The 71490-nt window shown below is 38.3% G+C and overlaps 5 protein-coding genes across 6 annotated transcripts in view; 3 read left to right on the top strand and 2 right to left on the bottom strand.

The window, feature by feature from the left end:
* The window catches only part of LOC121638955 (monoacylglycerol lipase ABHD2), a 19600-nt gene extending 6243 nt beyond the window's left edge, over window positions 1-13357 (top strand). The window contains exons 6-12 of the mRNA XM_041984076.1: window positions 161-328; window positions 844-1027; window positions 3214-3306; window positions 4359-4460; window positions 4602-4671; window positions 4767-4851; window positions 10192-13357. Of these exons, the coding sequence (XP_041840010.1) occupies window positions 161-328; window positions 844-1027; window positions 3214-3306; window positions 4359-4460; window positions 4602-4671; window positions 4767-4851; window positions 10192-10400 (911 nt within the window). The 3' untranslated portion in view covers window positions 10401-13357. The remainder of the gene's footprint in view (window positions 1-160; window positions 329-843; window positions 1028-3213; window positions 3307-4358; window positions 4461-4601; window positions 4672-4766; window positions 4852-10191) is intronic.
* Window positions 13358-15306: 1949 nt separating this feature from the next.
* On the bottom strand, window positions 15307-20012 carry rlbp1a (retinaldehyde binding protein 1a). Its single transcript, XM_041987399.1, has 8 exons — window positions 19918-20012; window positions 18950-18990; window positions 18418-18546; window positions 18107-18311; window positions 16681-16859; window positions 16414-16572; window positions 16210-16320; window positions 15307-16127 (listed from the first exon to the last, which is right to left on the bottom strand). The coding sequence occupies exons 2-8, from the start codon at window positions 18956-18958 to the stop codon at window positions 15981-15983; spliced, it is 939 nt and encodes a 312-aa protein (XP_041843333.1). The 5' UTR covers window positions 18959-18990; window positions 19918-20012; the 3' UTR covers window positions 15307-15980.
* A 3206-nt stretch (window positions 20013-23218) lies between these two features.
* On the bottom strand, window positions 23219-29413 carry slc39a1 (solute carrier family 39 member 1). Its single transcript, XM_041993199.1, has 4 exons — window positions 29142-29413; window positions 27827-27957; window positions 26834-27148; window positions 23219-24835 (listed from the first exon to the last, which is right to left on the bottom strand). The coding sequence occupies exons 1-4, from the start codon at window positions 29254-29256 to the stop codon at window positions 24482-24484; spliced, it is 915 nt and encodes a 304-aa protein (XP_041849133.1). The 5' UTR covers window positions 29257-29413; the 3' UTR covers window positions 23219-24481.
* Window positions 29414-31115: 1702 nt separating this feature from the next.
* tmem208 (transmembrane protein 208) lies at window positions 31116-39551 on the top strand. The gene is made up of 6 exons (XM_041990172.1): window positions 31116-31304; window positions 31860-31955; window positions 33535-33594; window positions 33699-33835; window positions 34298-34382; window positions 34464-39551. Exons 1-6 carry the CDS (start codon window positions 31299-31301, stop codon window positions 34599-34601), a joined length of 522 nt encoding a protein of 173 aa, XP_041846106.1. The 5' UTR covers window positions 31116-31298; the 3' UTR covers window positions 34602-39551.
* A 10003-nt stretch (window positions 39552-49554) lies between these two features.
* LOC121645624 (mothers against decapentaplegic homolog 6-like) lies at window positions 49555-68631 on the top strand. Of its 2 annotated transcripts, XM_041994167.1 has the most exons (4): window positions 49555-50947; window positions 52275-52328; window positions 52678-52755; window positions 67669-68631. In XM_041994167.1, the coding sequence occupies exons 1-4, from the start codon at window positions 50206-50208 to the stop codon at window positions 68304-68306; spliced, it is 1512 nt and encodes a 503-aa protein (XP_041850101.1). In that variant the 5' UTR covers window positions 49555-50205; the 3' UTR covers window positions 68307-68631. The 2 variants fall into 2 exon arrangements, with proteins under 2 accessions (XP_041850101.1, XP_041850111.1); XM_041994177.1 differs by lacking the exon at window positions 52678-52755.
* The last annotated feature ends 2859 nt before the right edge of the window (window positions 68632-71490 follow it).

Raw genomic sequence — 71490 nt, 5'->3', positions numbered from 1 at the left:
GTTTATAACAGAGAAACAAGCAAATCCTTTATATCGGATTGGCTGAAGTGTTTTGAACTGTGGTCTGTTTACTAGGAGAGTGTCACACTCTCCTTCTTATATTCACTTGCATTGTTCTCACTGGCAAATATCTCTCCAATTCATCCACCTGTTTCATCAGATGACATCACCATGGTGATATGTCCTGGTATTGGTAACCATAGTGAAAAGCATTACATCCGGACCTTTGTGGACTACGCGCAGAAAGATGGTTACCGTTGTGCTGTGCTAAACCACCTGGGCGCTCTTCCCAACATCGAGCTTACCTCTCCACGCATGTTCACATATGGTGAGAACAAGGAGCTGAGTCTTTTCACAATGTTGGGTGTCTGGGAATATTAAATCTGGTTTAAAATGACTAAAGGACTTCTTTTGATACCTGCATCATTATTTTCAGCCTAGCCTGTCTCATCAGCTGTGTTTGAGGCTTAAAGAATTGCAGTTAGCACAGTTAAAAAAAAAAAAAAAAAAAAAAGATCCTTTGGTGGTACCATAACTTGCTTGTCTTTTAACCTCTCAGTTAGATGCAATTTTCATATTGTATCATCTTTAATTTAGACAAATGTTAGTATATTATTTAAAGGCAAAAGCTATAACTCTAACCAAGAATGTAGAAGAATAAAACAATTCCAGGAATAGAAGTAATGAGAGCTGAGATTTGTTCAGAGCTCACAGAAACGTAAATCTGATACTCTGATCTAAAGGCACCTTCAGCCAAAAGTGCTGAGCAGAATAAAAAGCTTCCACCATGTAGAAGGATTGCTTTATCTATTGATTAGTAACTCTATACCATCTCTTTTACAGGCTGCACATGGGAGTTTGCATCCATGGTTGGCTACATTAAGCGGGCCTATCCTCAAACCCAGCTGATGGTTGTGGGATTCAGTCTGGGTGGGAACATTGTTTGCAAGTTCCTGGGCGAGAGCGTGACCAACCAGGAACGAGTACTGTGTTGTGTGAGCGTCTGTCAGGGGTACAGCGCTCTCAGGTGAGTTCCTGACCTCTCATCTCTTAATTCATTTGTAGCATCAAAGCTGCTAAGTAATGCAAGACAATGAGCAGTGCTTACATAGTACAATCATGCTTAGGTAAGGCTGGGCGATATATCGAGTATGCTTGATGTATCCCAGGACGTTTTACTTAACATATATAAAATGGCTATAACGCGAACATCAAGTAGAAACTACCACAGCGGCATTTTTAGTGTCTACATGGGATTCTTCGTAGCGCTCTGTCTGCTGGTCTGTAGCTAACGCGGCACGGCTTCTGAATCACAGGAGACATCTCACTCTCCCACCCATCCACAAAACTCTCCTGCACTCGTGCAAGTTGTTGTTCCAGTAGAGATAGGAAAAAGCATGGAGACAAGGAGTATGCAGGTAGCTATCTAGCTATTTTACGAGCGTTAAGAGAAGTAAATGCGAGACATCCATTTTAAGCAGTAATGCGCCTCAGAAATGACGAAAATGATGAGGAGACTGATTGTTCAGCTGTGTGTGTTTCCCGATGGGCATTAGGTTTTTATACTTGAGCAGGAAAACAACTCCACCTGCTTCTATCCCTCCCCCAGCTGCTCTTATCATTAAATAACAGCAGATGTTATTATTAAAGCAGATATTTCTGTCTGTTTTACAGGTATTTGATGCAACTACTACCAATGTCTGCTCTTTGTCTGCTGATGCGAGTGCAGCTCACCTGTGTGTACTCACGGCATGTAGACATGACGGGACGTAATTACACGTCAACATGAGAATAAGATAAAAAAAAATAATAATAAGATCAGACTGTTTAGTTTTTATAATGAAAGGAAAAAATATAAACCTGTTCTAGAGAAAAGGGGAATTACTTCTGTTGTAATCTGGTGCAATATATATATATATATATATATATATATATATGTATATATATATATATATATATATATATATGTATATATATATATATATATATATAAATAAGATAAAATTTGAATATAAAATTATTGCATTAAAAAATATATGATATTGAGTAATTATAGAAACTAAAATAATCTTGATCTTCTAGGGGTGGCGGGGGTTGGAGCACCCCCCTAATATAATGGTAGGGAAAACACCTTTTATTTAGTTCATAAGTGCAGTTCCCTGGTTCAAAATAAAAAGTTTGTTGAATCATGCTGGTGCCTTTTTATGCATGATAATGTTGGATTCATCATTTACACAGTGTTTTAGAGGAGGTTCTATAAATAGTCACTTTTAAGTATTAGTGGCTATCTGTCTTGTGGCATCTCTTTGCATACTTGACAGGCTGGCTCTGAAATAGGATTTGCATTTATTATATATATATATATATTAGGGCTGGGCGATTAATCGATAAAATCGATAAATCGAATTTTCCATTTCTGGAGATAAATTTTTGTGAAAATCGGGATTTTTTTCCATAGTTAGTTAGCAGCAGACTTAGCCCTCCCTCCACACCAGAACGGTGTTTGTCTGACAGATTTTCATTAAAGTGACCCTTCACTCACGCCTGGGATTTAGCTGTGCGTATAACTGCAGTGAAAATGCTGCTCTCTATGAGATGCAGAAATCAACTTAACCCACAAACCCTAGTTAAGAGAAAACCTTCATCAGGGGAATTATTTCTGCAGTGGATCCTGTATGAAAAGGATCCAGATGGAAAGAGATCATGGATGCATTGTGTCGCATATTTCAATGTAAGATATGAAGTCGTTTATATGGTGGAAGAGCTATGACATTATATGCTTTATTTTTGCTAGCATTCATCTATATAAACAAATGAATTTTTTAAATAAGTTTATTTATGTTTTGTAAAAGAAAAGGAAAAAAATCGATTAAAATCGGAAATCGGATTTGGTTATAAAAAATCGGAGATTTTATTTTTAGGCCATATCGCCCAGCCCTATATATATATATATATATATATATATATATATATATATATATATATATATATAATTGATTAAAATGGTACAGAAAATTCTTTGAATGTTCAGAGTATCATTTTGGCTTCAGCTTGTCTCTGTCGCTGAGTTGCATATTGATGCCTAACACCATCACTTCTCTCCCCCCACCATGCTCTTTGTCCTGTGGATTAAACAGGACATTCAGTGTGCTGTGTGGAATGTAGACAAGCTGCACAAAGCTAACTTCCTGTGTGTTTATCTTTTTCTCTTAGGGCTCAGGAAACATTCCTACAGTGGGATCAGTTCAGACGCTTCTATAACTTTCTCATGGCTGACAACATGAAGAAAATCATCCTATCACACAGGTACAACTGTTACACTTCAACCGCTTTCCGTGCCGGTTATTTTCCTACAGTTTCTCTTTACTTGATGCTGTCTACTTTGGCCAAAGACAGTCCTTTCATAATTAATAATTATAAACACCATAACATTCACTCTTTGCAACCCAATGAAAGAACAATGATATAAATAAAACAAGGATGTAAAATATGATGTTATAAGAACTAGTAAAAGAAAATATAAAGATGAAAACAGTTATAAAAGAATTTATAAAAAGCAGTCATATGACATAAAAACAATAAAAGGAGAAAATGAGTAAACACAAATGGCTCAAAAATGTACAAAAGGAATAATAATAAAGGTAATGGTCAAACCAGTTAATGAGTTCGTCATAATTTCATTTAGAAAGGTATGTTTTACCTTTTCTGTCACCTAAAACTATTGCTTACCATTTGAGTAATTTTTTTTTTTTATCATGGTAATTATTAATATACCATGATACAAATGTTATCCAAAGCAACACTTCTAATCTCAAAACTCTGTGCTTTTACACTCATTTTGACAGTACATTGAAATTCATTATGCACACTCCTGGCGCCATCGTTGCCCTGCAGTGACCCGAGACTGAGAAACTGCACTTCACAGCTTTTTGTTTCAGCCTGCAGCGTCACATGACTGCTGCATTTTGCTTTACGGCACAGTGTCATGCACCAGCAACTGGATGTCAATACGCTGGCTGTTTTTTTTTTAAAGGAAGTAAAGAAAAGGAAGAAAATGACAGAGCAAATGATAAAAAAAGAGTCAACATGGGATTGACTAACTGTTTGAAGAGAGCTCAGAGAAAAGACAGGATGCAAGATTAATGCTGAATTAGCAGTCATTACACTGAACACAAGTTCAGTAGTGTTGCTTTATTTTATTTTATTAAATGGTTATATGAAGTTTCATGGTAGTAATTTGTGTTTACATTTGTGATCACTGTTGCTAAGTGGTGGGGTGTTTTTTTATGTGAATCATTTTTACTGTGTATTGGCACTAATGTAAAATTTAAATTTAAATGCATTTGTTTTTACAACAGGCACAGCTTGTTTGGAGGAAAGTCTATCAAAATGATAGATGCAGATCTCAGTCGACTGTACACAGCGACGTCCCTCATGCAGATCGACGACAACATCATGAGGTGAGCAGATAAAATGGTTTCAGAATGCTTGTAGTCAAAAACTGACATTTCTGAGATGTTTATTTATTGATGAGATCTCCTGGTGATGGATCTTGTGAAGAACTTATCTGTGACACTTTTATTTCTTGTCTGTATTAACAGAAAATTCCATGGCCACGGCTCACTCAAAGAGTACTATGAGAAGGAGAGTTGTGCAAATTATATTCACAATGTAAGAACTGGTTTTGCTAACATCTCACTTCGTTTTTTGGCATTTTGGTCTTTATTGTTTGATGGATGACTTTTTTTTTTCTTCTTCATTTTAAGGTAAATGTGCCACTGTTGCTGGTCAACTCTTCAGATGATCCTCTGGTTCATGACTCACTGCTCGCTATCCCTCGAACACTAGCAGGTAAGTTCCACTATCTGTCACGATAACAGCAGAAGAGCTAAAAATCACTTTTGACCAAGTTTATCTCCGCAAGCACACGGCACACTTTTGAGACATTTTATCATCTTTTATTGATCATTTATTTAATTGCATGACCACTGAATTTCATATATCACATAATTCTGCTCACATTTTAGTAATAGGCTCAAAACAATAGTGCAAACAAAAACTACTCTCAATCCCAGAGTAAATCATTGACTTTAAAGGGCGACTTGAGTTTAATGAAATTTTATCTAAGTAAACTATGTCTTTCTTTTGAATCATAGTAACAGCCAGAGGTTCTTTACCTGTGTAACTGAGTCCACCTTCAGATGCATCAGGGCAGATGTTTTTATTCAACCCTCTCTCTGAATTAAGACAACATTCTTTTCTTATTTAACCAAATCAAATTTTATTTATAGAGCACTTTTCATGCACAAAGCAACACAGAGTGCTTTACATAATAAAAACAAATTATGCATATTAAAAACAAAATTCAAAAGCCTTCACACACCAAAGTATATAACAAAAAATAAAAAAACACACCTCATAACAGTTCACATACAATCGCACACATACAAACAAAGCACATGTAACCCCCCCCCCCCCATACCCCATTCTGTACGAACATGAACTCCCATCTCTAGTTACTGTTTCTGAACTGAATGTAAGTATAAAAATATTAATAAAAAGAAAACATCTGGCTCGACACTGCTGTGAGGAAACGATATCTTGGGGATCCAGTCACACCAGAAGCCAGCCCACCCATGACCACAGAGGGCGCGACCACAGAAACCACCCAGGTTACTGCAGGCTGGGGTCCACACCGCAGCCACAGGGCTGCAGTGCCGGACCCCCAGCCACCCAGATAAGGGCGGTCACCATGGCAACAACCCTGCAGACAAAGCAGACAGAGCTACAGGTGTGACAGGTCACTGGAGTTAAAAATTAATAACAAGAATAAAATAAACTTATAAACAATAAGAGCTGATAAGAGTGACAAGAATAAAAATACAGATAAAGTAGTTCAGGAAAAAAATAAATAAAATAAAGGTGTTTATAAAAACTGTGTACTTGGGTAAAAAAACAATAAAACGGAAAGCCACATAAACAGGTGGTATTTAAAATAACAGAAAAATATACAATTAAATAAGTGAAAATCTAAACAAAATCAAATAAAATTCAGCTTTAAGCTAAAAAGAAAGGTGTTGAGCCTGTTTTTAAAAACATCAACAGTCTCTGCAGCCCTGAGGTTCTCTGGCAGGCTGTTCCACAGTCGAAACCCATAGTGGTGGAACGAGGCCTCACCATAAGTCTTGGTTCTGACTTTGGGAGCAACTAAGAGGCCTAAAGGATGTCATTGAATCTCAAATTATTTTCAGAAAATGCGTCAGCAGTCTCAAAAGGGTCTCTGATGAGTTGGCTCTGCACTGTGGCCAGCACAGGGTGGGGCATTTAGTTAAAGTCTATGAGTAATGTTTTCTGATGTGTTGGAGCAGCTGAAATACTCACCTAAAAATATAACAGTGTGGTCCCGCCCCTTCTGTTTTAGAAGATTTCAACGTCCTCACATATTTGCAAAAAAAACCCCATTTAATTATTTTGAAAAGACTGTAATAGAATCCTTATTACGATTAAAATAACACAATGTTTTGTGTATCAGGCGTTTATGTCTTGCTTGTGCTTCGTTTAGATACTGTCCGTTTGATTATTTTTAGAATGAAAATTCCTCATGTAAAACCACATGTGGGTGTTTGACTCCTGACTGGAGGTACGTTTGACTTTTTCCTACACAAAGGTTAGAGTTGCTTTTCAGGGAGCAGCACTTGCGGAAAAGTGGATTAGCTGTCTCTTTGGCCAAAAATGTGACACTTTGACTTGTATTACTAACAGGAAAAGGCTAAATAGAAATTTATTTGCTGTGTTGATGCTGGAATTAGCTTAAATTAGAAATATATAATGAGTTTAAAGCAGTGGTGGGGAACCTTTGCCCTTGTCCTTTGCTCCAACACACCTGATTCAAATTAATGAATCACCATGCAGAGCTTGAAAGGCAATTGGATCCGATTTGATTCAGGTGTGTTAGAGCACTGACACCTGGAAAATGTGCAGGACTGCGGCCCTCGAGGACCAGGGTTCCCCACCACTGATTTAGAGGTCACTATTTAGTTAATTCTATTTAAATACAAGGGTTGCATTAGTTTCTGCAGTCCCAGGAAAAGAAACAGCCATTTCAAAACAGTGAAACAAAATAAGTTTTGACACAGTCTTGTCACAGTTATTGATGTTCCCATGTGTTCAGGTCTTCTTTTTTTATATAGTATGAGCTGCTCTCCAGGCCATTTGGTTCCAACCTGCCTGGTATGCAGAGGGCTCCAGGGTCTGGCCAAGCACCTATTTGTCTAAGGACAGCAGCTGTCATAAATACTGCACAGTGGTAAAAAGCCCTGTGGGAACTTAATCACTGTTCATCTACATCAGGCTCCCCATTAACCCAGATAAGAACAACAGAATAAAGACATTCAGGCCAATTGTTTTTATCTGTCCACTTTGCCTGGTTTGCCACAGCTGCAGCACTCTGCAGAGGTTTTTACAGCAATAAGGAAGGGATTAATGTTCATTTCAGTGTGAAAATGGTCTGCTTTAAATTTCAAATTGTCCCAGCCATTATCATGTTTTTTTAAGCCATAACTATATACTTGACCCTGATAATGCATCTCTAAGTACAGGAATATGTACAGAACCCCAGTTATTTCTAATTTGTTTTACAGTTTTTCATTTTCACTTTTGAAAGGTTTTGGATTTCATTAGTTGTTAAAATGTTGTTGTGCGATGATTAACACTTTAAAAAAAAAAAACATGGGATGGTCTTTGTGTGATCATTCTATGTTTATTTGCTGACAGGTTAAGACTAAATAAGATCTCACTGGGTTTTTGACAGTTTTTCTATCTCTTGTTGTAGAAAAATTACCGAGAGTCTGGAATGAGTAAAAGTATATAAGGTTTATTTACAGGAGAAGTATTGAATAAAGAATTACTTCCAAGTAATGAGAGTGGTCGCCCCGACTCGCGTGAAATTGGGAGAGACTCTGGGGATTCATCAGAGAGAAACAGTTTTATTCAGCTGGTCCCCAGCTGAAGGTCAAACAGCAAAATAATAAATAAGGAATAGAAGACTGAGTGGCGCCACTTTCTTCCAGTTTTCAGACAAAGCCCACATACCACAACAAGCTGATATCCCAAACAATTATTGCTATCTAGCTGGAGTGAAAACCAGTCTCAATTCTGCCATATCAGAGCTCTGGGAAGAAAGTGGTCAGTCTGACCTCACACACACATACACAATGAAAACTGTAACTTCAGTATTCTGTAAAATGAGAACACACAATATGAACACGTAATAGTGAATGGATTAACAATATTAAATTAATAAAGAAAACTGAATATACATGTGATTATTATATGAGTATATATGAGTGATTATCATAAGCAGCAAAATTTCTTTCACACTAGTCACATAAATTATCATTTAGCTACAAGAGTATTTGTGAGCAGAATTATAGCAAAGCCTTGAGTAGAGAAGTCAAAGTTTTCCAAACCCAATGTGGAAATATTGACACATGCCTTTGCTTTAGTAAATAAGGTAAGGGACAGGTGTGTATGCGTACCTTTAGTCATATTATTGCACCCAAACAATTAAAAGAATGTAAAAGACCTGTCAGTCAAGATAAGCTGTCTAAATAAGGCAAGGCAAGTCTATTTGTTTAGCATAATTCAATGACAGGGTGATTCAAAGTGCCTTACAGAATACAAGAAGCAGAATGAATGAATGAAACTTTATTGTCATTGCAACAGGTGCAATGAAATTTTTTCCAGTACAGACCCGTCTAAGAGTAGACAACAACAACATATAAACAAACAGGATCAGGCAGACTGAGGCAGCAGCCACTGTGCAGCTCGCCATTTTCACAGATGGAAAAGATAACATGAGGGAGAGTAACGGGATAAGGAAAAATAAAAGCAAAACAAAAAAAAACACACAACTTGGTACATAAAAGCACATAATTCAGAACAATTCACAACATAAGAAAACACATGGCGGGGGGGGGAGAGGGGTCTCCCATCACCGCTAAGTGTGGACGCAGCTGAACTTGAACGCATCCAATCAATGCCGCCCAGGAGTGGAGGGAGGGGGGGAAAGGGACAACCAAGGCAGTGAAATCATGGGGGAGGTGTGTCTGTAGTGGTGTACGTCAGTGTGCTTGCTTGTGTGCATGCATGTGTGCGTAAGTAAGTATAGGTAAGTGAGCCTGTGAACTTTCTCCCAGTCACTTTCTCCAGTCTCTGCCCCAGATGATAGTGGGGTGACTTTGGGAGCTGACCCAGGAAAGGTCCACAGCCCGAGAAGATGGGAGGGGGGAGGATGGGGCCAGAGCATCCATCTGCATAACATTTCCAGGAGAACTTGATAACCAGCCATCCAAGGCCAGTACAGGGAGCCAGATTAAGATAACAGCATTTGTTTTGGTTCAGGCTAGAGCATGTTTCATCTGCCTCTGTGGTCTCATGGCTACTCCAATTTATCCGAATTTTGGGTCAGTTTCCACCCAGCCGAGCTGACAACTTCTCCAAGTTTGTCTCCACCCTGCGTACGAGCTCTGGAACCACAACCAGCTTGCCATTCTGAGCTAGAATAGCATCCAGTTTACGATTAAGCTCCTGCAACGCCATAGTCTGATTGTTCACAGCTCGGCACATGCATAATTTAACATTATAAACAAAAGAATAAAAGAACATTGGATAAAAACAGTATTAAAACATGATCAAGTTTAAAAAATTCAGGCTTAAAAGAAACAGATGCTGATTTTGACTTTTTAAATAAAAACTATTGGAAAGCAGCAGAGAACAGGTGTGTCTTTAACTTTCAGCTGATCTGAGGCTTTTGTGGGAGTTTGTTCCAGACATGTGGAGCATAGAAGCTGAATGCAGCTTCTCCATGTCTGGTTCTGACTCTGGGAACTGATAAGAAACTGGAACCAGATGACCTGGGGGTTCTGGCAGGTTTATACTGGATCAAGAGGTCACTGATGTATTTTGGTCCTAAACCATTCAGAGCCCCCCAAAAAATCAAGCTGCTACAAGTTTATTTAAGCTGTTATCAGCTTAACCATGCAAACACACCCTCACTATATGAACAGATATAGAATAGTCCTTAACAAGCCCATATTTAGGCATGTGTCCTGCGTTGGTTTTCATGTGCTCATGATTTAACACTGAGCTGTGCGCAGATGTGTAATTTCTGTGTGCTTTGTCATCTTCTAGCAAAGAAGCCGAATGTGATCTTTGCCCTGACACTTCACGGAGGCCACCTGGGTTTCTTTGAAGGAGAGGTTCTCTTCCCCCAGCCCCTCACCTGGATGGACAAAGTCATCGTAGGCTACGCCAATTCCATGTGCCAGTGGGAGAAACAGAAACCACCGTGCCAAAGTGTCCACCTGAGTGAGATCTCCTGCTTAGAAGAGAAAGCTTAAAACTTTCTTTCTCATTCGTTCTCTCCCCTTTCACATCCTCCACCCTCTCTAGCACCACTGTCCACACACTGCACCGAGGAGACATTTAAACTGCTCTCTCTTTTCTGCCTTCTCCTCTGGTGTTACTAACCACAACCAACCCACAATCCCCTGATCACATGCCTTCACCCCCCTCCTCCTTTGTGATCACCATCACCTTACAGTGTGAACAGACAAAAATAACTAACTGCCTTCCCGGTTGTTTCCAATGCGAAGACTCAGAGCTGGAACATTTTGTCACGCTACACCTACACATCCGTGACACTTGGCTAATGGAAGCATTGACCAAATATGACATGAGGTTAAGTCGAGCTGCCATTAAAAGAAAAGTGGGAATATGACTTTAGATAAAAAAAAAGAGCACACATGAAGCCTCCTGTTACAGTAAGCAAAGACTGTGCAACAGTCGGTGCCTATTTTACTGCACCTATAAGAATCTCACTGCTTATCACCGCCAAGGCCATATAGCCTAGTCTGCTGTCTTTAACAATGCAGCATCTTTATAGTATGTCTGTATGTACGTAGCTCACAGATGAGGTGAGTACGCCTGTGTATGCCTGTGTCAGCCATGAGTTCAGGCCCGTGACGGGGCATGTGGTCTTTGTTTTGGGTTGGTGTGATACAAATATCTGGTGTGTTGACCCTTTTAATGTATGTTGTTTTGGGTGAATCGTTGCTCTGTTTGTAGTAAATGTATTGTAGAAAAAAAATGTATTACAGTGGGATTTTATGCATTATTTCCAGCTCATATGATCCTCGTGGCATTTATGTTTGGCACTTGAAAGAAAAGTGTTCAATGCTTACCGAACATGGCCAGGGATCAGTCCGTGGAAGGATCCATGCACATTCCCACAGGCGCATTCTATTACTTTGATTCTGTGCACTTTACACTCTGTATACCACAATCTTTTTTTTTCTTTCTTGTTAGTAAAATCGCAGGTATGAATATTATTAAGGGATCAAGATGATAACTAAAAGTTAAATGACTCAGATGTTTCCCATATTATATCCTGTTGAGTGTCTTTGAGCCCTCTTACTTTCCTCTGCCTTTGATCAGTTGCAGGTCCAGCTAAGACTTCTCTACCTACTGCACAGAGACAGACCTAACACTCAATCCACATTGTTTGGTGCGAACATCAACCAGCAGACAATCCCTTGGTTTTAAAATATTCCAAGTACACCGTACAGATTTGCCCATGTGGTGCTATAAAAGGGACAATTCAGCAGTTTGAAGCAGCTGTTTATTTTATTATTTTTTTTTATCTGAGCTGTGAGGTGTGATAAGTAGGAGGGCTGAAGATACCAAAGACAAAGCAAATGTTTATTTTAGAGGATTGTTCATAAAATATTGATGATTGTCACATTATGTAATTGGCTGACAAATGTGTGCACGTAAGAAGATGAATTTTAATTCTAGGGATTTTTTTTTTGTTTGTTTTGTTTCGGCAACTGTATTGGACGGTTTTTCCTTTTTCCTCACCATGCTGAGCATTTCAGGTGATGCAGTACTGCAGCTTAAAAACTGCACTGAAAGCTGATTGCAAACCTGTCCTGATAAAATCATATTGCAATGTAGGGACCTGTGGACTAAAAGACTAATTTAATTAAGAATTTTTCACAAACCTTGTCGTAAGAGTTTAGGCTGCTTTTTCCGAGGTAAATATCCAGCCATGAAATCTGTGGTCTAATACCTGCTTCTGAACACTGTGATGAGAAATGTGGGTGGTTTGAAATGATGAGTGAACTGACTGACAACAGTGCCTTTTGTTAGGCTGTTTAGGCCATGTTTCTAATACCTCAGTGATTAGTATTTGAATATATACTTGAAATAGTAGGATTTATTTTGAGTTTTGGCATATCTGCAAATAAAACATGCAGCCAGAATAAAAGAATCAATAAAACCATAAGAATAAAGAAATGTCCTTTCCAAACACATCAACTGAGCACTAGCATCTGTCATACATAATGGTTAAAAAATACATTTCATAAGCATAAAAATTAATTATCAGCTGTTGAGGTAGTAGGATGGGTTTTAGGCTTTTTTTTCCTGAAGTACTGTAATGATTTCTACTTCAATCAGCTGTTTTTCTTTACCTCAAGGACAGTTATGTGACCATAAAGTTTATAAACTTTAAACAAATGCTATGAATTCCAAACATTAAAATTTTATCCTAACTAATATAGAATGTTTCCTCCTATAACAAGCACCCATCCAAAATGTGTGCCCTCATCATTTCCGTATGTTCTCTTTAGTACCTGGACTTCATAACAGACATTTTTATGCACTGTAAGTTAAAACCACGTGAGTACTTGATATGGCTGGAACTCATCCGCCTGCTGTGACTGAACTATGAGTCTGACACTAGAAACACTTCAATTTACAGTGACACCACATTTCACAAGGTTCAGTGTCATTGTGAAGGATATCTAGTTAAGGTCTTTCTTTCTGCCTCTAATGGCACTGTTGCCATCTGTTGTCAGGGATAGTGAACTACAACTGCCAGACATTTATGGCAAACATCCTCTCATCCACCCACGGTCATGTGGTTTATAGTTCAACTTGTCCACAACTCTCATTTATAAGAAATCAGGTATGGTTTGGGATTCTTCTGCCTCATTGAAGAATCGGATAAATTTTGCTGACACCAGCGCTGACCCAGTTTTTTGCAGTATGAGCCATTGAGTTTTTTTGCCTCTCCAACTGCACAAAAATGCAGGTTTGGATGTATTAGATGCTTTTTTTCTAACTAATTATTTTGGGTATTTGTTAGTTTTTGTATTTTGTATTGTTATGACTTGTGTTATTTGCCTGTGAAAATGGAGCAGAGTGTGAGTGTTGAGTAGCCATACAGAAGGCACGTATTGTGTCATATCACCACCTCTGATCCATTGAAACCAAAACAAAACAAAAGGCAAAATAGGTAGTGTATATTTACATATATGAGGGACCAGGGATGAAAAAACATGGCAATAATCAGATTGGAGGGATTCTTATTATCTCAATGCTAATGTGATAGAAAATGATGGCATTGTGTACTAAACATGTCGTATACATTAAGACAATTTTCTCATGGATTGTAGGATCTGAAATGTTGTGTTACTGTATTGATATAAGAATGTGCTCCTCTGTATTTATCCTAACCCCAGCGCTTCAAGTATCAAGACTGTGGGCTCATGTTTATTTGCTTGTAACTGGAAAAAGTCATATAAATCTGATGGCTTTAAATGCAAATTAGTCCAAACACCAACCATGATCTAGGATGTGCATTGCTCAGTGTTGCATTCTTTAAAAAATTAGTTCTCATTTTTAGATCTCCGCTCCAAGCAAGAAGATGGGAGCCCACAGCATCTTAAGCTTCAATGATCATTCTACAGCTTTAATTTTGTGTTTACAGACTTGCTGAAGGACGGTTAAGGGGTATGGTGATAACTTGAACAGACGTACAGTCACACAACATGATTTACTCGGATACTGAACACTGGGTGTGTTTGTTGCAGAAAACCAGTGGTGTGTGTGATCTAATTGTGTGAGGAAATATGGTAATTGTGTTCCAAAATAAATTATTTTCTCAAAAGAAAAACATGTTTCCTCTTCATTTTACATGATGGTAAAATGATATATACTATAAAACACTTTAAAACAGCATATCATTTAACTTGGCTAGATAACATATAATAACTAGATTATCGTGGCATGAATAATAAACCCCAGTGATGGACTTGTGATCTGTCCAGAGTGTACCCTGTACTCTACACAAGTTTTGCTTCTTGGTTAAAAAATATGACAGAAGACGTTTCAAACTACACTCTAAAAATCACTCAGTGGCTTTGTATTGGCTTTATCCAGGATGACATAATTGATTAAAGTGAATATTTAATGGGCTAAAGTGCCCTCAGCAGCCAATTGCTCTTGTTGGCTTGCAGCAGGCAGAACATTTTTGCATATTGTTGTCTTGCTCTTCTTTTTATATATTTCTCATTCTCTCCTACTGTAGGATAGATGGATGGAGGTATTAATGGATATTTTTTATTGGAGGTGCACAGTGAAATTTTGTTGGAGCAATCCAATAGCAGCATGAATGACAAAAAAATAATAGATAAACCAACCATACCCCTGACCGCATACATTCAGGCACATGAAGCTAAAACAAATAGTAGAAAAAAACCTGATTATTTATAAAAAGAAGCAAATCGTAAAGATGCAAGTTACCATGCAGAGTTCATTTATGCACTATGTCTAAATGTGACACTTCTTGCTAAGTGTGTGTGTGGGGGTGTATTGGTGTTTTTACTTCCACAGTCTGCCCACAGGTCTGGGAAAAAAGCTATTTTGCAACCTGTTTGTGCATGTGTGGAGTATCTCAGTCTCCCTAAGGGAGGATGGTGAAGATTGGGTTTCCTAGATGTGAGGGGTCCTGCTAGATGTTTTTGGATCTCTGAGTAGATAGCTTGAAGAATTGGAGACGTCTGTAGAGTCTTGCTGTCTTTGATCATGCACATTCAATGCCAGTGGTGATTAAGTTAAGATACTTTCTATGGCTCCTCTACAGAAGGAGTTTAGCCATGATAAGGAAGTACAGTCGTGTCTGAAGTTGATTAAACAAAGTAGAAATGTGAGATAACCCTGATAGGCTGACTGAATCTCTTTAATATTGATTCACAGGAACCTGAAGCTTTTTACCTCCACCTCAACCTAACTTAGTGGTTCTCAAACTAGGGGGTGCAGCAGATGTGCAGATTCAACAACTACATTTATGGACCAAAATAAGCTTAAAGGGTATATATTGTAAGCCTTGTTATATTGCTGCTTTTAGGTTACGTAAAATAAATGGAAGGCTCAAAATAGAAAAGGAAATTTATATGGCGGTGTAGACACAAAATATTTTTATTGACTTAAATCCAGTGTAACAGGCAGAGAAGATATTTATGGTACACAAGACATCTTGAGTATTACAACCCACAGGATACTTGCAGATTTGGAAACAAGGCTTTTGAGAACTTTTTCCAAGGCACTGCATCAAGAGTCCCCTGCTCCTGAAACAGCAATCTAATGCTGGCTTGTCTATTCATAAAGTCATCCCTTAAAACTGTAAAGTACAGAATCTGTACCACAGCAACTTGTGTCCATGTGCTAAAATGAAAGTGTTGTAGGCACAAAGTTGTTCTTGTAAAAGTTACCTTTAAGGCAAATTAAATCAAACCAAAGTCACTGTGGTTGTGGTTTATATCATCATCTCAACTCTCTTCATTTTTCCTTTGTTCACACAATAACAAGGAACGCTAGTTATATGAAGTTATTTTAACTATCAACTGCTCTCTCAGCAATATCTAAACATCTTTTTACTTTTCCACTTAAATCCTATTATTTGCAAATCATCCCCTGCTTCTAACTCTAGACTGTTGTTTATTTCAACTGCCTGAATTACACACAAACACACACACATACACACAAAATAACCTAGCTTCATCATTGTCCACAAATCTGATCACAAGCGAAGGATCTTGGATTAAGGCCTCTAAAAAAGAGGAAGCAATATTCTTTCAGAGAGCGGTGTCTTCAGAGCCGAAAAGCTTAGTAGCGATGCTCTGGTAGTCAGCCACTGGGGCTTTTCCATCAAAATCGGAAGGCAGGATATCTGCATCAAATTCTTTGAAGTAGCTGTCCAGCTCATCACCATGAACAAAAACCTGTAGGAGGTTAGGAGCAGTAATCAGAAGTGGTGGCTCATGTAAATGAGATAAATCTATCATAGCAACTGTTTGAGCATACCCTCTCCAGAAGCTTGGCCTTCATGAAGGGTTTAACCACGTTGTATGTGGTGGTGAAATACCAGGGCTGGTGAGTAACATGGACTGCTTTGAAACGGGCAGGAAAAGAGTCCTGCGGAGAAATACACAACAGATAAAGATTTAAACAACAATCTGATGATAAACATGATGACACTTTATAATTTAAATTTCAAGTCTGTTAGACCTGTAGCATGTCCACCATCTTCTTGAGCTCAGCTGTCTTTATTCCTGAGGCATGCTGCATGGTGAAGCCTTTGAAATTCTCTATCAGGACAAATCCATTGATCTGAGTCTCTTCATTTTCAAGTAGCTTCTCCAGGATCACACAGTATGCTCTCAAGACCTGTGAAACACATTAAAACAATCTCTTTTTCAAAGTATGTAAGAAAACAAGCTCAGAGTTCTTAAGGATTTTACATGTGTTTATATCTACAGGTTGTTTTCCAGCTACCTCATCGAAAGTAATCTCCTCCAGGTCCCAGTTGTCAATGTTGAAGAGCATGACCACGCGGCCATATTTGTCTCTGCTGGGCAGAACCACAGGGTATCCTGCCTCGATGGTGCTGCGGACTGCCTCAGGGGTCAGGTTCTCAAACAGCTCAGGATACTCTTTTCTGAAGCGCACATAACCTAGAGGACACAGACTTGTCTGTGCATCACAACTGAAAGCCCTGCACCCTCCTAGTGGACATAATTTGTGGATACCTTTTATGTTGAGAACATAGCTTATCACTGCAGGTCATTGATGTGCAAAACAGAATGGCACCACTGTCTTATTGCTGACCCTGATCACACTGAGGCACCAATTAACAAACGTGTGCATGATGGAGGAGTTTATGCATGTAGTCAGCAATTAACACTATGAACAAGTTCACATCAAATGTCCCTGTTACTTTAACAAGCTGTCCTCCAATATATTTTACTGTAATTTTATTTTAGTATTTTTTCTACTTTTATATTCTTAACATGTTTTTCCACTTGCTGCTGTAACGTTTGAATTTCTCTCTTTGTCTGCAGGGTTGAATACAGTATTATCTTATCTTGTATCCATAAATGTGTGTGTTCTTTGAGCCTCTGTGAGGACCCAATATCTAAAAATCAATAGCAAGATATGGAAGAAAACAGGATTGCTTTTGTTTATTTTGCCTGTTTGAACTGTTTTTCTAGGCCAGACGTTGCTAGAATGGCATTTAGAGTGAGGATGTCCTCACATAAAGAACATAGTTTAACTGAGGGATTCATTCAAACTTACATTTGGTTTATTTTATGGTTCAATTTGTCTGCTGTAGGCCACAAGGACAATAGTTGGGGTTAATTTAGAGCTTGTGGTAACTATGAAGAAGACTGAAATACAAAATGGTTCAAATTTGTAAAAAGAAAAAATGTGTCCAAGTGTAAGTAACCATATAAATAACAAGGAAATCATATGGTATATTTTCATCACTGGGTCAAATCATTCTGGTTTTTTAATATCTGCTTGTATCTAAGACCAACACGGTCATTGCAGGCATGGCGTAGTTCCCAGCAGAACACTGAGTGTTCACAAGTTAAATAAACTTGTTGTCCAATTTGGACACAAAGGAGGGCTTTGTCAGGCAAAACTCAGGCATCTCAAAGCCCCCAATTAATGAGCACATGCCGCGCTGTCTCAGCGATAGATGGGGTTTATGCAAACAAGAAAACAAAGGAAACCTCATCCTTAATTACTGAAGATGCTGGAAAATATTTGCAGGAACTGAATCAAAGCATATGGATGTCAAATTGGCTCAGACAACAACTGAGTTTTTCTCTCAATAAGGGACCTAAAAAAAACTAAAAAAAAAAAACAAAAAACATACCTGTGTGGGGTAGTACAGCAGATTACCTCCATTACTCACCTTTCATAAGCTCGTGGGCTCTGGCAACATCAAACTTTCGGGCTCTGAGGAAGCGCAGCAGCAGAGAGTCCGGTTTGTCTCCAAAGCGCTCCTGCACCAGTTTTACCAGGTCGTCTCCTTCCACTGCCCTCTCCTTCATCATGGCCCGCAGATCCTTCAGTGATGACGCCCGTCTCTCATCTGTCTCATTCAGCTCATCCTTCGCCTACAGAATGCACATTTTTCAAAACTTCACCATGTCTCCAGGGACAATTTTTTCCTCAGTTTTTAAATAGTCTGATCGTAATTAATCTCTTTATTTTCTGTTTAACCTTTTGCACAGTGTGACCAGGCAGTTTGAGGCATGGCCCAAACACAGGCCCATGATCCTTCACTGTCAGATGCTCCAGCTTTGACCTCATGGCCTGCTCCTCCTCAGATACCATACGGAAAGTTCCAGTCTGCAGAAAGATAAAGCTTAATAGAATAAACTGGCATACAATGACACCTCAATTTTGTTTCAGTCCTCCTGTATTTTACTCAAACATCAAACCACACATGCACTTGATCAACTCCAACCCCTCTGACCTGCAGCACCAACCGATCCACAACATCTGGTTAATCTGCTGCACATGATTACAGAAAGGACTTTTAAAGCTTTTTTTTTTTAACCCAGCTTAAGGGTCCATCTCAGAGCCAGTGTCTACTGGTACAATAATAGTATTAAGCAGCATCATGCCCTGACAGTCAAATCTCCAAGAACTAATATGTTTCACCCAGCCCTGTTATTTAACTAGAGCAGAAGCCAGAACATGACCTAACCAGCATAAACAAAGAAAGTGACTATGAAGTATTTAAACTTACAGCAGCCATGGTTGCAGTGTCTCTCGGCAGTTACACCAATACTGCAAAGAAAGAAGAATTAGCACAAATAGATCATAAGAACAGCAGACTGTATAAAAAGCAACGTTTTCAGCTGAATAGATAATGTTTTCCACTTAAAAAGAATTGCTGAGCAGTGCACAGCAATATATGCACACCATATGTAAAACCAATTTTCTTCCATGTTGTAGCAAGAAATGTTACAGCATGAAAAAACACATATTGCAAGATTTTTTATGCATGTATCCATAAACATCAGTACGTCCTGATATGCGATACAGTTTATTTTACCTAGACTCTTAGAATATTGTCAGCTATTATCCTCGAATTTGTAAAAAGAAGATGGATTTTTTTATTTCCTTTATAATAAAAACAATATTTTTTTTATATTTTTATATCTCAATGTATACAAGAAACCCTAGAGGTATCATTAGTAAGAGTTACACCTCTATTTTGGATGCTCACCCATATTACATGAAAACAATGCATGTCAGGAAAAAACTCAAACTAATAACCTGAAATATCCCTCCATTTAACTTACACATTTGTGCTGCAAATCTGTCTTATTCAGACTATTTAAGTACAATTAAAATGTATAACAACAACATATATTTTCTCAAAGAAAGTTAGTTTGTTAATTAAAAGTAATTCAGCCCAGAGTGAAGATACAGTTCCTCTACAATTCCTACTTAACATGTGCAAACACACTTTGTTAAACTTAAAATACAGAACAATAAACTGTAGAGTGGACTTAATACAAAATGCACAATCATGACACTTTTACACTAAATGACACATTCATTTAAATGTTCAACATCTAATTAAATCAGATGCCATTTTGTTCACTGGTTTTATTCACCACCACATAATAATAACATCCGAAATGCCACAGTTTTAAATTTGCTGATCATTCTGGGGGTTGTTTTAAGTAAAGAGCAAAGCAGGCTTACCTTCAGCAGACAGGATGAGAGACCTTCAAAGAGTGGGAGAGGAGACAGCAGAGGCATAGAGGACCGAGAGGGGAGGAGTTGCTGAAAACGTCACCCAAAAGCAGGATTAAGCCCAACAAGGTGGATTACAGCAAGGGGCTAATCTGCATAATGCAAACTGTGAAAAGAGTTGGCAAGGAGAAGGACAGGTGTGTGGTGCTGGTCTGGATTACCTGTGGAGGTTTTAAGATGCAAAACATACAAGAACACTGTATAAAACTGTTCTTTGATGTTCCTTGTTTCATCTTGAAAAAAACAGTCCAGGCTCCAGTATCCCTACTCCAGACTAACTTTGAGCTTTTTGCTTTGTGTTTGCCAATCTTGGTTTGCTTTACCATCCACTGTGCTTTGAGGTTCCTTGAGTGACTTTGAATTTGTATTTATATATGCACATGAGCTTAAGGTTTAAAGTTTTTTTGTGTTTTTAATTGATGCACAAATTTCATCTGCACATTCACCAAGCTTGGGTCCCAAACACCCTGTCATATTGTGGAACATTAGAGATTTAACCTGCTGTACACTGATTAAAATGAATGTAAAGCCTGCAGCATATGTGACACAAAAAATTAGGCTTAGACTTGCTCCTGTCTGTGGGATTGTCATGTGACTGAAGTGCCCACCTGTAATGGAGCATTCACACTTGCAGCTTCACATTAAACACATTCTGCACATTCTTTAAAATCCTCCTCAGAGGGGGCCGCTTGTTTTGAGTCCCAGATAATTTATTACTTATCCATGAATGCACAACATCAGACAGCCTGGCCTAGATTGTGGTGCTAGTCATTAATTACAGAAACACATCGATCAAGGATTCCTAATGTGTCTAATCCAGTATTTGCTTATGCTTGCATATGAAGGTTTTGATATCATTATCGCTGAAGGAATGTGCATTTCTATATTTGCCAATGGCTCTCTAGATGGTGTTATTGCTCATTTACTTTCTCTGCCACTTCGGTTTGGAATGAAATATCTCAGTGGAGGGATAGGCTGCCACTTTGTGCACAGATTTGTACCAACTATAATGACTCTTAATAACTTTAGTAAGTGTCCTGAAAGCAAAGGCTGCTGTTGTTAAATTAGATATCTAGAAAACTATTAGACTGTCTTTCTCTTAATTTTTACATTCCTGTTCATCTCCGAATGAATCGTAGCAGCTTCAGTAATACCCTTGCATTTCACCTGGAGGCATGATTAGGTCAAAAGAGGATTTTAAGAGTCAGTTTTTATATGGCCTCTGTTTTAGCTGTATATTTTTTACCCATCCAGACTGTCTGCTGCCAATCTTCATCTGTCCACAAGATGTCCTTACCTCACGTACCCACCTGTCTTTAAACATGAGAACACCTATCTCACCTCTCTTTAGTTCCTAGAGAGAGGTGAGATTCAGATATTTGAAAAGACTCTGGCTTTGAAAGCTGTTCTTTTGAAAGATATAAGTATTCATTCAGTCTTTTATTCCTATCACTGGTGAAGAATATATTACAACGCTGGCATGAAGCTAAGGTCAGGTTTTTCCTGGTTATTGCTAAAATCAGGAGTCATTAGCATGAAATCCAAAGGTTTAGTTTTTTTTTTTTGTTTTTTTTTTTTGGCTTGAAAACATTACAAATATCAGATAAGTTATTTTCTTTCCAGAGTTTTCCTTTTAAGCAATCACTGTGAGATTAGAAATAACTACATTTCAGTTCCCCAGCTTGGTGATCATACATCTGTTTCAGCATCAGCACTCTGACAAATTTACATGTAAAATTTTGGCATGTCAGATGTTGGCAAAAATGAATATGTGCATCCCTAATAAAAACATTTAATAGATCCTTTCTATGCTGAGATGAGATAGATTCGGTTTCCAGTCTTTATTTAAATAAAACATTTCCAAGCATTTTTAACATTTAAATATTATCAAAGGTACCAACGCGTTGCATGTTCCTTTGGGGGGGCAGGGAGCAGTCGTCTAACAGTTGGAAAGTTTGTGGGTCAGTCTGGACTGCTACATGTCCAAGTATCCTTGAGAAAGATGCTGAACCCTAAATACTGCCTCAGATGTGCTCATCAGTGTGTGAATGTGTATTTGTAGATACTGTATGAGTGTGTGTGACTTGCAGTGTAAAAGTGCTTTGACTGGTCAAAATGACTAGGAAAGCGTAAGACAAGTACAGGCCATTTACCATTTTTCTCTAAACAAAAAAAAAAAAAGACTGACAGCCCAAGAAAGAAGCAAACTGAGAAACAGAGCATATTAACACTTTGGGCACAATATCTGAGAGCAGAAACTGAGAATTCAGTTGTGCTCCTGTGGCTGAAAAATGGGTTAATGAGCTCTGGGCGAACAGATGAAGTGTCCATACCAGTCTAAAACTCAATGATCTGCTGGGTCTCCCTCCTACACAGAGGCCTCTGTCTGCCAGAGCTGGCAAACTTACTGTACTATTGTTCCCCTGTCAGCACCTCTCATTAGTGGACAGTTATGAATGACCTCTTATTCCCTCACAGCTACAAACAGGGGTTAACAAGGCCTCTGGGTGTCACATCAGACAAGCAACTGTTTTTGTCTCTGGGATACAGTTCTGGGCCTTGATGTGAATAAATTCCTGCAAGTTATGTCCTCCTGCAAACCAACAAGCAGGTCTGGTTTTATGCATACAGAAGAACTTCCTCCACTTCATTAAATTGGTGTATACTGTTACAGAATGTTAAAAAAAAATTTAATGTGGTTTATATTTAGATGGAGCTGTTATTGGGACATTTTTTAAGGTGTGTTCAAAAATCCTATCAAGTTTTGGGATGATTATGTGAGGTTATACAAGTTAAAATACCTGTTGGTACTCCCAAACACATACTATTCATGCATATTCTTAAAAGCTTCCTAATCCTGCCTCTGTATATTTCTATCCTTATAAATAAGCCATCAGAGGGCCAACACTCCCATCTGGTGGCAGTAATCAGCTGCCAAAATTAATCGAATGATATAAAATGACCCACAAACCTGCACTGCAAGAGAAATTTTGTAAAACAAAAAAAAAAAAAGAATACACAAAGAACACTGAGATTAAATCTAAGATTACTTTCGGTTATAAACAGAGGAAGAGAAACTAAGATCTGTAGATATCGTTTTACTGACACCACACTTTATCAAATTACAATACACTTCCTTTGCTAATAAAAAACACTGAACTCATTTTAGTGTCTTAATCTTTTTACTATAATCAGTAATATCAATCACCTCTCTCAAAAGATGAGTAATGATAAGGCACAAACACAGCTGTACGAGCAGGAAAATGGTTTATACTCTCAAATGGTTTTCAGACTTTAACAACGTATAATGGGGGGTTAGTGTGACACATGAAAAACGAACAGAAGTGAAAACAGAACGGGGTAAAAAAAAGCTGACAAAGCATAACAAGCAACCCATATTTGAGTTGGCAACTCTTTTTCTGACAGCCCAAACATGAATTTCTATTTCCTGCTTCTTTCCCCTGAGGGAACAATCTGACTGTCACATGACAAAAACAGGAATTATGATACCAGCTAACAGATATAACTGTAGATAAAGACTCGCTTTATCCCTTTAACTGTAAGCCAGTTGACTTCAATTCTTTTTCAAAGCATCTTTTCAAGTGTAGCTGATGAAACAAACAAAAAAAAAGCATATGCCTGTGAGATGTAATGAACTTTCAAATAAATTAAAGCTGTACTCTTCCAAGTAAAATAATTTAAGGTTTCAGTTTTGAACTTCTGTGTGCTGATACTTCAAAACCTCTAGATTTCTTCACAATGAAACAGGGACTTAGTAATTTTACATTTAGGCTTGTTTACAGTACAAATGAAAGAAGCTCAGCATTATTCTCTCAATAATGAGAAACAAAGCAACTTAAAATTAGAAACTAAACATAAAAGCTTAGTAAAAGCAGTGGATTGTCAGTATTTACTGACTGAAAACCTTGAAGAATAAATACTGTAAAAAGAAAATATATTTAAAAAATGAAGGCACTGTCAGTGCTGCCAGAAAAGAATGATATCATGTAAACATTAAAGATCTAGAATTACCTATACACTGACAAGATTGAGTTCTTACAAGGCATCACATATTGAAAACACACCCCTTGTTTCCAGTTTTTTCCTCAATATTTCAAATGGTTAAAAACATTGATTTGGTTTGCATACTTAAAAATATGGTCAGTAATATTTGAGGACACTTGCTCTTTATGCTCTTTAGCTAACTTCAGTAAGTAGCTCCTCTTTAAATAAAGTGATCTTTTAAAAAAATGAAATGTACAAAAAGTTGCTTGCCTTGCACAATGAGTTTTTTTAAGTATATGAAAGCAAGAAAACTCTGGCAGGCTGTCACGCTCCTTTTGATTAAAAATCTCCCCTAACAGGCTGTAACAGGGCAACAATGAACTTCGTTTTCATTTCTAATAAAGTTTCTGTGCTAAAGTGACCAAAAGAAAAATTGTGGCAGCTGCAGTAGATGGCACAAAGTGTACAGGTTTTTTCCTGACAGATATGTCTCTTGAAACTCTAAATCTCAGCCCAAAAATGTCAGCGCTGCCATGATGGTGAAGCCCAGCAGGATGAAGAGCACCTTGAGGAGCTGCTTGCCTGCAGAGTTGAGCTCATGCGGGAGGATCTCCATGAAGGTGATGTAAACAAATGTTCCTGCAGCCAGCCCCTCCAGGATGGCCTGAATTAGTGCGCCAGATGCTAGCTGAGCCTCCATCACGCTGATGCCGATGGCGATGCCTAAGGGTGACATCATGGCAAACACTAAGATGTACGCAGCAACCCATAAGGGACGAACTGCGCTCTGGACCAGCTTCACTGACAGGCTGAACACTATGATGCTCTTGTGGACAAGGATAGCGATGCAGATCTCTAATACCTGGAAAACAAAATAATACCTGGTTAGGAAATAATGTGCAATTCAAGAAAATATCCAGTCACCACTGAAGAGTTTATCTATGCTGTTTAAATCATGGTGTTCTACTGGGAAACTTAGGCTGTATATAAACATGAACACTAATGCTGAAACCTCAGATTCAATGAAAAGCAATCCAAAAATCATTATTCATGGTCAAAAGGTCCAGGTTCATCACACTCCTGTCTAATGTGGCTGCTCTTTCACACCTGTAACCTCATCCAACAATGATGCGTTTACTGACCACATCCCAGGCACACATCCGTATCACGGTGCCTGAAATTTCACCAACATAGGTCAACAAAAACAAGATTTTAAGGTGGTGTTACATTAGAAGCTGAGTCTCCTTGTACACAACACTCTTTCCAGTAAGATAGACCATCTTTATTAAGCTAAATTAAAATGCAATACATGATTAAAAAAATAGCATATTTTAACAACACATTTTAAAAATGACACTATGGGGCTACTTTAACACCGTGGAATCGCCATTTTTTTAACAGCACTGAATATTTGGGTTCTGTAGGACCAAATGCTGTCGGCAACACTTTCATTTTAGAATCAGGATGGGATTTGACCGTCTTGTCATCATAAGTAAGGGCTTCTTTAAGAAATGTATCTGGAATTCTTTATGTGTTGCTCCAAAACCTGCATGTACAGTTCTGTATTATTGAAGCCCTTGTGTATGTTTAAGTTACCCATTCCATGTCAGTTAATTCACCTACAGTACCATCATAGGTGGTGGCTTTTTAACTTAATGCTGATAACAAGCTGGCTGGTCCCTCGTCCTTAGCCACGAGGATGCAGCAACTATGGCTTATAAATAAAATTTTAATCGTTCATATGTTAGACCACAGAAGTTTTCATCTTAAACTATCTACGGCCCGTTAAAAAGCATTCAATGATTGTTTAAATTCACTCACGTTTTTCTTTTCATAGTAGAGTTTTAATTTTCATTTGTGGATGTGGTGATAAAATGTTCAGTGGCTATGGTTCTATTCTTTGATGTCTGAAGGCTTTCAAATTTTGTTTTTAATATGCATAATTTGTTTTTATTATGTACAGCATTTTGTGTTACTTTGTGTATGAAAGGATCTCAATAAATAAAATTTGATTTGATTTGATTCAACCAGTACCTGAGCCCATTACCACTTCAGAATCATAACTGGAATATAAAAAAACAACTGTATTTTAGAAATTTTTACACTGAAGATATGAACATATTCATACTTAAAACTCAACACTTTTTAGCATACGAGCCTTCCTCGGGGAGTTAACCAGGCCTAAAGGAATCCTGTCCTCCACCTGTAATTAGGACTTGATATTCCAGTCTCTCTTTATACAAACAAATCCACACTGAATCCTGGAAGCCTCCCTACATAAATAACATTTCTTGGAAACATGCTTGTAGATTGGAAGTGTTTCCTCTCTTGTTTTATCCTTAAGAGAAAATTACACGTTAGCAGTAATTTGTTTAATTATTTAGTACAACTAACCATTTCTTTTTTTTTTCATGACGACATCTTGTTTTATCTAAATTATTCAGCTTAGAGATACTTTTATGTGTTTAGATCTTCCTTGTAAATATAACCTAAAATTAAATACAAGGTGTAGCCATAACTGTTACTAACATTTTGAATACACAGTTGACTTTTTAAAAAGTCCCGAGTCCTGAGAGAAAGACTGCTTAGGCTGTGATCAGAAGATCTGACTCTTGTGTGATTCATTTCCTGTTGACGCAATCAGAAGCTTCAATCTGACTGAAACCACCTTCTAAACATACAACCATGCTGTAAATATGATTCCAACCTCTTGTGAAAAAACGTTTTATGCAAAAAACATTACATCTAATAATGTTGAAAGAGATTCTTTTAAAGAATAAGGAGATAAAAAAATGAAGAAAAAAAAAACAAATGCTATGAGCAAACATCAGCTGAAGTACAGTACTCTCCATCTTCTTACCTTTGAGTCAGTGTTCTGCAGGCCAATTGCAAGTCCCTCAAAAACCGAATGGAGCGAAAGCGAGAGGAAAAGCATGAAGGAACGAAAGGGGGAATGAGCCTGGAAGTCAACGTGGACATGGTGACCACTGCTTTCCAGATCAGGGCTCGTGGCTGGCCCGTGCCCATGCCCGTGCCCATTCCTGTTCTCTGATATTAAGGGCGCCCTCTCCTCATGAGCCCCTCTGATCTCCCGGCAGTTATGAACAATCTTCTCTAGTATGAGGACCATGAAGAAGCCAGCAGCAATGATGAACTCTGGAAGAGGAAAGCTGGTCTGTTTAAGACCAACATGGACACCACAGGGTCAGGGGTATTCAAACAGAAAGAAATACTATAAGGCTGCCCCACAGCAAACAGTGACCTGACAAAACTATGAGAGAATATAAAAAACATGACTTCATGTACATCTTTGACTTTGTAAAAGACTTTGTAAGAGCTCAATACAAATGTGATTTTTAAGTCTTGTTTAAAACAGTAGCTAGTTAGCAATCAAACCTGTCAATATAGAAAACTGCCAGCTGCGGCCATCTTGTTTATATCAGTCAATCTTTGTTCTTAAGGGTATGTCTAATACTGTACTGTACCTATGTCTGTGTCTTGTTCAGAATGAAATGATACTTGCTGCTCACTGACCTGTTTGTGTTTTGTGTGCCTGAATGTTTTGCTAAATTATTTTTTCCTTTTGTGTTTTTGTTGTGAGGTTGTCTTGCTTTCTGATTTAGTGGCTTTGTCTCTATGCTATATAGATTTCAACAATGTTATTATTAATTGCTGTCTTTGCTTCACTTTTTGGTCAGTTTTAGCTCTTTGATTAATATTTTTAGCTAGACTGGATATTTTTTTTCCTCACAACTTTCTGTCTTTGTTTATCTTTCCTGCAGGAAGCCTTTGTAAGACCTGGTCAGGGACAACAGTTGAAAACTAGCCCTTTGGTTAAATATGCTGTACGTACCTCCACCATCTGAGCATCCAGCTCTGCGCTGATGTCTGACAGGTAATCTGGAATGATGTCCAGCAAACATGCCGCCAGGAAAACCCCACCAGCAAAGCAGCTGATCAAGCTCAGAAATGTGCGGTGGGTTTCTTCAAATGGAAAGATAACTCAATTAAGTCTCAGCATCAACTTAACACATGGGAAAATAACTGAAAGACTTAGTTATGCACTCAGAAAGTCGGTTACGTGATGTTTTTGTAAAATTTTACAGGGTTTAAAAACTTGTGATTGGCTGACAAAATAAAACACACTTATAGCAATTCTCTTATGATAGTAAAATTGGCCGTTCATCTCTGAGATTGCATTCCTAAAGAAAATTAAACCTTGTCACTCCCTTCAAAATTTGATTATTTGCTATCTGGGCATCATGTGATAAAGCATTGCTATCACAGCACAGAGGTCGAAATTACTCAGTGCTTCAAGAGGGGTGTAACGATACTTTCACTTCCACATGAAAAAAACAAAAAACAAATTCAGCACTCTTAACAGTCTGGTTTTGTTTCTTATACATAAAATGACTGATCACGCGTTGTGAGGGCTTTAGGTTTCATCCTGATCAGGTGACTCCTGCCAGGGCTGAGAGGAGCTTTTACTGCTGGCAGGAATAACCGGATACCTTCAGGTCATCAAAAATGTTAGACTTTAAATAGTGAAAGATCATATATGATATACTTAAAACATTTCCGGGGGAAGGTTTGATCATAATGTTGTCTAATGATCAAAGTTTGAAGCCCATCCTGTTATTCACCACTTTATCTCTACTACGTAATCTCCGCAGCATACATATCATATCAATGGGGTTTTCTCAGTAACAGTCGATACAATCAACAGCCGTTAATTGCTTTTTACAACACTATTGACATCTAAAACATGTGATTTACATTCCCATATGTCAGGCTAAAATATGATCTTAATGCTGTAAATTCTATTATCTGAGGCAGAATCTTCACGCCAAACTTCTTTCAAACTTTTTGCAGTTTAAAGTTAGCTTGTTTATCTAGAAATGAAAGCACATTATAGAAAAAAGGTATAGCCTAGCAATAATCAGCGACTTCCTCTTTGTAAATCGGCTTTAGTGTAATAATACAATATCTAATCTAATAACAGTAAAATGTCCATTTTTACACGTTACCCGCGTTGTTTGGCTGAGATTTTTAAGCAGCTTTGAACGTTACTTATCTTTAAACATACGAATATCGCAGTAACACTGGCAATAATATTCAGCAAAAATTAATAAGAAACTGTGTCTACTATACTAAAAAAGTGGGCTTACCTGTCCCATTCGTGTCTCTGAACCATCTTACTCGAGCAGGAATGAATCCAAAAAGAACAGTTAAGAACATCAAACCAAACAGAGCAACGATTTTCACTCGAAGCAGATACTCCATGGTGAAGCTTAAGCTGTCAGTTCAAGAGTGAGGCTCCCCAACTAGTGTGCAAACATCAGACCTCACGATGAAGTAGCATAACGATCGTTGAAGAGCCTCTGCCTGATTGCCCCTGATTAAACAACAACTGTACTGTGGTTGCTTGGAAAGGGACTGGTGCGGCTACGGTGGCCGAGAAGGGTAAAAGAAATACTGTTTTGAAGGCTGCAACCAGACACTTGAAAGTGTAAGCTAGTACATTAGACTGGATGGATAAAGTAGCAGATTTTTTACGCCTAGAAGTTTGTTAAATCATACTTTCATTGTTTTTGCAGTAATATGCAACATTTATACCTATAAATGGTCGCATATAATCAAAATCTGAGTCAGTTTGTGTCATAATCCCCAAATTTGATTCAACTTCAGAACCATAAGAAACACAATACTGTAAGGTTAAAATTTGTGAGAAAACTTGTTTAACTTAAAAACAACAACAACAACAACAACAACAACAACAAAAAAAACAAACATTTTCTTTTAAATCTAACTCTTAAAAATGTTCACCAGCCAATGGTTTTATTAAAAAATAAGTCTACAGTCTGTGATGGTGTCTTCTGTCCATTTAGATTTTATAGTTTGTGCTCTTTTTTTCTTTTTCTTTTTCTTTCTATTTTTTTTAACTGTATCTTTTTACAAAATAATCATTTCCAGTTGGATTGTCAATAATTCTTGGTCAAGCTGTACCGATCTGATACGGTCACACATTTGGGTCTAAACAAGGCAAGTTCATTTGTATGGCACACTTTATGTACAAAACAATTCAAAGTGCTTTACATAAAACAATAAAAGCATTGCAGCGGGGTACAAAAGAATCATTAAAACAAACTTTAAAAAAGAAATTAAATAAAGACAAAAAGATAAAATAAGATAAAATGCAAGAAATAAAAGTTCTGACATGAAGAATGAACAGTTTCTCTGATAAAAGGTGGCAAATGGAAAAGTTTTTGCCCCTGACACTTTGAATACTTTGTCATACAGTTGGTCAACTTAAAGACAATAGGGTGCTCAGGTCAAGTCACATGGCTGCCCATATCAAAAAATAAACCCGTCAACTCACTGTTAGTTACTGTGTGTAGATTTTGGCTAAACAAACATCTTAACTTTGGTCTTGTCTGTGCAAAGGGCATTGCTCCAGATATCATGTTATTTCTACAACAGCAATTTTGCTAACTCAAAAAAGATATGTGTGTATGAGATCATTTTCTTTTTCTTATCTGTACACTTAATTGTGTAATCGCTGCTTAGAGTGGAGGAGGAATTGTTCACATTGTAGTTATTTGCGATTAAGCTGAAATTCGAAGCACTTTATGTGCAGTTTAATTTTTATGTCACTATAAAATTTCTTTGTAAAGCACATTTTGTGTACATGGCCCAATAAATTGGAACATAAAAGCAAACAAGTACAATGAAGTTACTAAAGCAAGTTAAAGAAGACACAACAAAAACCTAATTAGATATATCACAGGGGCACCAAATAGGTTATAAAAGTATTCATTAAGGAAGGTAAAGTGAATTGAGGACATGTCCACTATTATTTTTTTTAATTATGTATTGATAATATATCATGTATTGCCAGTACTGACCAGCAGATGGCACCATATCAACAAGTATCAAGCATAGAACGTCGTCCTAGCCGTTCCGGTTTTGATGTTAAATTATGCTTCTTATTTACTGATGTTTCAGTGCTTCTGAAAAGCACTTTGAATCGCCCTGTCGTCGATTTATGCTATAAAAATAAGCTTTACGTTTCTTACACGCACGCACGAGCATAGGCATATAAGTGCACGAGGACGTGTCAATGACGACATAATCATGCGCCGGATACGTTTCCATCTCCCAAACCCCTGAATGCTGATGTGTTTCAAGAAATTGCACCGCAGGGAGACATCAGAGTTTGATTTTTAATGTTGTAACGTAATAACAAGGAAAAGCGGAGGCAGGTCCGAGGTCCATGACAAAGAAGACGCCTTGGAAGAGATCACCCGAACCGGTACACAGAACGAATGGCGGTAAGAGAAGAAGACACATGCCGCAGACAGTAACAGACTGAAGCAGAAACATAAGCCTATTCACTTATATGTTAACTTTAAAGTAAGTACTCAAAATTATATTGTTGTGCAGAGCGATACTATGATACTGAGACCTTTGCAAACTGCTGAAAAAGTGAAGCATCGATTTGTGAATTAAAACGTAAAAAAAAAAGAAAAATTAAGTTATTAAGTTACTATTTACATTCTGTCACATGTAGACATGTATAGCTCAGACATAACTTCAAGTAGTATCTCAATGATTACTAAACTATACAAGAACTGGAAACAGTCACATTTATGGTATGATAAGTAAGGTGAAACTATTCAGGTTGGATCACAGATAGGATGGAAAAGCATGTCTAATGCAGGAAAGCTGGTATCAGTATACGTGCTTAAAGAAGTTCTGCCCTCAGAAAGCAAAAGACATAAAGGCACAAAAAGTTTATTTGCACTTCTGTTGAGTGAAAATGCATTGATTTGTTGGTATGGTTGAAAACATATTGGTTACACTGGTTTTTGTGTTTTACCCAACAGCCCAAAGGTAAAGTTGGCACAAAGGGAAAGAAGCAGATCTATGAAGAGAACGAGGCGACGCTTAAGTTCTACACAAGAGTCATCCTTGGAGCAAATGTAAAATTAGTCCACTTTTATCTCACTTGTATATAGCCGACAGTGTATTCATACTGAGTTTTTCTAATGTCTTAACCCAAATGTGGTAATGTCTGACTTTTAGGAAAATAAATAAATGTTTCCAAAATCTAGTTAAAATGGTAGATTTTAACAAAATCTTGAACATAAAATATCATGTCAAATTTGACCACTTTTTTGTTTTATTACAGCCTTTACAAAAAGGTTGACCTACAACTTACAAGCATCTGGTTTCATAAGTTTGTACATCTGAGTACTTCTTTATTTAAGTAAATTTTGGTTTTCTTTACATTACAGTAAGAATCGTTTAACTTGACAGAGCTTGATTTGGCTGTAATTTCCTGCCATTTCTTGCTAAAGATAGAAAAGTCAAGGCAGGTTTATTTGTAATGGACATTTCTTGTAGAGGACATGATTCAAAGTTATTTACAAGAAACATTACAAGCTTTGCTTTGAGGTGCGAAAGAAACAATAAATAGGAGAATTAAAACAAACTAAAAAGGATTAAATTAAATAGTAACAGAACAAGCTAAAATAATGGAAGAGACAACAGAATACAAACAGTGAGGTACTTATGATACAAACACAACTGGAAATACATATCCTCATCACCATCCTCATCATCGCTGCAATGTACAAGAAAATGTATTAAAAAAGAAAAACTTTCTTCATTAAGATCAGGAGCAAATAAAATAAAGGAAGACCCTGCAGAGATCTGAGAACTGGGGTGATATGTTCACTTTTTTTTGGTCTTTTGGTCTAAATACACATATACATGAGCAGCAACATTCAGGAGTAGTTGTTGTCGTCTTAATAATTACTTTTATTTAATTTATCTTGAGGGAAACCTGTAAGATCACCATTACAATAGTGAAGCCTCCTGAAAACAAATGCATAACAAAGTTTTTCCAAATAATGTTTAGCCACCAGTCCCTGTATTCTAGATATATCCTCCATGTGCTAAAAGGCTGATTTGGTTACTGTATTAACATATGACTGAAAATTTATCTCAGTCCATCATGACACCAAGTTTTCTGGCTTGATCTGTTGATTTTTAACATTGCTGATTGAAGCTGGGCACTAATCTTTGGACACTCATCTTTATTTCCAAACACAATGATTTCAGTTTTGTCTTTATTTGGCTGAAGAAAATTCACACACTCTCTCAAGTACAAAGATAGTGTAGATCAGTCAGATTGTGACAGTGTCTCCTTTGCACAGTCTTCTTCAAGTTGCCCCAAAGCTTTTCAGTTAAGGTTTGAGTTTTGGCTGGGCTTTGATCATAATGTTGATCTTCTTTGAATGAAGCCACTCCCTGGGTGTATTCTTGAAGTTGTTGTGCTGAAAGGCAAAATTCCACATTGTCTTCAGCCTCCTGGCACATGGTTTTGTGCCAGACTTGACTGGCATTTGGAGCATTTCCTAATCACTTTCATCTAAAGCTGTAGTTCCAGATGAGGAAAAACACACAGCCATCATTATGCTTTCCAGTAGGTATGCTGTGTGATGATCTGCAGAATTGTGTGTGTTTTTAACCACATTTAAACTGCTCGTCTTGCAGGTGATATATGCTGCTGTAAATTTCTTGGTTTTCTACAGTTCATCTACATTTTGGACATGGGTGAGTATATTGAGTCAACTTTATTTGAGGCGTCTGTATCCAAACATCTGATGTAAAACTTTACCACTTCTTTACCAGCTTTAAACTTGTTCTGCCTCCCGTAGTTTCTGCTGGTGTTTGCACTCGCTGTGTATGTGGGAAGTTACCGCTCCATGTCGGCCATGGCCAAGCCAGTGTTTGCTGAGGATGGAAGCCTCCTGGATGGAGGAATAGACCTAAACATGGAGCAAGGAATGGCAGAGTAAGTGATCCCAAAATACAAGGTAACTATTTTGAGGAGAGAGGCTGTATGAAACAACATGACCGTGAATATACTTTTTTTTTTTTTTTGTAATATTGTTTCACATAAACAGATTTTTTTTATTTTTACTAAATATAAAGTTTGAACATGAGGCGAAAGGTTTACAGTCCAGCTTTAAAGTGGTTTACCAGGGAGTAAAACGTAGATTTCAGTGTCAGTATAGTGAGTGTGTTAATTTAACCTTGTGCTCATACAAGTAACTAGCTCCATTGTCAGTTTAATTTCTCCACATACTTGTTTACATGCTATGCCTATGACTAAAGGATTTGCTAAGGGGTAAATACAAATTCAGTTAGTTTTTTTTTTTTTTTTTGAGCCCTTACTGCAATTTAGGATGTTCTTAGGTATGTGCAGACATGTTTTTTTGTTTTTAGTAATTGTTTATCTGTTTTCTTGTTTTAGGCACCTGAAAGATGTCATCCTGCTCACCGCCATAGTACAAGTGCTCAGCACAATCTCCTCTTATTTTTGGTATCTTTGGTTGTTGGTAAGATCTTAAGTTTTGTACTTAATACTGTTCCTTTTCTCATGTCTTTATAATTTTAATCTAGTCTTTTCTGTGTTTCAGGCCCCAGCCCGTGCCTTGCACCTGCTGTGGGTAAACTTTCTGGGCCCCTGGTTCATGGCAGAAAACTCGTCAGCACCAGAGGAGGTGAATGAGAAAAAGCAGCGAAGACAGGAGCGCAGACAGACGAAGAGATTCTGAGGCTGCAGAGCAGACGGAGCAGTATTTTTCTACACAGAATCTAATATACAGAAGTGAGGAACTCATAAGTTATTCAGGAAGAAATTTTGTTATTAAGTTAAAGTCAATTGAAATCAGATACTGTGGAATCTTGTTTTCCATGTTTGTTTTCTTTCTGCTTTTCCTGTAATCCAATTTTCTCCCAATATTATGCAATGAAATGTTCTCTGTTTAGATGTCATCATCCAAATGTCATTTGTCTTCATGAAGGCATGTGAGAGTTTTGCTTTTGTAAATTGCCATTATCCAGCCACCCCCCCCAGACATGCACGTCAACATGCAAAAAATCTAAATGAGTCCAAACTGTGCAAATTTTTTAAATACTTGTAGGTACACAATCATTAAGTAAACTCAATATATCTCATTTTTGAACAAATACATTTTTATTAAATCTTTAATGATAAATGTTTAACTGAAGAAAAGTGATTTGTGTCTCTCGGGTATGTACAGTATAATTGTGCATCTTTATTAGGAAACTATTAGCATGCAGAATTGTAGGAAAGCAACCAATTTACTGATTATTTTTTAATTCATGAATTTAGACAAATGATCTATTCTCTGCGTTTAAAAAAAAAAAAAAGTCTGATCAGTAAAGCCACCCTTCTCAACAGGCATGAGCTGCTACAATCCATTAAGTGTGTCGCTTGCATGATGTGGTCATAATCTGCTTTGGTTGAGGCAGAAGGAATTGCTTCCTAAATGCTGTTTAAAGAAATGTATTGTCCTCCCTTATCTAAAATCACGTGTTAGATGAGAAGATCTAAATAAGATTTAGGTTGGGTTAGGAGGAGGAGACCAGGTCATGATTCACTCATGCTTGAGACTTTTAAATGTGCTAAATAGTGGAGTAGCTGAATGTGGAGTACAGTCAAACAATGGAAGTCTTTTCCTAAGCTCAGACAACAGCTCTTTATTGAGAATCCAATCACACTGATACTCAGCTGTGATGCAGGTCTGCAGTACATTAACGAGATCAAGCGTTGCTTTTGTTGTGGCTGTACTGAAATGTGTGACTCAATTATCTCCTGATTTAACAAAAATGATACTCTGGTGTTTCTAATGCTAGAGGGGAACTCCTTTCTTTACTATTTGGAGAACAGCCCTTATGGCTGCTGTTCTGATACTTTCAGGTCATTTCACACTCTCAGGAATGTTCTTAAGTAAAACAGGCAATTCAGCCATACCCATGAGCTCTGCAGACTTCTTCCTGAGCCACTTCTTGGACCAACCTACACCCTGCTGGGACCTGACTCAAAGTTGTAACTGTTTCCATTAATGGAGTGCTAAACTCTGTGTGTTTGAGGCTCTAGTGGGGTGAACATGTTATCTGGATTTGCAAGCAACTCTTTGTGGAAAACCATGTTCCTGATGATTTGTTTTTGCCATGCATCTTTGTAATGTGCACAGAATGCCTTTGAGAAAGCTATAGAACGGGGTGTCCAAGTCCGGTCCTCAAGATCTGCCATCCTGCAACTTTTAGATGCAACCCTTCTCCAACACACTTGAATCAAATGACTGGCTTGTTACCAGACCTCTGCAAAGCTGAATGACATGCAGATGACATCTGATTCAAGTATGTTGGAGAAGGGTTGCATCTAAAAGTTGCAGGATGGTAGATCTCGAGGACTGAACTTGGGCACCCCTGCTATAGAAGGTACATGTATGTTTACCTGACGACCCTGTGTGTGTGTATAATCTTCCTCTTAGCAGTCCATTCATACATCCATGTTAGTCATGCTTTTTAACATTTGATAATTTTGCCATCAAATTAATTTCGTACCAGTCAGGACATTTTATTGAGTGAATCTAGTTCTGTTGTGGTCATGGAAAGGTCCTAGAAGGTCCTACTGTTTAAATGCACATAAATGGTTCATTCTAAGAAATTAAAACATAACATTTAGTAAATACTAATTGCTACACAATTATTAAAACAAATATTTTTCTCATTGATCTTATTTATTCATTTTTTTGATTAACACTGGTTTTAACTTTCTATGTTTTTAAAGTGTACTCCATCTATATAAAGTCCTCTGGATTTTTTTTTATTTGAATCCTAAAGCAGTCTGTTTAGATGCAGCCCAAAATAACTCTCAGAATGTAATATTAAAAAAAATCTTCGTATTAGATATTTTGATTTAGCAGAAAATTCCAACTTGCCTTGAAGATACAAGGACAACCTGGACAGCCGGCAGGTTGTTTACTCAAAGATTTAAATACAAACAATGTCAGGGATATTAATGAAGTGGGGCGTTACATTAAATATGCTGGCTGCAACACTTCAAAACACCTGTAAGTCATTTTTCAGTGACTCTCAAAACAACCCACATATTTAAGGTTAAATGTTAAAGCTGACAGATAAATACATAGATGACAACTTAATCCCCAAATACTGAAGATATGTTAAACCTCTCGGTGCAGCTTCCGTTTCCATCCAGTAAGTTGAGCCCTGTCCTCGAGCAAAACACTGTTTCAGGTCTACTTAGTGACTTTGTATATCCAGTGTCGACAAAGTGAATTTTGTGAGTTATACTGAAGTTCTAAAGAGAGTGAGTGGGCTGGAAAAGCCCTGGTCTCTTCCAAATATAATTAGAGATTTGTCATTATTGTTACATCCACGCTTACCCAACTCAACAAGCTGCAACTTGCAGTCTTCAGAGTTAAAGGAGAATCCCTGTAATGGTGTAAATGTGTTTCAAAGACACAAAACAGCAAGGCAATTACAAAGTTTTCCTTAACCCAGTGCATACAGGGTTTTAAGCATCTCTTTTTACCCCAGTTTTATAGTTTTACATCAATGTCCTCCAGGTTTTTTCAAAGTGACTACTTCTTTGGCTGTGTCTTGCCCTCCTTCATCCCAGCCCTGTGGTCTGATACTGTCTCTATTATAGGGTTATAAACAAAGTAACCAAAATTAGAGCAGCACAGCATCCAGTTGTCAGGACCAATCCCAGATGTGGGCTTTGAGAGGGACCATGTTGCAGTGTAATTTAGTCCTGGGGCCTCTCACTTGCACGTAACACCCCCCTCCTCCAAACACACACACACACAAATGCATAGATGTACTTGTGTTGTGCTCTCTATAATAGGATGTGCTGGAATTTGGATTTATGTGTTGTTATGAGCATTTATTTTAACTGCATTGAGAAATACTTCTTAACATATTGTGCTTCACATGAGAATCTCATAACCCGCTTATTCAAGATGGAGAAAACAGAAAGGAGTGGGAGGGCAATATCCTCGTTTACCATGGCAGTAAAGCAGGGTTCATGCCGATGACATGCAATAAGGGAGTTGGACCTAAATTCTATTTTCCATACTTAGTGTGTAACTTTGTACAGTGTATTCTTAAAAAAAAAAAAAACAGTTTAAACCCTTACAGAAGCAAGAGTAGAATCCAATCCACTTTATTTATAATGCACATTTAAAAAACATGTCTCCAAAGTGTTGCACATCAAAAAATCAGCAATATCAATGAATAAAATTAAAAACAATCACAAAGTGTAGCTCCTATTTAAACAACAAAACAAGTGAAAAGATCAAATAAATGAAGTGGAAAAATATGCTTATATGTTAGAAAGTGTCATGTGACCTAAGATAAAAAGCAAAGAGTCAGGATGGCTGAAATGACGCTCTTTGTCTTTTTGGATCCACCAGAGCACGATCTTCACATTTTAGATCCCTTTAGACTTACAGAGTCAGACAAAACAGGAAATTGGAGGGCATTTGGGCAACAGCCGAGCCTTTGACCCTTGAACTGTAGCACTCCCTTTCTTTGAAGTCAAGAGAGAGAATCACAAGCAATTACATGCAATGCAGAGTGTGTTCCCTTGAACATTTAGCCTCCACTGTGTAAACAGTCAGAGCGTCTTTGAGTGTGTTTGGCAGAACTGTGGGTGTAGTCATCTTCAAGTCCATCATCTGGGCTCTGTTTCAACCTTGTTTTGACTAAACTGACCCACACATTGCACACTGTTTGGGTTGTAGTGAAGGAGCATTAGTGCATGATACTAATTCTCCATTTGAATTTCTCGCTTTAAAATCAAGCTTGAAGCAAAGAGCAGCTGCCGATGATCTGCTTTCTCCCCATCTCTAATAACAAATAAGCATCACTATTTCCAGCATCATCTTCGAGTTTAAAGATGACACCAGCCCGGCAGCGTTCACAGCTCCCGTCATGGCCTTAAAAGGAAGCTGTCAAGAATTCCTGCTGCATTCGACTCCTCTGGGTGCAGGAGTGTGAGTGTGTGTCTACTTGTATAACCCATGTTTTGAGGACATGCATCTGTTTACACAGTTGCATTGTGGTGACCGGCCTCCATTTGGAGTGAAGCAAAGAAAACGTCTTGATTTAATCTGAAGGTGACAGCTTGGTCTTTGGATAAACTGATGCAAGTAATGGTCAGAGCTAAGGTTAAATCTCCAGAAAATTGATCTCTAAAGTGACTGAAACACATATCTGGGTATTTGCATCTGAAAGCATCTTTAGCCTTTGTGGCTTGGTGGCAAATGCTCCACCCTCCTTGTAGATTGTCACCTCTGTAAAATGTCTTGCTCCATCTGCTGCCAGCCTGTCATCTGCTCCTGTTTGTCACCACCTGCAATCTGATGACGGATCAATGAAACCAAATTATGCAAAGTCTTGAATTTTATTGTTCCACCAGTAAAAGCTGATTCATTTAACACAACATGATATCCCTCAACATTTGGTAATGCCCTTTGCTTTTTTAGTGGGTCTGGGACAGATTGTGAAATATTGGACAGCAATATATTAAATGACAACTGTAGTGTCTGCGTATAAACACCTCGTTGAAAACGATCCATCCTGTTAAGTTCCCCTGGTTAAAATTTCTGCTACCGTGAATAGTAATGTGAGTAAAAGATGAGCTGATCTTGAGTAGCTATAAAGTTGAAGATGAAATGTCTCTGTCTATAATTTAAGCAATATTAGTGTGTTGCTGTTGTTCTGCAATAATATAGTAAGAAATAAATAATGAAAGTGCACCACGCAAAAGAGATTATTTGCTATCCTAAATTGCGATGAAAGTAATAAAAATGTCAAAGTGTTTAACACCTCAACTCCAGTACCATCAATGAGCAGCCACATAACCTTTCAAAGTTGCTGCTTAATGCTCTAAAAGTTCAAATTATTTGTACTCACAAAGCAGGAAAAGTCTAAGGACAGAACAAAGTGTTTAAACATTTCCTGATTTCATGACACAAATGGGAAATGGCAGTTAAATGTCAAACTGAGGTCTGTAAAACTGAAAAGAGCAGAATACGATCTTAAAAAAAGAGATACCAGAAAATAATTTGTTAAAATTCAGCATTAGAAGATTCAAGAAAACCTTAGGTATTTTGGAAATAGGTAGGCTGAGTTAGAACTGCAATGCATAAATGTATATTTGGAGAAAAATGGGTGCAGAATTTTACAACTCCAACTGTTTAATGTGGTGGTGGGTGATCACAGTGGGCTTGTTTTATAACTAATGCCAGGTGACACATTTCACAGGTAAAGGGGGAAATGTAATAAGTTAACTGGGAATGAATTCTTGAACCACTATCGCTTCATCTAAGAAATAACTGAAGATGACAAATGCTCTTGGAGTGGGAGTTGAAATAAATACCATCAGTCATGCACCTGGGATGAAGTCAGCATTAATTTAGCTACCATCATAATCTACATGATTCCTCTTAGATTCAACAAACTTAAAGCTCTCCAACTTCTGTCTACTTCAGGTAAGACACTAACATTACAACCTGAGGTACTTATCTACTAACAGAGTCTCCAAACTAAAAACTAAACAAGACTTAAAACTGTGTAAAAGCAAAAAGAAGATAGGGGCTGTTCTACGTAGTTAATGGCTTGAGACTACATTAGCCACTGTTAGCATAACTAATTTAAACCGTCAACCAAACTGTTGGCAGTTGAGTCCTATGGTAATTGTTATGTTATTGTTAGATGATGATACTGGGATACATGTAAAAAAAAAAAGCACCATCACCTGTATTTGGCAGTGCAAACGATAGTTTTTATAATTTCTCATAACAATTTAGGAGAAAGAAATGGCAAGCTCACGAAGAAATTACATAAGACAGGAAATCAAGAACAGAGCCACCATAAAAGTCCAATAAGATTTAAGTCTAATAATTAAAATGCTTACCATGTGACCCAGTAAATAAACCAGTAAAGACTAAAAGGGTACCACCAGAGCTCAGACAAATTATAACTTTTTGATTGCAACCTGGACGTAATGAGTGAAACATCCTGAGGATTTCAAGGTTTGTTTTGGTCGTTGGCCTGATTAGGTTGTTTTATGACTTGCTGAAGTCTTCCAAATCTTCATTTTCAAGGTCAGAAATTTGAAGTAAAGCCTTGTTTTCTATATTTTGTATTTGCCTGTTGCTGCACACTATGAAGCTTTTATCTCATAATGAAACTGTCTAAACTAGCCTTATTTTTTAAAACCTAATTTAGAGAAAATTTTATATGAAGCGTATCATATGTAGGTACCCCTATTTCAAATCATTTGATGTCAAGGTAACAAATCAGCAGATTGGCAGTAGTGTCAAGTTAATGATGAAAATTCTCTAGAGAAAAATGATCTGGCTCGTTGGATGAACTATGAATGTATCCGTTTCCTTTGCAGAGGTTAAGGGAATCTTAACATCCCGACAGGTGTCTGACAGCTGAAAAAATAAAGATGCTAATGTAAACAGTGTGAGAGTGTTTATTTGCAATGTAAATCACTTTGACACTGTTGTATGTGAGAACAGAAAATGGAATAAGATCAATAACGGATTCAAACTGTTCTCCACGGCCCAGTTCAGTCTTCAGATAGCTATACTTTCCCTCTTTGATTTACAGTCACCATTTGTTTCTTGTATCTCTATTCTGTGCCAAACATGGAACAACCTGAATCTCATTTAATTTTAGGTGACTCCTAATTTAGGCAGATAGTCATCAGGTCTCTGAGTCAGAGTGTAAAACTTCAAACATCAACATGAAGCAGTTGCTTTGTGGAGAATCCAGAGAGCAGATATGGTGAGCGCAGAAGTCGGCAAAAGACCTTTGCAGGATAAAAATGATGGAAATGTTCAAGAGTAAATGAAGGACTAAATGAAAAAAAAGATTACCTGACACCACCGTGTGAAAGTGTTAAGTTTTCTCTCTGCAAAATAACTGAATGAAATTATTTAAGTTTGTAGAATATTTCTTAATTGAAATATGTGTTAATTTACCTGCTTTTATTTATAGGAACCTGTTTTTTCTCTTTATTCTTCTCTGTCTTAAAAGAACAAAATTGCGTGTGTGTGTGTGTGTGTGTTACTAATATGTATTGCAGTTGTGTGGTGGTCTGCCCCATAGGCGTCCTGGCGGCCCAGGTTTTAGATGCCAATAAACTGCAACTTCCTTATTTGAATCAGACTGGCGGCACTTGATGCCTTTCATTGCCCATCTCCTTCTCTCTTTTCACTTCCTGTCATCTCTAATAAATGCATATAAAGCATCAGTTTTGCAGTTTACAGACTGATGTGATGCACCTACTTGGAATACAACTTTTCCTCAGTAAAGATCAGTGACTGATTTAGTTGCATTAACTACAATTCTCCTTCCTTTCATTACTTTCTTTAGTTATTTGTTCTTTCATTAGATAAATAAATAAAAGGTCTTTGGTGAGTGACAATAGGCATTAGACATGACTGTGGCGCCATTGTCTGCATAACTCCGTCTGAACCAGGATCAGTGACGGACAGTCTCCATCTCGCTGGGTTCCCTTCCTCTTCCTTTGTTTTCATCTGGTTTCCTTCCACGTTTTCTTAGATACTGTCCCCCCCCCAATGTAAGCCTAAACAGGCTACAATGCTGTGAAAGTAAACAAATGCACAAATATCATGTCACACCACCTTGGCCCTCAACCAAATCAGATTCACTTTTGGATTCTATGAGGATCCAAAGGCTTAGGTCCAGAGTTATTGTACATTAGCCACTTCTTCACAACTGATGTATAGGTTTTACTAAGCCTGACAGTTGAGACCTCTCTAAACGGTACTCCAACTCTCTAAGTCAGTCTAGAGTTTGTGACTCTGGATATGTGTGGGTTAATGCAAAACAGGTAGAGTTGCCATCAGATGACCATTCATAATGGCTTCTAGAAGGCTAAAAAAGTAATATACATCTTGTAGTGAAAGAAGAAAGAGAAACAAATAAAAAAAAGAGAAAACGAGGGGGTGTATGTATCTGTCCGACAGATGCAACACTAGCTGTTTTAAAGGTGCAGCGTGTAACAATATCAAAAGTCAATGATGGATAAATGTAATATATCACTAAAAACTGTGTTTCTATTAGTATCTAATCACTTTACTATAATAACTGTTGTGTTGTGGAATTTATTATATGTGAAATATCTCAAAGAAAATCCCATCAAAATGTATGCAAGTATTTTTCTAGACACAGTGTTTCTGTTAAACTGGCTGATGAGGAAGGATGTGGTCAAACCTCAAGATGTCCTTGAGTGAAATGAAATCAAGAGAAATTTCTGCTGGAGAATTTTCAGGGATTCGGTCAGATAAAGAAATATGAAGCATCCAGTGATACTAATTTCCTGATGACTTGTGGCACATACGCATGAGATTGTGATGTTCTGTGTGAGATTGAACAATAAGTGTCTGTGTTGCATGTCATTCTACTTTGTATGACTATCTCATAAAGGCCAGAAAATGTGAGGCAACAATAATGCACATAAACGCACAATTTATCAAAAGATTTCACCTTCTTGTTTTGGAGTGTTGTGTTTGAACATACAGCAACATGCATGGTTGGTAAGTTGCTTGCCTCAATGTTAATGAAGTCTTGTGCAATTTTTTTATGTAACCCTTTTTCCAATATTGTGTTCCTGATTACTCTTTTCCACCATTTCCAAACCATTCCTCCCCACCCACCTCATGCTATTAGACATATAATGGAAGTCTAGATTAATGGATAATTTCCAGGAAAGCCCTGTGTTCTGTCATAAAGTGCTTTCCATTAATTAGTGACTGTTTCTCAGAACAGAGTGGGAAGAGGAGACGAGTGATTAATGAGCTAACTACAGTCAGCAGCTCGATTAGCTCCAGTAGTGAGTGAGCAAGTCAGAATGGCAAAGACAGAGGAAGAAAAATAAATATGTGGCCACTGAAAAAAAAAAAAAAAAAAAAAAAAAAAAATATATATATATATATATATATATATATATATATATGGAAAGTCATTGAAAGGGTTGACGGGTGCAGTTTCAAAGGATAGCAGGAGCTCTGAGCTGAGAGAGGCTTGATTACGCCCCTCTCTGGTGCCAGGAATCCTGCACAAGTGGAAGAATGTGTACTGGACTAAGAAATGTTAACAGTGAGAGTTCAGCATCTAAACTTTCACTCTCAAAAGGTGTAGAGTTTGCTCTGCTGAAGACTGAGATGAGATACTGTAGCAAGATTTTCCTCAGAGGGAAATTCAAACTGAACATTACAGGTCTGCAGTAAACACTAATTAAATTTACATTCCTTTAATTTTATGCTTGTTGATCTTTTTGTGGCAGGTTGTTTAAAACCTCTCTATAAATCTAGACTAACTTTGACTCATAGAAAATTATAGTTTGACAACTTTTTGTAAGTAAAATTAGATTTTTGATGTAGAGGATTAGTTGAGAAAATACATCAACTCTTCTAAGTTGGGATAACAAAAGACAGCCTGCTAGCAACCAGGAAGTTTGCAAAACAAGACATTAAATATATTTGGTTGAGTCTGTTGTAAATTAAAATGAAATTCTTTATTTTTTATTTTTAAAGAAAGTCAGGCTGGCTATTTATATATTTAGTAGCTGTTTGTCTGAGATGACAGCCTGTCTGCTAGTTGCATTTCCTGTCAATATCACTACCTGCCAAAAGTTAAGACATACTTTCCCACTGGATTTATGGGAAAGTGTGTCTAAATTTTTTATTGGATTTGTAGGTGAATTTAAAAACTGCTCTGGGTTAAGTCTGGGAAGTCAGAACTTGAAATTATGCCATTTGGCCATTTTATTGGGACCTCTTGGTTAGCCCTTACAACCAGACAAACAAACAAACAATAACAAATTAGGGATGTACCAATACCAGTAAAGGGTATCGGATTCTGATTTTCAAGCATTTCATTTAGAATGATATCATTGGGTGTCTGGAAACAAAGTTATTACTTGTGCTATTTTAAAAATTCTAATTTGGCATTATATCTGCGAGAGAAGCTGATTTTGGGTGAATAGGTGCTTTGTTACAGCTGTGAACTTAATCCACCAAAAACCACATTATCCTCCTTGTTTATGAAGATTCTGACGGTTTTCATGCCTTACATTAAGAGGTTGTCCACAAGATGACCAAACTGATTTACTGCTACTTGATATTGGCAATTGTTCTATAGTGAACATGTGTTTTAGATCAATAGGGGTCTATTAATAATATTATTTTATTAGAAATCTTATATCCAGCACAGTCATTTGTTAAAGTTACCTAAATGCAAAACTTTAATAGATAAAGCAATATTGAAACAACCTGAGTCCTGGAATTTCTGAAAATGTCTGAAGACAACAGCCAGCTTTAGAAGCGTGATGTTGAAGCGTGTGAGTTGCACTGACTGGAATCACTATCTTCATTCTCAGCACCATTTCAAACAGACAGAAAGAGTTCAACTATTCCTTAAGTCAGGAAGAGCTTCAAACAGATAAATACTTCAGCTTGCTAATGTTACTAACTTGGCAGAGATTGCATGCAGGGATTCATCAGATTAAGGCCGACTAGCCCGAGTCCAGAGGTCTAGCCAGACATTATCTCCAGCACCCCTGCATGTTTTCATAACGGGGCCTCCTAGTCTCTGCTGTGCTGGCTTGTAAGTGGCTGGGAGTGGGCAGCAACAGTGTTTGTGCATGCACAAATGTTTATGTATGCACATGTGTGTGTATGTGTGTGTGTTTGCAGAATAAACTGCCGCCTTGGTGGGGCAACACACTGTCTGCCATATCTCTGCTGTAGAGTAGAGCCATTAGAAGAGCGATGAAGCTGATGACATGTTGTTCCTGTGACAGGCCGCCTGGCCCCAGACTCCTCTCTGCTGCCGCTGCTGCTGTGGGAGCCCGCGGGTCTGCTGCTGGACAGACACAGAGACGCAGGGACAGCGTTTATTTTGGGAGGTGGTTTGGTGCCGGACACCCTGTCTACTCTCCCACCAACCTTTATACAACACCACCACCACCCTCTTCCCACGCTTTTTATGCACACACACACACCTTATCACCAACACAAGCAACCAGCATGCTTTCATTTAGCAGCAGCAGCCAAACTGACGGCATCTCCTAGTCTGACACGGATTCTTTCAAAATGTTTGTTTGCAAACATAACACAAAAGCAAAACAGAAAACAAACTTTTGATGAATCAGTCAGTCTACAGCTAACAGAAGATTTCACAACAGTTTTATCTGGATTGTTTATCTGATGATGGAAGCCTTACAAAAAGGATTTCTTACTATTGATCAGTTTTATATTGTATTTATATTTATATTAAATTTGTTTTACTTGTCTTTGTAATGGAACAAGTGTCAGCGTAGAGCTGATTAGTACTGATTTTATCAGAAAACTTAATATTGGTTCCTCACAGATATTCCAAAGGCTGACAGTCAGCATTAATGTCCTATTTCCAATTTATTATTATTATTATTATTATCATCATCAGGTATTTAATTTAATTTATTTCAAATTGTTGTATTTTATTTTTGTAAAGTGACTTCTAACTGTTATCTTCCCCTCATTTTTCCATCTTTATATTTTAGCCCACATAACATATTCAGCTCTTCCCTGAATAATATCTGAGGTTAATTGTTAAAAGTGTGTTGTTGTTTTTTTTCCCAATAATTTCCAGTTCTCAAATACAACATAAATTAAAGATATGTGTGTAAACTCAAATATCAAAATGGGGCATAATTGTTTAAAATAAATATCTAACTTTTAAGCTAGAATTCAGTAAATAAGAAGACATTATAACTAATGTTATAAACACAATTAATATTTTTTACATTAATCTTGTATCATACATAAACATTGTTCTTTGCTACTATGAGTCATTTCATTAGACATGGTGGGATTTATGCATGTGAGATAAGCGGTATTTGATAAGAAGGGAACAATGTTCATGTGACTGCCAACTGCTTTGACTCACATTTATTACCAGTTATGTTTGAACTTTGGCACTGTGCTTTTTTGTCATTGTTACTATTAATATCCCACACTGTATGCTGATGTTTCCTGTTTAATTTAGATCACACATCTAATAATATATGTCATGACAAAAAAATTGTTTTGCTTTGTATGAGCATCTTTATTGTGACATTTCTTCATTGCTTTGGGAAGTATTAGTTGCAATAGTTTTCATCTTTCAGCCACGCCTGACTCTGTCGTATACCTGCTGTTTATATTTCTCTTTGACAACATGATATACACCAGAACTCTGAATTTTAGGAATGTGCTGTACATGTATGTTGCATTTTTGATTTATGTGTTTGACTCAGAAAAGGAAATAACCCTCATCTAGCTTTTTCTTTTTATTTACTATTTCAAATGAGTTGCAGAAAACAATGATTTATAAACAGGAACACCAGAATGGAAAGTAGTTTAATGTCCCGTAAATTATACTGTACGCCTCAGGAACCAGTGGAACAAAAATATTATAATGGACGTTTTTTAAAAGAGCTATACATCATGATTTTCTGGGCTGATGTGACCCCAGTGGGGCTTATGTGTCCACTGAAACATTCAGCTCTGGACAAAGCTCTTCCAAAACACGTCTTTCTTCCGTCTCTACATCTCTGCAACCTATTGAGTTACACAGGGAGCACATTTTGAACAGGTGCCCAGTGAAGACACTCTCTCTCTCTCTCTCTCTCTCTCTTTCACACACACACACACACACACACACACACACAAACTGCTTTCCTCTTCATCCTCAACTCTCGCCCTCTCTCACTGTAACTTGACTCTCACTTCCACAGCCAGCCCAGTAGCCCTTCATACACTTAAAAGTTTGTGCCTACTGATGCTGGACCAGCACACAGAAGTGTCCATCCATGCCACAGAAATACAAAGTGATATGAGGTTTATATGGTCACTGAACATGAATGCTGTGATGACCTTTCTTAAACAGTCACAACATCAAAACTTAAAGTGCTGTTAGAAAAAAATCTGTGGGAGCAGTCATGTTGGCACAGAGACAGGTAGTGGGCATACTGGTGGAAACCCTAACCCTCCAGTTTAAGCTCAGGGTGCTTATCCCAAATATTACAAGCAATCTAGGGTTCAGTGTTTTGCTCAAGGGCATGTGCAGGAGGAACTTGGGAGTGAAACCCCAACCCTGTAATTACCGGACAACCTGCTTTACTTGATCTCCAATGAAGGAACTGCAGTGCAGTTTATGATACCTGTTATTTATGTTGTCACATGATTTACAAAACGCTTTATTTCTCTATCTATAAATCACTATTTTTATACACTGTTATTGGAAAATAATTGCAAGATATTTTATGTAAAAGTACAAAGTTCTGAAGTTCTTAAGAATAAAAAACTAAAACTCTTTTTAAGTTCAGGCTGGATGCAAAGAATCTGTGATGCAGATTTACACATCAGCTTATTAGGCTGAACTGAAAGTCAGGACCAACTGAGGCACCCGATTCTAGCAACTGATCACTTTTCATCTTTAAGATAATGAATGAATTCTGTTTTTTCCGACTGTGTAATTCTAACATAATGACTACATTAATGACTATGTTAGATAAGTTCAGACAATGACTACACTTTGATTTCATCTAACAATACAAGTGCTGATCGATAATCCAATAAATTAGAGATCTATATGCATATTTTAATCCATATGATCACTGGTGGTCAATGTGACTTAAACTGCTGAACATTTCCAGTATGAGCACAGCAAAGCACGATGTTGTGTCTTTAAGAGTTAAGAAACTTGAAACCGTGTTTGCGCAACAATCAGTGCGTCTCCCAGCCGCCAAAGTGTCTAGACTGGCACATGATGGCGGGAATCAACCAATGGCTCCAGAGCTTTCCTCTGGGGCCCAGAGAGAGAGAGAGAGAGAGAAACACATCAATGGTCAAAGCAGACAGAGAAATATCGGAAGTGCAAAGATTTTTCGTTCAAAATAAAAGCTATGTTCCTCAATACAATACAAATACAAAGAATACAAATACAAAGATAAATAAAACAAAATAAAAAAATTAAAATAATTGGACAAAGTAAAATAAATACAATGGAAGAATGGATAAAAATCTCAACAAAATTAAATAACTTTAAAAAGATCAAATAAATAATTACATTTATTAAAAAATAAATTTAATTAAACGAGACAAAAATATATACTATATCAAATACAATTTCCAGCACATTTTAAATTGATAACTCATTAGAGCTATCATTTGCAAAGTAGAATTGTTTGAAAATATTTTAATTTCACATAGTGTGAAAATGAGCAATTTGGGAAACACACATTTGAAAATGCTCCTTGTTATAAAGCTTTTAAAATGACCAATCGTCTGTTTGTCTTTTAATTAAACAAATTCTCCTGTAAAATACAACAAAAATATTCTTTGTTTTTGTTTTTTATTTAATGTATATATATATATATATATATATATATATATATACATACACACACACACACACACACACACACACACAGAGAGAGAGAGAGAGAGAGAGAGAGAGAGAACTTTTTAACTACTGAAATCTTTACTTTGACAATCCCAGGTGTGGCCTCCTGGTTTAACTCTGTTTGACTTGACAGTGTGTGCGCAGCAGCCTATGTGCGTGTGCCTAAGCGTGTTTGTGTGTACATGTGTGTACGTCCGAAAAAGTCTTCCAGGGGAGTGGAGAGTGGAGTAATTCCAGCTCTCTTTAAAACAACTTCTCAGCACGGAATCCGTCTTGGAGTTTGGCACCGGAGTCCCCGGACATCTTTGCGTTATCCAGGGACCCGGGCGCGGAATTGTTGCTTCCAGCGATATAAATGATCCGGATTTCAGTGTTGTGAGGATTTATTTCGGGCTTGACGGAATTAGCGAGAGGGGTTTGTTGGGCTCAAGAAGAAATTCTGGAAAAGTGTTTGCATGGTTCTTATTCATGTCAACTGATCCTGGTCCTTGGGCGGACTAACTATGTTTTGTGAATTGTGTGCAGGATCTCCAGATTGTAGGTGCGTTGAAGGCTTTGTAAGAGGGCTGGCAAAAGTTGCGGCTTAATTAAGTTGGCGACAGCAGGTCACTGGGCAGTGACTGTGTGTAGCCTTCTCTCTCTTAAGACGCTCAGTGATGTTAAGCGTTGCGTATGACTGAAAAGAACATTCTGATGTTGTGGACAAGCCAGAAAACGGTCACCACCGGCTGCGCATGTTTTGCGCACCGTGCACAAACTCCCGGTCTTGGGCGACAAGTGTAAATCGATGTGGCATCCCCCGAGAGAAGGACGGGACCGACAGGACTCATCCAAAACTGTCTAGGTTGTCGTATGTTCAAGTCGAAACGCTCAGGTCTTGTTCGGCGTCTCTGGAGAAGCCGTCTGGTCACCGAGAGCGACGGGCGGGATGGAAGCAGACGATGTGAGGGAGGACGGAACGGTCCGGGTGGCAGACACTCAGGAAAGCTCCACAAACATGAGCAGAGGTCGGTGACACAAACTGACCCGGCTCCGGGACTCACAGGCGATGCTGGAGACCTGACGGAGAGCGCAGAAAGAGAGGAAGAGGAGCAGCCTGACGACGACCGGGGTGCCATGTGCGTCCCGGAGCATAGAGGCTCCTGGCAAGAACAGGAGGGCGACAGTAGGACGGTGACGTGTTGTTTGTTTGGGGAATGGGATGTCAGACCCCGGAGCCCTTACTGGGCCCCGATAAAAGACGGTGGCAGCCCTTGTCAGTGCGCACCGAGGCGTACGGTGATGGAGGAGGAACTCGCGAGCACAGCTCATGCTTTTTTAAAAAGACTCAAGGAGAGATCTCTGGACGCCCTGGTGAAGGCTGTAGAGACCAAAGGAGGGATACTCAGCGAGTGTGTCATGGTGCCGAGCACTGAGCTACGGCTCGGCGCTCATCACATCTCTCCACAGTATCTTCTGTGTAAGCTGTTTCGCTGGAGCGACCTACCGCTCTCAGCCCGACTCAAAGCACTGTGCCACTGCCAGAGCTTCAGCGCAGTGGACAGTGCAAAGGCTTGCTGCAATCCCTATCACTACAGCCGCTTATGCGGGCCAGGTGAGGACATTAGCATTGAAGGGGCGGGAATGTGGTGGGAGGTTAATTCATAGGGTTCTGAATCAAGGCAGAGACCCTGCAAAGGCTCGAATATATAATTACCAGTGGATATACTTATAGAATACTTTCTGGCCTGCAAATTTCCAATAATACAACCATCACAAGAACCATCACACATCTTTATGAGGGCTCCCGAGACCCATGAAAAACCTTGCAGGTCCAACATCAGGTGGTGGGCCGTGAAAAGAAGTCTTTGGGAAAATAAAGTGCGTCGAGAATTTAATTATACTAAAAGCCAGAAAGATTGATGGCTGACAATACTGAAGATAGCATGAAAAAAGGGTATTTCCAATAAATGAGTATTGCTTGCTCGCGGCCTGCAGCTGAAGAATGTTATTGTTGATTGAAACGTCAATCACGGGGAAAGAAAAGCCCCCACAAACAGATTTATTTTTCTCCAGTTGTTGCTGATGATGCCGTGAAACATTTTCTTGCGCTTAAAATTGCTTATTTTCGGTCTGAAAATGTGACAGCTTCATCCCACTCATGTTTAATGGCATATGATCTAATAAACGTTTCATTACTTAGTTTTTGCTTTGCTTCTTCTGGACATTCCAAACACATTACATACTTCTTTCACAAAACTTTCCCACATCATCCGAATTAAAGGTCGTTCTCAAATTGCACTTCGGCTCTTTTTCCTCTGACAAGGAGGTCCTCCTCTTGTTATTTAGGTGAAGGAGTGCCGATAATATACAGTTTGCATAGCGCTGGCGCCAGACTGACTCGCTGGGTATCTGACTGACTGAGGACTCCGGCAATTACTGGCTCTGCTCTTAAAGGGGCCGCAGCCACAAAACCATGTCCACTTTGGACTGAAGGGACTGTCCCAGCAGCAGCAGCTTTGCTCAGCTTTGAGCTGCTTTTCCAGAATGATTTCTATGAGTCTGAATCAAAGTCAAGATGCAATCCAAACAGAGAACAGCACCAGTCCGATTAACAGCCCCCCCCTCTGAGAAATGACTATGTTTAGAACTCATGTTGTCAATAATGTAAAAAACAAAGACACACACACACACACACACACACACAAATATATAAATATATATATATAAAGAGAGAGAGAGAGCGATCTTTGAGAATAATGATTTAAAAAACTTTATACTTCTTGGACCATGTTTCACCTCTGAAATGGTTCTTATGGTGTTTTAAAAGAACATATTGCATTACGCTTGTAAGTGACAACAGACGAAGCAGCCCCAATTCAGTATGAAAATTGTAAAATTTTTCATGATGGCCATTAACTTTACCTTGTTTTTTTTTTCAGAATCACCTCCACCCCCATACTCTCTGTCCCATTCAGATGAACTCAAGCCACTGGGTGAGTTGGCCCCATATTTTTAGATTGGAAACACAGATCATTTTTGCAAAATCACATGCATTGAAAGTGACACCTATTATTAAAAGTGGGGATCTGTTTGCCCTGCTTCTTTTCCTCAAAAAGGCTGTTATGGTAGATGTATTTGTAGATTAACTCATCAATGGCTCATTATGGCTCTGTAAAATCCTACATAAGTTTTGTCTTTACATATATCTGTTATTTTAAATAGTCTAAACATTTATTCTTGGATTAACAACTTAAATGAAATGTGGATTATCTGAATCTCACTCTTTGGCTGTGTTTTTATGCTTTTTTAAAAAAAAAAAAAAAAAACAACAACAAAAAACAGACTCCGCTCTGTCTTACACTGAAACGGCGCCCCCCCTTCACACCAGTCCTCCTCACATTATGCCAAGAGACTACACAGGTGAGTCTCTTGCATTTTTTCCAAAGTACTCAGTCACTGTTAAAGGGCAGGTGGTTGTGTTTCAGCAGTGTATGATGCTAAAAGTTGGTCAGCATTCCTGCAGAATAAACTTTGCCCACAAAACAGTTTTGAAGCCCAAGTGGAAAAGTTTGAGTTACATGACACAGATGCTCACACTCATTTATGCAAACTTGCATAACATGCATCCTCTGACTGTTTACACAGAGGGTAAATTATATTTACTGGTGTTATCATGTTGTGCTTTCCTCCCATCTTCAAAGGCTGCTAAGACAACCAAAAACTCCACCACATAAAGCTCCTATTGTGAGAGAGGCATGGAGGGCTCGGTGGGGGTCTGGGGGGTCTCACTATCTGGATGCCGCAGCAGTGTAGCCTTTCTGTCTCTCCTTCCCCATCTATGCTTTCTCCACAGCAAAATATTTCACTGGGACGAAGCTGCAATAAGATCCCCGTGCATACTCCCAATCCCCTTTGCCTCTCTAACCACCCATCCCCCCTCTTTCCCTCTTTCTTCCCTCAAATCCCTTCATTCCTCCCTGCAATTGAGCAGTGGAAAGAGGCTGGCACTTTTGGGGGCGGGGGAGCCAAGCCACTCTGATGAGGCGGCGGTGTAGAGTTTTGTGTGCATGTGTATATGTGGAAAGAAGTGGACGGGTGCTGTGGTAGTCTGGGGGGGCTGCGTTGGGACAGGAAACAGCCCCCTCTCGATGATGAAACTGGAGCTTTATTTGTTTACGTGCTGGGGTCGGGTGGAGAGGTCTTTGTAGCGTTAGAAGAAACCCACAAACCTACTCACTCAAGCCTCCCTGGGCTCACTTGTGGATGGTGTTGAAAGGTGAATGGGCACCTAGAAATTCAGTGCAATGTAGTCATGGCATCATGGACCTGTGGCTACTTTTTTAAAGTTGATGTGTAAAGTTGAAGGCAGTTATTAAGTTGCTATGCACATTTAAATATACATCCTAATAGATCTGACAATTATGTCAAAGTTTGGCCAAAAGTAGATGGAAAAGTTGTTTTAAAAGCATTTTTTTTATAATTATTTTATTTATTCCGCTCAGTTCAGGTATTCTTTCTTCATATTGTATTTCAATATGTGGGTTTAAATACAATTGCAGAGCGTTTTTGTTCTGAACAATTTTTCTGACTGTTAAAAAACATATAAAGCGATTTAAGAGATTTCTGTGCATAGATGCATAAAAATGAGTCTACGTGTATTTTAAGATTAAAATACTGTATTTCCCTGCTAGCATTCACTGCTGCACATTTTTAATAAAAAACTGGCTAATTTCTAAAGATGTTAAAAATGAATTACTGTAAGCAAAGATAGAATAAAAAGTGTTATTAGTAAAGTAAGGCCCAAATGTCAACCAGTCTGTTTAGTCAAGGCCACAAGACAGTCAGAGGTCAAGATTTAGGTTTTGATTTTGAAGCATCTCCAAGCCCTCTTTTGTCTGCCTGCTGAAATGAGCGGAAATACACTGGTTTTCTTACAAGATGTGGTGTGTGTATTTAAGTTTACATGTGTGTGTTTGTGTGTGGTCTCTGATCCCCTGCCCCCCTCACCAGAACGCTGGAACCGAGAACCGGAGCTCAGGCCAAGAGCATAAGTAGGAGCAAGACTTGGATAAACAGAGGCAGCCAAGAAATCTGCATGTAGCTTTTGTTGTTAACTTTGACAGGTTATAAGACTCCTGTTTGGAGGTAGAGCTGGCCGAATAACAGGAAATAAGCTGAACAAGCAGCCCAGTCCAACATGTATCAAAGAAGTCAATGTAGCCTTAAGAAAAAATAAAAAAGCCTTGATGTTGGTTAGATCTTTCAAAAGTGTAAAGGAATCCTTTTTTGTGTGGGTAATCCTCTGGTGTATCATCTAGAGCCTATGATGTTTTCTTTAGAACAAAAACAAGCATTGAAAATGTGCTCAAGCACTTTAGCATCTCGTTTTTATTTCTTTAAAAGCAGCAATGTAGCTAAGCCTTAAAGAAAAAAAAAAGAAAGAAACAGCTGGGTGTGGTCCATACATACCTTTGCCCTGGCCTCTTGTATCTTTCAATCAGTTAACGTTCCCTTTAAACTGCAGAAAACATGACTACTTTGACAAGGGAAAAGCCTACTGGAAGTTTAGTGTGCTTATAACTACATGGATCGTCCCTCTGTGACTCCAACAACATGTGTCATTCAACTGCTTATTGTCAATGTGCGTGTGTTTGTGTGTGTTTGTGTGACAGGGAAAGAGACAGGGAGGAATTTATGTCTGACTCTATGATAAGATCGTCTCGGAGTACTCACATAGGGGTTCTATCGAGCCAAAAAAAAACACAAATAGACACACGTGCACACACATGTTTGCCCATCAAGTGATTTGTTTGATGAGCAGTTCTGTGTTTTTACTTCTACAGTGGATGTACGTATCCACAAAGCTACGTATTTCCTTGAATAATATATTCGGATAAGCTTGCACAAACTTTTGTTTGCAAGAACATTTTATTTGGCACTAAAATAATGAGACTGATGAATATGGTGCACATCTAGTGCAATCAGGGAGTCCAAAAATATACAAGAAATGGATTAAAGTAAAGTAGGATGTTGTGGGTCAAACTAGAAAATTGTGCAAAATGTTTTGTTTTGATAACCTTTGAGCAAGCAATTTCTGTCTATCACTAGGATGGACTTTTTTCCTCAAAACCTGTGATGTTGCACCAGGTTCTTATTTATGTAGTTTTGTAGACTTTAGTCATTTTTTATTTCTCCTCCCAAATATGTTGTTTTTGAACACTTGTCCCACTGCTGAAAACACATAACTGCCCCATCCAACACTTACTCTTGCCTTCTTTGGAGAATTTTGTGGCTTGTTAAAGGAAACACTCGTGAATGATGTCGGCTCAGATGCTGAAATGCTCATATTTCCCTCCTGCAGCTTGTAGAGGCAGTACCTAACAGAACTGTTATGGGTTGTGCTTGAGGATACAAACAGTGGACCTATATTGTCATTCCAATTAGAGGCCACATTGTTCTAAAGTGGCCCTAAGCAATTAAAATAATCACTGGTTCTGGAGAGAGTTTGACATTTTTAATATTTACCAAAGATTACCATACACATTTGGAAAACGAGAGCCAGCCTTAAGTATTTACTTGGTTGCAATCTCCAATTTTGCCACTAGGTGTCACTAAGTGCTGCACCCTGCTCCTTCAAAACAGTGACATAAAAGGGTCCTGACTGTGCATCAGTATTTGAAATTAAATGAAAACTAGGGGATTGAGATTAAAGGTTAAATACTTTTTCTTGCAGTATTTAAATGTCTGTACATTTGCAGAAACTGATATTAGATATTTCATTTATTCTTTTCTCATGCCCAATTCATCCTGTTCAGGGTCACACTATGAATTTAAGTTTTTATTCAACTTTTTTTTTCTGATGTGTAATGTGTAATCCTGATGTTGTTGCTCATATTACATTTCTTACTATTTTTAAACAGTTTGTGGCATAATTTGTTATGTTAAGGAATCAAAATCCTAGAAAAACAAGGCCAAAAAGTTATTGATAAAGCTTTTGTCAACTGTTGGAACTGTCAAACATTAGCTCACCTTGTTGTTATTAGGCCTGGGCTTTTCAACATGTGGAAACAAGTAAACCAATGATACTTAGTAGGCATTAGTGTGGCCTGGATGCACTGAAATGAGACAGGAGGACTGCTCCTTCTCTGCCCTCAGTAATCATATTTTGGGGGCTTGTTTGCTTAAGCAGAGCAAGGTATCAGCCAAACATCCTGTCTTAAAGCCCTGTCTGCACTCGCTGCAGCATTAACCTCATGAATTGGCCCTTTGACTGATGTGGCACAGCCCAGGAATGTTGGGAAATTGGGAAGGTGAGGGGGAGCAGGGTCTAGGAGTGAAAGAAGTGGGAGTGGGATAAGGGGGTCTGACTCTGGAGAGTGACATTGGATACATGTTTGAACATATTACCATTAATACTTCAGAAACACACAGAACTGAGATTCTTGGGGGTTTGGAGGAAGGCGGTTTTAAAGAGTTTGACGGCACCTTGCTGTGTTCGTGAGTTTAGTTAAAGTGTGAAGCTCTACAGGTCAGTGCAGGTGATTGCAGCTGAAAAAGGTTTCGTAGATCATCTACTGGGCTTCTGCCTTCAAGCTTCAAAGTTTGAATCACAGATGCCTGGACCTAAACAAAGACACCTTGGCAGAAATTATGTTAAAATATATTTGTTAAGTACATCAATGTCTTGACATTTAAAATTAGTGCAAAGACAGAAAGTAAACACACTTTTTAATGTGTCCACTGAGAATCTGTTTGTTAAAGTCTGGACGGGTCCTCCCGGTGACCTGAACCACCAGCCTGTTTGCTGGCACATGTACAACACTTGCTCTTATGCCTGACTGAGACACATTAGACTATGGAATTCAACATCAAGTGCTGGCTCATTAACCATTTGCCATTTCCTCAAATATTTTCCATCATGGCTCTTTTTCACTTTAAGCAGCGTACACACTTGAGCACATGGCTCGCTCAGAGATCTAATGTCAGATTTTCTGTCCCTTTACAGTCCTGATTTGGTTGGTTTTCATATTTTAAGCTGAACATAGAATAGAATAGAATAGAAATACTTTATTAGTCCCTTTGGAGAGTCCTCAGGGAAATTTGGGAATCAGGTTGATTTAATGGTTATTATATAAAAAATGTCTATCAGAAACATATACAGCTGGCACCAGTAACAGCATGCAAGCAGATCATGCTTTCTGTCAACAAAAATCACAAATTACAAAAATTTGAATGCAGGATGTTCTCACAGGGATTTCAGCATTGTTATGCTTTTTTGTGTTTATGTACAGGCACAGGCAACAAATGATTTAGGTTCAAGGAAAAATTAGAGTTCACTACAAATCTGAAGTGTTTTAGTTTTAAAACATTATTTGATAATGAAATTTGATTTAAGTATAGCAGGTTTTTCCGAACTGACAGGACTCAGAGATTACCCTGCCTCTTATTTCACCTTAAAATGTGTTTGGGAAGATTATCCAGGGGCATATGAGTAAAATTTATAAGAGGCAAAGTGTATTGTCTGGAAATTATATTGACAGAAATGTAAGGTTAGATTTCAGACTTTTCATATAATGTTTATGGGATGTTATAAAAGATCGAGGGTGAGATAAAATATACTTGAATTTTCTTTGGATAGTGCACCGGAAACAAGTCCAACATGTTTTTCTTATGTTGTGCAGAGAACTGTAAATAATTGGCTATAATTCATAGAGAAACCTGTGGTTCAACTGTAAAACATCTTCATATGTTTGATAGCTGTCTCAGAACTTGTCTCTCCTACTTTTGCATACAAAGAGGAAAAACAGAAACTTAATTTCCTTCACTTTATTTCCCCAAATATTGTCAAACCAAAACAATTCATGTTTCTATGCATAATCAATCCTTATGTTGTTGTGGCCTATTAAATTGGCTGTAAATATGAGGCAATATAAAGCAGTCAAAAAGTCAGCATTTGGTGGTCGAGGTCGTGGTGAAATGACTCAAACTCTTGACTTTCACACAGGAGACAGGGTTTTGTGTCCCGTGTGGGATCATTACTTGGTACTGTTTTTATTTGTTTGGTTTCATTATAAAATTTTGGTCAAGTCTGGGCACCAAACTGCTCATTTAATCACATGTTAGATGAAAAAAGCCTTTTGCAATAAATCTCTTCTCCATTTTCTTGGAGAAAGAAGATCTAAACACTACCAGGAAATATATCAGTTTTATTTAAGTTTGACAGCAGAAAATGGGCCAAATTAAGACTCCATTAACAGTGTCAATGTATGCAGTTCAGACTTGTTCAGTGCCACAAACAATGAGTAAAAACGATTGCCATCATAACCTCTACAGAAAAGTGAGCAGTTCATGCATGAAGCAGACACATTCAAGTGTTGTAAGGTTAATGAGAAGCCAAGCGTGCCTGAGTGTAGTGATTTTTTTTATTTTAAACACAAGTTATAAATTAAGATGTTTTGTTGCCACTACTTCAAAGTCTATTTAACTTCCCCATGTCATTGTCTTTTGTATTTGATCAAAAAGCTGTAAAATATGAATTGCTGGAGCCTTCCAATTCTTCAGTGCTGACACATCAGTTAAAATGCCAAATGCAGCTTCTTGGATGAAGATGCTCCCAAAAAAGCAAAATACTGGACTACTGAGTATACTTCTTCACTTTTATTATTCCCTCATCTTCTTATTTTAGCTTAGTTTTTCTCCTGTTTTACTTAGCATTCAGTGTATGCCTACTGATCTGGATAGTCTCTACATGATACAGAATATTCATTGTTGGCTGCTACTCTTTTTGCTCTTTCTTTCATTCTTTCTTTTGTCCTCCCTCTTTATGTCTTTGTAACTTGTATTCCTCCTCCTTCTCTTTCAGTCCATGTTGTCAGGCAATCACAATTTAAAATAAGGTTTAAATTACAGGACTGGCTGTGGCTTTCCGTTGTTCCCTCAGAGTTTTTGCCAACTCGCAATTTGGCTTTTAATGGAACCCTGCCATGCTGCTGAACCTAAAGATTCTTTGCAGATGTCGACGGGCTCTGACTCTATGAAATGCAACAAACTGTCGCCTGCTCTGTAGGATCTGAATGCAACACAGAGTTAAGACAAAAAAGTTTGTTTAATTAACATTTTATCCATTTCCAGGACATGTAGCTGCCTGTTGTGACTGAGAACAAATGACTGCGTGTGTGCAAAGCATTCATCCACTTAAAACCACACTGACGGTGTTTAATCCTCTGACGTTGATGAGAAATGTCATCTCAGTGAGGTTTTAATGTTAGTTTGTGTTTTTTCTTTTGCTTCCAAATGAAACAGGTTTAATATATGGTAAAAGAGGCAAAGTGCAGCCTGTGTCACCTCCTGACCATGTCAGTTATGTGTTGTGATTGTGCATTGTGTTTTTAGTCGACACTGTGTTTCTGTGCCCACGCTTCCACACAGCAGTTTCACATTGAGATAATTCATCCAAATAAAGTTTGAGAAGGAATTTCATAATTCCTTATTCATAGTGGAACAAATGGATCTATTCCATCCATAAATGAGCGTAATTATGTTGTGAGGAGTGAAGGCCATATAGTGGGAGCACGTGAGGCTCAATGAGAGACTTGTCAACTTGACCCCTGTGACTGGCTGAGGGGGGGAGGAAGTGTTGAGGAAGAGGGCCTGTCCAGGAATGTGTTGGGAGGGGAGACTTGTCAACTAGCGAGCTCTGGTGCTCTGAGTCTGCTTTTTTTTCTCTTTGTTCAGCCGTAAATCATCTTTTGTTTTAGTAATTTCTCCAAACCTAACACTCAGTTATTTGTAAAACTGCAATATCTTAATAAAAATGCAACATGTTATTGAAGTCTGAAGTCTACTTACAACTGTCTTGGAGCTGCATAGGAGCTGCACAGACACCATAAGGTTTGAAACTGGGCTGCTGTGTTTGTCAATGAAGACAGTGGCATTGAATGTGCTTGAAAAATGTAGCTTTTCCACAAATAATTTGAATTATCTTTAAAAGGATTATCAGCACCATTTTTGCATAATTGAGATAGAAATAAATCCAAAGACTTTCGAAGGTGTCACCTCACTTTGCTGTGTTTTTATGGCCACAATGACAACATGAACTTGGTATGACATTTGATGGAAGACATTAGACATGACAGCAGAGTTGTCAAGAATTAAATGATGTAGGAAAATCCTGGGACATTTCTTGACTGGAGTTGTATGGCACTTTGAAGTAGCAGCAGAAATGCAGGAAACTGGTTACTTTCTCGCTTCCTTTTGGAGGAGCTTTCTGCCTTCAAGATCTTCTCTTGGAATTTTACACACACACACACACACACACACACACTAGCTTTCCTGTGGTTCAAAGGCCTTCCAGGATCAAGGAACGCCTATAGATGGTGGTACATTTCTAGTGTGACTAAATGCAAAACATAGTTGTACTCTGTTTCATCAATAGATCAACTTTACAATGGAAAAATGGGGAATGGGGAAGGTGTGTGTGCAAGAATGTGTGTGTGTATGTGTGTTTGCGAGTGAGAGCTCTGGTTGTATTCGACTGTAAAGGCCATGTCTGGCGATAAGGCAGCTCACTGATGGCAGAGATAGTCGAGACGCCAGCTTAAATGTGGCCTGCTGGATTGAAGTTGCCCTGTAATGATAGTTGTCTCATACAATGTAAAATCTACTATTTGTAAGCAGGGAGGGATTTTCACAATTATTTGATTTTATTCATAGTTTTTTTTTTTTTGTTTTGTTTTGTTTTGTTTTGTCTTGGGTGGGATTGGGGGGGGGGGGGGGGGGGGGGGGGGGTTAAGAACTGTGGGGAAATGGAATCATAACAAAGCATCTTAGATGTGACCAACAGTGGTCAGTGGCAAAATTTTTATCCTCCTTTCTAGTCCCCCCTCACAACCCTTTCCTCTCCTTCTCCTCCTCCCTCTCCCCAAACCCACCCACTTCTTTCAGCACAGTGGAAGAGTCTAATAACTGGAGGGGAATCTAATCCTTGGCACTGGATGAAAGACAAGGGTCTCCCTCCCTCCCTCTCTTTCTCACAGTCTCTTTCTCTCTCCCTTCATTTTTTCCGTGGATGCTGGTTATGCTTGGCAGGTTCTCATTCTGCTGCTCCCTTTTTCACCCAGTCTTTTTCCCTCTCTTTTCTCTATTCCTCTATTTCCCCCCTTTTCCTCCCGTTTCATTCCTTTCCATGCAGGTTAAGGTTAGCAGGAGGAAACCTTTACTGCTTAGGCTACAGGGAGAGAGAAAATGCAAGGAGTTAAAAAGAACATTAAGGGAAACATGTTTATTCTTTTCTTTAAAAGCTGGGAATCAGAGGTATACAAAGACCGCTTTCTTGACTTTCTTTTATATCTTAAGCTACTGTTAGCTTTGCATCAGGACTGGGACCCTGTTTCTGTTTAACGAAAATCATCCTACTAGCACCTTTAAAGTTCACTAATTAACGTGTTGCATTTTGCTTATTCAACAGTTACAAAAAGTAAAATCTAAAAATGACCTGTTGTGTGTTGGTTAGCCAGCAACAGAGACAGCAGGAAGTTAAGACTGCCAGTCAGTCTGTTCTTATTCCCAGGGCATCAAACCTGCCATTCTATTAAAACCTGTATGCTCACCTTAGACCAGTGGTTCTCAACCTTATTGGAAGTACTGAACATTGTGCATTCAGCAAACCCTTTTCATTAAAAAAGAAAATGTGATTTTTTTCAGATATATTTTTAGGTATATGTTTTACTGGTACACAAAATGTAGTGTGATTACCTGCAGCCAATGATGGCCAAGTGAGGCATGTCATCACGAATCATATGAGGTGGGTGTGGGTCTTGACCTCCGCTGAACCCCTGAGACTGACTCACCGAACCCCTGGGCTTCGATCGAACCCAGGTTAAGAACCACTGCCTTAGACTGATATATTTTGAGCTTGTAAATCATGATATACACAAGATTTTATGTCAGCACCACAGTGTAATGGTAGCTTAAAAAGTAAAAAGGAGCTAATGCTTCTTTATGAACCACCTTTAAAACAACACATTCTCATTATAAAATTCATACATTCGTCCTTGAAAAAACATAATTTTACAGGATAGTCTAAAAAATGACCATTTCCACTCTCAGTTCTCTAATAACAATATTGATGCTCATGACAAAGACATTGACAGTTGCCACTTGACTACAGCAAAAAATAATAATCAGGGTCAGGTGGAGGTAATGGGTGGTATTAAACCTGTGTCCTAAAGTAAAAAATCATAGATTATTTCTGTGCTGCTGAATTTTGCCACTTTTTATTTGTCTTTTTCTGAACTTACTCTTGAATCAATTACTCTCTTTTCTACAATTCTCCCACCAAGTAATGGTTAGGGATTGGAGTGTTTGGGTTTATGGGCGTTTGGGATTTGGGATTATGCATGAATCTAGAGGTTACAATAAATACATGATGTTTGGATTAGAAAAGTAGATGTTTTCATAGACTATACAGTTTCATACACATTGACTGTATCCATCTGCATACAAAATTGTGTTGTCAAATCACATTTTTAAGTCTGAGCTGTTTCAGTTTTATTGGACAGGTAAATAAATGTACCTAATTAACTTTTTTTAGACTGCTGTATGGCATCGTAAGTAGGAGGTAGAGAGTGTTGATGATGGAATAAATCGCAGGGCTATTCTCCTGAAGGCGATGTAATTAATGTAGTTTGTCTTGGAGACCACACTTTGTGAGATTTGCGATGGGAAACTACAAACTGTTGTGTTTACATGTTGATTTCAGTATAAGGTAGCACTCCACAAACGTATGAGAATGAATATGTTGCTGTTTTTTATTTTATTTCAAAATATATTCCTTTATTATCTATTTTGGGTGGGGCAAGACCAGAAAAAAGAAAATGAGGAAATGTGGGAAGAAATAAAAATGTTAACACCCGTGGACTTTATGCAAAGGTCTGAATATAACACTGCAACTGTTTGGTCGCTGAACTTTTAGTAAAGAAAATTACCCAATGCATTGAAGTAGCAGATTATTATGATACAATTACAGCAAGTTGGTTTATATATTCCTCTCATTTTGCCACTTTTTTTTTTTTTTTTTTTTTTTTTTAGCTTTTTTAGCTCTTGGCTGGAAACAGCTGTGAAGTTTAGTGGATGTTTCAATGAGACTGGCACTAAGGGACAGTGATTTTGAAATGAAATAACAAAAGCTACTTATCTAATTGGTAAACAGAGCTGTTAAATGGTGGTTGGCTTAAACGCTTGCAGGACGCTGTAATTGCTGCCAGCCCTCACATAGAGATGCAGGCATGCACATTCACATCACAGGCTTGCACGGTTTTTCAACTTCCTCCGCTTGAACATAAACACGCTGATAACCTCTAGTTTGAACCCTTCTTTAAAAATTCCATTGAAGAAGTCGGCTGCCCTCCCTCCTCCTCTGGCCCCCTCCTCCTCCTTCCTCCCTCCTTCGCCTTTCTCACAAGAGCTTGTTATACCTTTAGTTGGATGATAGCCAGGCTGAACGTGATGACACTAAGGGTTGTGTCAGAAACATTAAACATGACTTTCTGTTCCACTGTCAAACATTGACAAAAATGGTAATTTAGAGTTTTGAACCTAACAATATATCAGTCACCCCTCGAGGAGGGGGTACAATCAACCAGTAGGCTGTTGTATGACATTTATTCTTTGCTTAATTTAGAGACTATTTAAAGTAAGATATGGTGTGAAAGTGAAACATAAACTTTTAACCCAATAACTGAAATCATACAGCACAAACTTAAAACTATGAAGTATCAAAAATGCTTAACATAAGGCATAAAATATACAGAGAGAAAATGTAAAAACTTTAGATAATAAGACTTAAGCTATATGAGATTTAAACATTTAAGAGAAAAACTGTTTTCTGACTTCTTATTTACAACATTCTCTCTGTGCTGTCAAGTGACCTTAAAAGCTGCAGTTTAACAGCATGTCATTTGTTGCATCATTCATTATACACCATGACCGAAATTAAAGTGTGCTATATGTCTTAAAAAACTCTAAAAAGTCCCAGTTTGTTTTATGTTTTCTTTGGGAATTAATTTGATCATGAGCTCATAAAGTCTCCCCGTGTTTCCCCAGACATGTTTGTGTTGCCTTATTACAGGGAAGAGCACGGCTTGTAAAAGTGTGTGAGTGTGTGTGTGTAAAAGACAGACATAGATTGGGAGAAAAGAGACAGAGATAGATAGATAGATACAGAGAGAGAGAGAGAGAGAGAGAGGGAGAAAGAGGGAGAGAGAGAGAGAGAGAGAGAGAGAGAACGATCCTGCTAGCTGAGCAGCTTGCTCTCTTATTGGAGAGCTGTAAAAACTCCAGACCGCAGGAGTTGCCAGCCTGGAATTCACTAATGACACACGTGGACCTCAGATGAGAAGTGCAATTTTGTGTGTGAGTGCATGCATGTGTGTTATAGTTGCACTGTTTGGATCAGAAGGCTTAATTTGTGTGAGTGTGTGCATGGGTGAGGCCCCATCTCATCATTTATTGTGTGTGTGCATATATTTGTGCACAAACACTCATCTCCTCTTGCTTGTACCAACAAATCTTATGTATACCCAGTCCCCCCAGAATTGAAAATGGCGGCTGTGCAAACATAACACACCTAGCCTAATCTCGATCCTGGTTTCTCCCAAAAGCATCTGGTTAATGGGAGAAGGGCTGCCACCATTCTTGCCCCTGCTGGATGAAGAGGGGGTGTTCGCTGGAATATGAAAGGAATGGGGCCACAGGCACATGGGTCTTTAAATCCTCTGTGTCAATAGAGTCTCTGGAGCAAAATAATGGCATCACTCTGTGTGGGAGTTAATGTGAGCTGATAGCATGAGGGCTGGGGGGTCAGGGGTTCATGGGCTTGTGCTTGGTTGACAGAGAGCTGAATGCTTTCAACCCCCAACTCCCCTTTCCACTGTGCTAAACCTCTTCTTTAACTCCAGACCTGAAGGAGAGTTAGAGGGTGATGGTGAGGGATGTCAGTAGAGGAAGTGGGGTGATCAGTGTTGACAGTTTTAGTTCCCGTTCCCCAGTATGACAGATGGGTGACAAATTAAAGGGAAAAGCTTGACTAAATTCAAAACAAAGTAACAAGTGTTTCATTCATAGCATAAAGGGATAACTGAAGAGTGAATATTATGTCCGTCACATGCTGTAGACCAAACACCATTAGGCACAATTCTGTCTTTAAAAAAAAGAATCGTGATCTCTCTCAACATTTTGCTTCCAACAAGCCAGACTTTTTTAAGAAAATCTTTGTAAGTGGTCTTGAGCGACATTTATCCAGGCTTTTGTCATTTTTTCTTCCTTACTCTGGCTGTTTATTCACAAAGTTTTAGTCCAGTACTTGTACCTAACTATTCTCAGAGCGGAGTTTGTTAAGCTGACGTGTAATTAAAAAGAAAAAAAAAATAGTCTAATTCAAGAGATGAACCATTTTTGTGTCTACATATTGTCAGAGCAGTGGGATGAAACCGAATGCAAAACTCCCAGGATATACAGAATGACATGATTTAGGTTTTTAATCAAACAGAATGTGCTGGAGAAGCAGGAACACTGGGAAGAAAACTAAACTGAAAGATGACTGGAAAACTGACTGACTTTACAACTAAAAGACAATCAGGAATGACATGCCAAACACAGGCTAACATAACAAACTAACATAGGCTAATGTAATACAATAAACTGGCAATGAACAAAAGAAAACTTGAGGGACGAGTTAACAAGCAGCAGATGTGACAATTAATTTGTTCAGGAAACATTGCACAAAATATAGTAAGCTGCATAACCTACTTCTATTTCTTATTATTGGAACTGAAATATAAGAATTTGCATCAGGCTTCACTAAATAAAACAGAGAACTGGCAACTGGAACTGTAAACTTACTAAGAAAATTTTATTGAGATGATACATTCAACAAGAAGTAGGGTAATTTTGTCTGAGACTTATGTAGATGCCATTTTGCAGCCACGTTAGTCGCCCTCTGTTGGTCATTAGAAAGAGTGCAGACTTAGGGCATTCCCGCATTGGCCTCACTTTTCAGTTCAGACGTTAAATTCCTCATACAGTCTTTATCAGGGCTACTCAATTCGGTTCCACAAGGGCTGCACTCCTGCCGGTTTTCAATGTATCCCTGCTCCAACACACCTGACTCAAATATGTGACTCATTGTGCAGAACTCCATATACTGTTGGATCCATTCAGGTGTGTTGGAACATTGAAAACCTGTAGGACTGCAGCCCTCTTGGGACCAAATTGAGTAGCCCTGCTCTATATGATCAGCATGCTAACATGCAATTTTATTTGTTCAGTTGTTTTAAACGTACAACTTCCCTGCATGTTCCTTCTCCAACACACCTGCAAAAGACATTTGTTTGTAGCTAAAACTAATTTACAGTCTCCATCTGTGAAATAACGGTGTGTTTGTATCTTGCATCACTTTGTCACATGTAATAGGAGCCATGAGCGGTCATTAGATCACAGCCTAACGGGAACCTGTGAGAGACTGTTGTGTTACTAAAGGCTCTCCAGCAACATTATCACAATCATTTTAGAATTAATGATCAGAAATTAATTTAATTTGCCATGTTTTTATTGACAAACTACAATTTAATTATATTTTAAAAACAATTTGAATGAGAAGTGAAAACTTACTGGTGCCTTGAAACTTTACTAAAAGGAAAATTATGAGTTCTGTGGGTAAAACAATTGTACTGAACTTTGCATGTGAAGCTGTGGGATATGTTCTTGTTTGTTCACCCTGTGGAATGAAAAACAACATTTGAAATGAAAGCACTCTACCATTTTCTGCCGTTTTGAGCTGACACACTTTATTGTTCTCAGGAATGCATGTATTGAGATGCAGTGTAAAGACTAGGAAACTAGGGGTGGTCTGATAACGCCAAATCCCATTCCTCCTCATCTGAAGGTCTAGATGACCACTGCCTCTCTTAATCCTTAAAATAAATGGGACACCAAAACATACACAAAAGCATACAAAGTGGAGAATTGCAGCAAAATGGTGGGGCCAAGGGACTGGGTGGGATTGTGCAGTTATTATAAGTTATTTTAAGGGATACCATGCAAAATTATAGTTAAAACAGAAGTAATGCATCAAAACAAATCAACACAAATAAAGAGTAAAAGAAAAACATAAACTGTAGGAACCACAAAAAACTCAGTTGGGCCAGATCAGCTGATGTCTCCTCATGTCTTTCAGTTTTGTGCTGAATTCATCCAGAACAGATTGGCCTGATGTAAAATAAAAGCACACTTGAGGATGCAAACAATAATTATTTGTTCTTTTTTCTCTTCTCTCAGACACTGGTACCTCCCTCGGCTCCTCGACCTCAGGGGGACATCGCTCTCACTGGTGCAGTGTTGCCTACTGGGAACAGCGTACCCGTGTGGGTCGCCTTTATCCAGCCTATGAGCCATCGCTCAGCATTTTTTATGACCTACCTCAGGGCACCGGCCTCTGCCTCGGCCAGCTACACACCAATGCCTACCACAGTCGCCGTGATGATCCGGGCAGTCATGGTACATGCGGCTCTCAAGGACACCACAGCCACGGAGGTAGAGGGAACAACAGTAGCAGTGTACAACAGATTCGCAGTAAAATCGGTTTTGGCATTATGCTGAGTCGTGAGCCAGACGGAGTGTGGGTGTACAATCGCAGCCAGCATCCAGTGTTTGTCCACTCACCCACTCTGGACCCACCCAGTGCTCGAGGGCTGAGTGTGAAACGGGTTATGCCGGGTTTCTCGCTCAAGGTCTTCGATTATGAGTGTTCCAGCTGGATGATGGCGCATGGCGTGAAGCCTGACACCCAGGAGGGGCCCTGGGACCCCCACAGTGTCCGCATCAGTTTTGCTAAAGGATGGGGTCCCTGCTACTCCAGACAGTTCATCACCTCCTGTCCCTGCTGGCTGGAGGTGCTTCTAAACAACCACAGATAGCACAGAGATACTCACAGACTCACAGGAGGTGTCCTGACCCAGTATCCTAATTGTAATCTACCTAGATTTAATATAAGATTTATATATTATATAAAATATATTATACATGTAAATACTTGAGTCATTTTTACGATGCAATTATTTATGTATAGTGTAATGTGTATATGGAAAAAATAAAAAGGAACAAGAATATGCACTTTGATTCTATGTATGCATTACGGAATTTCATTTTGTCTTTTTGCAAATGTAAAATTAAGACAAACTTGGTTTATGTTCTCATAATTTAGCAAATCCATCAAAACATATGCCACACACACCTTGTCAATAAAGTATTTGTATTAAATTAAGGTTTCTGTGGTGGTCTTGAGTGCTATTATCGAGTTACAGATTAGTTTTATGACACAGGGCTATAATTAAGCATCTCAATTCAAGCCTTCATTTGTGACTTTTTAATCATATTTTAGATCGGGAGATGACATTTTTTTTCTCTTAGAGCAAACAGATTAATACATAATCACAAACAGCTCTGACTGACATCATTACCGTACTAATCAAACCAATTCAGTGACCCCTTGTGAGATGAGATGAGATGAGATCAGGTGGGAAAGTTACACCAGGACTAAGGTGATTACTCAAAATAACTTATTTTCCGGTCACATAAGGCAGGGGTGGTCAACGTCCGTCCTAAAGAGCCACAATCCTGCAGTTTTCCAAGTTTCCCTGCTCCAACACACCTGACTTAAACTAATGAGTCATTGTAAAGATACTTATACGCTGTTGGATCCATTTCATTTAAGTCAGGTGTGCTGGAGCAGGGAAACTTGGAAAACTGCAGGATTGTGGCTCTTTAGGACTGACGTTGGCCACCCTTGCTCTAAGGTGTCTTGAGGGTCCAGATCATAGCAACAAAATGTCAACTAGGCTATAACAGGGCCACTGGATTCCCTAACTGTGGTGGTCAAAGGTTCAAATTTTTTCATTTAACTGCAGATTTTTGTGTTTATAGGACAGAAGCAAGCTTTCAGTCTTTATGTTGAGCTGAAATATGCATCTTCTGGCTGTAAATTTATCTCCTCAGTGACTAAATATGAGAAAGGTATATTTATATATTATATTTATCTTTCAAAATATTGAACTTTTTTCTCTTAAAAGATCAGTGTAATGTGTTTTTGTGAGATAAATGCCACAAAATGCTCAGGCGTTGTGACAGGAAGCTGTTTGAAAAAAAAGAAAAGTGAGCAAACACCAAATATCCATCACAAGATAAATGAACAATTATAAAAATCCAAAGCTGATCACATGAGGAAAGCTTTGCTTGACAAAATAATCTTAAGTGAATAGCTCATTTCATGTGATCACAAGTGATGGCATTTAAAGAGGTGAGACCTGTTATCTTACAAGCATACTTGTGAATGATAGATGGATTTGAGTTTGAGATGTCTGCAAAATTTCAGAGCCAAACGATTAAGCCAGTAAAGGGAGATTCAGTGTATATGCAGCTCTTTGCATTGGGTATAAAGTCATTGCAATTTTTAACTGATTTTCTACTCAGCTAGATTTTATTTCCAGCAAAAACAAACAGAAGTGTAGACAATCATTTGTTGTATGCGCATGCAATGATAAAAACAAATGAAATAACATGCAACTGTGTGATTACACAGATTATTAGGTTTTCTTTCAGTAAGAACAGAAAGTGAAATATAGGTTATCTGGCATAACTCAATTTTACATGCTGCACAGTCTACTGTCATTTGACACACACAAAGCAAATGAAGGAACGTAAACTCATGTACTGTGCGGAACATAAAGCACAGCACAGCTCCTGCTTACATAGCCTCACAGTGCTACTAACAAATGGCAAGATGCTTTGGTCAAAAAAGTAGCTTTAGATCAAGCAATGACACACGCAATAGCTCTATTTGCTAAAGAGAGTTTGAGATGCGGTTAAAAGCCCTGAAAAGATGGGAAAGCAGGCCTTTGAACTCAGCTTAATTTGATTATAATGTTTCTAAAGTTCAATAATGAACTTGTGTGTTTTCTTTTTACTGTCTGCATTCATACAAAAAGATTTATTATATCTACACTGCATCTTTCAAAACTGTGTTCAAACTGTATAATCAAGTTTTAACTATCTCCTTGGCATTAAAAACACCAGCGGCAATGGAAAACAGTGAAAGGCGTCATGCTGCCAGTGGTAAGAAAATAAAACGCACAACTGAGAGATTACACAAAAAACCACAGCAGGGCGCTCAGGCCCAAACTAACTTTGGTAGTAAGGAGGTTTTTTTTGTGTGTTTATAGCATAATGGCAACCTGACAATCATTTGTGGAAACTCACATTTGAGCAGAAATAGTGAGTCTAAAAAGTAATGTAAGCAAAAGAAGGCAGTTAAAAAACTATAACCTCTCAGGAGATTAGTGTGAGAAAAGAAGCGGCAGCTAGACCTCACTCTACTCAGGCAGTCAGGCATTTTTGTTTTGACCCTGAACCTCTGCAGACTGCTTGCTGAAACCTGTTATTAGCTCTAGCCTGAAAAGTAAAGAGAGGCTGATTACAAAGTTGCAGCACTCCTAAGAGAAAAAAAAATTGAGCATTACAGCTTTTAAAAGTCTCTCCAGACTGAATGCTTAGAGTCGAAGCTTAAAAAAGAGTTCTATGAACACAGAAAACAGTGACATTGTTTACTGGAAGACCTTGGTTTTAACCTCTTATTTTGTATAACTAGATAAAATCTTTCCTAAAAGTTCTGGGCATTCCCATAAAATGTTATTAAAAAAAAAATCCAGTGTATATTTCAGTCAAGTCTCCTCTCTGCTTTTTCAGGCCAAGTGTGGGATTTGTGGTGTGGATACAATGGAAGGATTCAGAGGAGGGGCTGGGGTGGGAGAGTTACGGCTGGCAGGACTTGCCAAAAAACTTACCATGTTTCTCTTCCATCTCTTTTTTCTCAGTTTTCTCATCTGAGAACACCCGGGCCCAGTCTTCTGTCTTAATTGTTTTGCTTTGTGAGTAGTCATGAAGACGATGAAATGGATCCCAGGCAGCGAGCGGTGGAGGTCTTTAGAGCTGCGTTGGCTGCTGACCTCACCGTGAACCGAAGGAAAACTGGCTAATTCTGCCACTGGCTCTCGAGCTCCACCCCTTCACTGTATAATTATCCCTGTACAGATTATGCCGTTATAA

This window comes from Melanotaenia boesemani, chromosome 1, assembly GCF_017639745.1.
Source record: "Melanotaenia boesemani isolate fMelBoe1 chromosome 1, fMelBoe1.pri, whole genome shotgun sequence".
NCBI lineage: Eukaryota > Metazoa > Chordata > Actinopteri > Atheriniformes > Melanotaeniidae > Melanotaenia > Melanotaenia boesemani.
The sequence above is the reverse complement of the archived record's forward strand: the minus strand, read 5'-3'. Positions and strand labels throughout refer to the sequence as shown.

Excerpts from the sequence above, each read along its gene's own strand:
- rlbp1a (XM_041987399.1), bottom strand. Across the intron at positions 16,860-18,106 it reads AGCCCACGAGCTTATGAAAG|GTTATGTGCGCTTCAGAAAA; the intron begins GTGAGTAATGGA and ends TGTGTCCTCTAG. Across the intron at positions 16,573-16,680 it reads AGGAGATTACTTTCGATGAG|GTCTTGAGAGCATACTGTGT; the intron begins GTAGCTGGAAAA and ends TGTGTTTCACAG.
- slc39a1 (XM_041993199.1), bottom strand. The coding sequence starts at position 29,256 with ATGGAGTATCTGCTTCGAGTGAAAATCGTTGCTCTGTTTGGTTTGATG. Across the intron at positions 27,149-27,826 it reads TGGATGCTCAGATGGTGGAG|ACCAGCTTTCCTCTTCCAGA; the intron begins GTACGTACAGCA and ends GGTCTTAAACAG. Across the intron at positions 24,836-26,833 it reads TGCAGAACACTGACTCAAAG|GTATTAGAGATCTGCATCGC; the intron begins GTAAGAAGATGG and ends TTTGTTTTCCAG.
- tmem208 (XM_041990172.1), top strand. Across the intron at positions 31,956-33,534 it reads GAGTCATCCTTGGAGCAAAT|GTGATATATGCTGCTGTAAA; the intron begins GTAAAATTAGTC and ends CTCGTCTTGCAG. Across the intron at positions 33,595-33,698 it reads CATCTACATTTTGGACATGG|TTTCTGCTGGTGTTTGCACT; the intron begins GTGAGTATATTG and ends TGCCTCCCGTAG.
- LOC121645624 (XM_041994167.1), top strand. The coding sequence starts at position 50,206 with ATGTTCAAGTCGAAACGCTCAGGTCTTGTTCGGCGTCTCTGGAGAAGC. Across the intron at positions 50,948-52,274 it reads CAGCCGCTTATGCGGGCCAG|AATCACCTCCACCCCCATAC; the intron begins GTGAGGACATTA and ends TTTTTTTTTCAG. Across the intron at positions 52,756-67,668 it reads TATGCCAAGAGACTACACAG|ACACTGGTACCTCCCTCGGC; the intron begins GTGAGTCTCTTG and ends CTCTTCTCTCAG.